A 72,089-nucleotide genomic window follows, 5' to 3' on the forward strand; every position below is an offset into this window, starting at 1 on the left:
CATGAAAGTGAATTACAAGTCTTATATTGTTTCTTTAGTAAAGATACTTAATATTAATCACATAAGAGGACGGATGTAAAATGCAAGCCCCTGTTGAAATGCAAAGCATAAGTGTTTCATTTCCTGTCTTAGTAGAGCAGTGGATTGAATAGTGCTTTTTCAAAATTCATCTTCACCCAGAACCTCAGAATATGACTGTATTTGGAAATAGGGCCTTTACAGGTGCACTTAAGGTAAGGATTGAGATAAAGTTGTCGTGGTTTAGGGTTGGCCATAAATCTAATGAGTATCCCTTATAAGAGACAGAAGAGTACACAAAGAAACTGTATAGGGAAAGGAAGGCAATGTGAAGACAGAAGTAGAGATTGGGATTATGCTGCCACAAGCAGAGACACACCTGGGACCACCAGAAGACAGAAGAGGCAAGTAGTGATATTGCCCTAGAGTTTTCTGAGGGAGTATGACCCTGCTGACACCTTGAATTCAGACTTCTAGCTTCTAGTCTCTAGTAATGTGAGGGAATAAACTTCTGTTTTTGTTTGTTTGTTTGTTTGGATAGATTCGCTGGAGTGCAGTGGTGCCATCTCAGCTCACTTCAACCTCCACTTTCTGGGTTCAAGCGATTCTTGCCTCAACCTCCTGATTCTCAATCTCCACGCCTAGCTATTTTTTTATTATTATTTTTTATTTTTGGTAGAGAGACACGGTTTCACCATATTGGCCAGGCTGGACTCAAACTCTTGGCCTCAAGTGATCCTCCCATTTCTGCCTCCCAAATATTTCTGTTGTTTTAAGCCACCAGATTAGTGAAAATTTGTCTGTGAGGTCTGTGAAACTAACACAAGTTGAAATTTACAGTGGGGTCTCCACTCCCTCTAAACTAAGGTTGGTTGTTAGTTTGGAGAAGTTTCAGAAGACCAGTTTTGGAAAAAAAAAAAATGTTGATTCTAATATAAAGTCATTAAGATGAGATTAATTTAGGCTATAACCAAAAATCTGAGCCGTAAATTATACATTTATAAAGATATAAAAAGTTATATAAATACTATGCAAAATATAAACCGTATGATAAATGCAGACATCCCTTAGCTTATGAGAAATAAGAATAGAGTTTATGAAGACAACAGTGAATTTACTAGATTGTTTCCATAAAGTTAGAGAGTGTCTTGATTAGAAGGAAGCTTTAAGGTTACGTAGTTTTTACCTAGTTTTCTATTTCAGTATCTCATCAGATAGTTGAATCTCCTCTTTAAAATTATTTCTAAAGTTCCTTCAGCTTCTTCTTGAAGTTTAGGGGCAGAAAAAAATCATTCCATTTTAAGACAACCTTGTCAGTATCTTCTTCATTATAATAAGCCCAAATCCCTGTTCTGCATAGGAGACCTTCAAATACTTACATCTTATTCAGGCAAAAATGCACACTTCTTCATCAAATTTCTTATATGATATGATTCATTTTCTAGTCTTCTTGTCATCCAAATCAAAATCCTATGGAAACAGTATGACTCATTTATGGATTTCTTAAAATAAGAATATCAAAATTAAAAACTATTCTTCTGGTGATTCTAATCAAGATAATAGAATCATATTGTCTTCACTATGTGTATCTTTATATTAATTCACTTTAGATTGCATTAGCATTGTTGACAGTCAACTTACTCCTTTAGTGCAAAAACCACCATTAGTGTTTATTGCTTTATATTTCTGCTTCTAAGTTATGTTTTCATTAAGTATTATTTTCTGCACTTGAGGACAAAATTTTACATTTTTCTTATTTTTTATCTTGTTAAATTATAAGGGCTCTCTGTATTCTAACTTTTCAGCTTACCAATTTTGTAATGCAACATGTCTGTTGCTCTCTCTCCCAATTTAATTCATGAAAAGGTAGAAGTGCATCTTTTATTTTAACATATGGTTATATTTATAATGTTATTAACTTTTACTGAAATTTTAATTAAGCTGGAAGCTGAATTAATGTAAATATATTAATGAGGGTGAAAATTCAAACCATCTTTTAGTGCAAAGCAGTCCTGAAAATAAAATGATTGAAAGCTAGTGCTCCTGCACAACCTCCAAATATTACTTTGCCCCCAGAGTCTGGATTTCATCTTTTTGTTTTCCCCTTTTGGCTTATTAGTCCCTAATGCTTAGAAGTTTCAAAATAAATTGCTAAGTTAATAAATGAATTTGACTTATCTTAATGGTTCTCTTCTGATTTTTGTTTTTAGGCCTAATACCTTTTTTCCCTTGTGATTATAATTCCATTTATCCTAGAAAGTCAACTCCTCATTCAAATAATTAGCATACAGCATTATTTCTGGATGTACAGAGAGTGGCTCATCCACATAATTTATATGGGACTTTATCAACAATAATTTTGGTCATGTAATATGTAAAAGAAAAATTGAACAGATCGCTGCATATTAATTAAATAATAAAGTTATTAAGTAACCTCTCTCAAAAATGTAAAATTTACCTCTATTGATGAAGATTTAACTAATGATGTTTGCCAAGCTATACAGGATGAAGTATTTCTTAGGAAGACTACCCGGCTGGTCAGAGGATAGATATTTTCTTAAAATATTCGCTATAGAATAATGTCTTATTAGAACTGTAAGGAGGAAAACAGTTATTTTTTGTTGTTGTTTAGGTCTCCAGCTGGTTGAAACCAAGAAGACTCTCCCACAATTATCCACTACATAAGAAATTGATATATAAACTAGATTGCACTATTTATTAAACTTATAAAAAATAAACTGGATTAACAGGTCTTTTCCTCAACATTTTCTCTTCCACTGTCTATTTGTGAGTTTAAATTATAGTCACTGAGATATAAATGAGCCTTAAGTAAGAGTGAGAAGTCAGCTGAATAATTTATATAGCTAGAAAGTATAGTTATAAAATATGAATTATTACTAGTATAAAATTATTTTGGCCTTCTAAATTTGGCAATGGTGATCTAGACAATTTGGGCCAAAATTTCTGATAAGGAATTAGAAAAAATTTCCAACATAATAAGATAATTCTATAATAAAAACATAAAATCAAGAACTTAATAATGGTTTAATAACATGTAAGACACAGGTTGAGATACAAATGAGGAACTTGTACATAGGTTAGGAAAACAAATCAAGAGTGGTCAAAGAGGAACAAGAATTCAGACAAAGGAGAAAGAGATAAGATTAATGGAGGACATTCAATTGGAGTCAGAGAAATAGGACTCAGGCAATAGGACACAAGTCACATTTTAATACCTAATAGGTAAGACAGATTCAGAATTACGAAAATTCTTTAACTATACTTTTTCAACAGTCACTATGAATCTTAAACAGGACAAATAAAGAGACAAACGTACCAGGTATTGTCATAGTAACAACTATTAAAAAAACTGTATGCCTATATCAAAATATCACATGTACCTCATAAATTTACTATTACTCATAATATTTAAAAATAAAACAATTTTTAAAAGGTAAAATCTTGAAATTACATAGTGATTAAGGCAGATGATGTTCAAAGTAGAAACATTCAATAGATAACTGATTCCTAAGAGAGAAAATGAAAGTAATAAGAAAATGGAATGGAATTTTCAATAATAGAAATAAACAGAAATTGTAAAGATATCAATACAATAATAAGGAAATATTATGCAAAACTCTATGTCAGTCAATTCAACAACATAGATAAAATTGTCAGACCCTGTAAAACACAAATATTACCAAAAATATTACAAAAATAAAATAAAAATTTGATTAGTTTTATCTGTATTGAAAAAAATTATAAAAATTTAAAATCTTTCCACAAACACAACACCAGCCTCATACAAATCCACTGATTTATTCTGTTATATTTATGGAAAAAATAACACTAACTCTCCACAGAATTGCTCAGGAAATACAGAAGGTGGGGCCATTCTCAACTCATTTTATGAGGACAGTAAGTCCCTAATACCAATATCAGTGTCTTTTTTCCCCTCCCACCTTCAAGGACTATCTTATATAAAAAAGTAAATCTATCAGTCAATATCCGTCATAAACATTGATGTCCAAAAGTATTAATAGCAATAGGATAGTCGTTAGAGCCCATCAATTATAAAGTGAATGATGTGTTATAAGATAAGGAGTTTATCTATGGAATGCAGTTTTCTTTTTATTTAAAATCGATCAATTAATCAATGTTAATTTACCATACTAATAGGAAAAGGAGAAATATCAAGCGATAATTTCAGGAGATTCATTTTGAAACTTTTACACCTATTTATGATAAATTAAACGGAAACTTTCAGCAAATTGCAATAAGAAGGGAACTTTCTCAACTGATAAAGACACCTATAAAAAAAACTAAAGATAACATCATGCTCCCATCACACTCCCAATATTTGGCCCAAGACAGGAATGGGTATTTTCACTGCTTCTGTATTGCATTATAATAGAGGTCTTACCCGTTTCAAAAAATTAAAAATACCTAAATAAATGAAATATACCAATTTGAAAAAAAAGTTAAAGCTATTATTATTTGAGCCCTTCTGATTCTGTTCATAGACAATTATAAGGAATCTACAAAAAAAGCTATTTGAAATAAGTATTTAGCAGGTTGTAAAACACACAGTCAGTTGCATTTCAAAGTTGTTAAAATACACTTGGAAATAAAAATGATTCAATTTACAATGGCATGAAAATATATAAAATATTCACAGATTTAACAACATCTGTGCCAGATCTCTACACTGAAAACATCAGAGCGTCATAGAAAGAAGGGTGAACACCTTAATATTTGCCTAGATATATCATGTTCATGCACTGAAAGGACTTAATTTTATAAGTTATTGATTTTCCTTGAATTAATTGGCAAATTTAGCCAAGTATCACTCAAATTTCCATCAGGTTGTCTGCAGAGTTCAATAAGCTCATTCTAAAATGTATACTGGAATGCACATTATCAAAATAATCAAAACAATAATTAAAAAGTTATAGGATTTACACTACCCAATTTTAAGACTTACAATAAAACAAATTAACACAGTGTGATACCAGGGCATGTGTGTGTGTTTTTAAAGATGCCAGAAAGTTCAATGAGAAATGATAACCTTTTCAACAAATTTTCTGAAACATATAGACACTTATATGGGATAAAAATGGCATCTCTCCCCATTAATTTCTCCAGAAACGTGGAGGCTTACTCAATTAAGAAAGGTGAGTCCTGCTTCTTAATGCCCAAAGGCAAAACACAAGCTCCCACGTACCTGCTGATATCAACTCTAATACTATCCCTACTGACTGTTATCCTGAGTCTCCTGTTGGTCTTGTAGTAATGTTTTACAATCTTAAAAGATGAGGAAACAAGTCTTATTCACAGTGTAACACTCATCTGTGGTAGTTAAAAATCCCCATGGTCTTAGGCTTTATTAAATATTTTTAACTACAGGTATTAATGAAGCATTCTACCTAGACCAGGGTACTACTTTGAGATAAATTTTCCCAAATTTCTCAGTCTTATTCAAGGACAGGTATACTCTGTGTTTACAGTTCCAAATTATTACTTGCATTACAATAATATCCTCTGACATTTTCCCCCGGAACATTACTACATATGTAAACTAATGAACCTGTGGATCTTGGTGTAGGAAACATCTCAACAAATTAGAAGTTCTAATAGTCCGGGACCCCAAAAATTGAGAGGCTGGAGTCAGATTATCCATGTTTTCTGGAAAATTTCATGTAAAATTATTAATTTTCATTGACCAGGTCCAACTAATAATAAGCATTTATTGATTTCTTACTATATGCCAGACCTGTTTTAAGCCTGCTTTATAGATTATCTTCTTTAATTTTTCAAGAAACTCCATGCAATGGTTCTTATTATTTCATTTTACCAAATCACATGAAAGTTTAAATAATTTGCCCAAGATCACACAGCACATATTCAACAATACACTAAATTTATCTTCTACCAAGAAGAAGGGAATCAATCCATCCTTAAACACAAATAGAAATTTTTACAATTTTCTTCTCAAGAGAGTGTTTACTTGCTATAGATTATTCAATTTCCCTTGTGTCCATACCCTTTTAACCGCTTTTTTAAGCTTCCCCTTTTAAGAAACAGAAAATATCTCCATCAGCCTTAAGTCCATTTGTCTTTGTGACATGCTTTGGCTAATATGACATTAGCAGATGTGATGCAAGCAGAGATTTGACAACGTAGCTGTACTCTTTGATATGCTCTCTTGCACTCCTGTCACTGCCGTGAAAAGGATGTGTTCACACTGGCCAGGTGGTTTCAGAAGAGGATGAAACCCAAATAGAGCCAAGATACCCTATGAAGTTTTCCTGGTCAAACCCAACCTACAGCAGAGCCCCAAACCTTGCCTGAGTGAGCCCAGCAGAAAACAGCCTGGCCTAGAGAAGTCACTCCAGCCCATCCAACTAACCACAGATCCATGAGCTATCATACCTGATGGATTTTTTCAGTTTACTCAGTCACATGGCAAAAAGTAACTGAAAAACTTGATTTGTGTGTAAATCATAAGGGCCATTTCATCTATTTAAAAAATAAGTTCGTATTCCTGAGTTTACCTACATTCTGATAATAAACTTAGCAACTTTCAATTGGTATTTATTTTCATTAAGATGCTATCTAATGTAGACATATAATTTACATTAAAAAGTAAGAATAATAAATATTTTGTACTCTTTTTATATGTGTCAAGGAGTTCACATGTGTTTTCTATCATCAACCTCTCACAATGCTCACAACTAGGTTTTAAAGTTTAAGGTAAGCTCTATCATCCTCAATTTACAAAAGCAAGAAAATTCAGGTGTTGAAGGATTGAGTTTCTTGCATACAGTAAATAACCAGTAAGTAATGAAGTTAAGATTTAAAACTAGGACAGTTAGACTCAACAATTACTTTGCTGTACAGAAAGGTGAGATTTTTATTCACAGGGTGTGGATTTGGAATTCTAGTTCATGGACTCAAATAACTGAAAAACATATTTTATCCCAGAGAGCTTCATTTTCACTGTCTGTAACATGGACATTATCACAGGCACCTGACGAGTTAGAGTGAGTATTTTCCATTTCTTGAGCTGGCTTTGAAAATTTGCTTTACAAATAGCATCCTTGTGTTTGCCCAGCACATCCTCTCCAGGGAGGCAGTGTGTCATGATGTCCTGATTAGGAGTATGATATATAACTTTCAGTTGGATTTCAAGCTTTGTAAAGAGGGAGAAAGATGTTTATCATCACCCTCATCTGGAATTCCTATCTCTGACACATCATCAGATAATTTGTCCTGGAAAATCACGTACACTTGACCCCTTAGACCGGGGATATTTATACTGAGATCACAGATCACAGATAGGGCTCCCAACCCCCCTCTTCTATCCCCATTTTGCAACTGCCCTGCATCACTATCATTTTATGCACCAAAATCTCCTCTCTCTCTCTTTTTTGTGTGTTTTGTTATTGCTGTTGTTTGGTGTCTCTGTGTGTGTTTTTTTTTTTTTTTTTTTGTGTGTGTGTGTGTGTGTGTGTGTGTGTGTGTGTGTGTGTGTGTGTGTGTGTTTAAAAAAACCAAGCCCTGGGCCGGGCACGGTGGCTCATGCCTGTAGTCCCAGCACCTTGGGAGGCCGAGATGGGCGGATCACGAGGTCAGGAGATCGAGACCATCCTGGCTAACACGGTGAAACCCCGTCTCTACTAAAAAAAATACAAAAAAACTAGCAGGGCGAGGTGGCGGGCGCCTGTAGTCCCAGCTACTCCGGAGGCTGAGGCAGCAGAATGTCATGAACCCGGGAGGCGGAGCTTGCAGTAAGCTGAGATCCGGCCACTGCACTCCAGCCTGGGCGAGGAGCGTGACTCCGTCTCAAAAAAAACCAAAACAAAACACCAAGCCCTGCTTGAGGGCCAGGAGACTGAGAGTCAAGGGCTTAGGAGAATTTCTATGTCTTCATAAAGAAAAAGGAAGACGATAACAACAACAAACACATACATACACACACAGACACACACAGACACACACACACACCCAAACCTCTAATGGCACTCCTGCTACTTTCCTCTGAGAACTGATCTTTTAGTGAAAGTTTACCATTAAGTAGGGGAGACAAGAGGTGCTGAAAAGGGAAATCTATGTGGAAAGAACTAGGAGAGCTTAGAAAGAGATAAAGAAATAATGATGAAGAAGTAGCAATGGCAAGGCCATGAGGAAATAAGATGTGGAGGAAAATGGTGTGATGGAAGGAAACTGCTAGAGTGTGTACTGTGGGTGGAGGTGACAGGACAGGGAGGTGGTTATGCCATCATTTATTTCTCAAAAGTAGAAAGGCGTCCTAATGACTATTAAAAAAAATTATATTTTCCTATTTAGATGGTTAACATGCACATTCTTATTTTCTACATGTCTCTCAGACATGTGTTAGCTACTTTAATTTAGCTGATGTTTATTTCTAAGTCATTCTTTCTTTTCTAGAGAATAACCAAAAGTAAAATCAGTTTCTTGTTGATTGTGGAGAGTGTTGTCTCAGAAGTAGAGCCTCAGTCTCCAGATATCTGCTTAGATCCAACCTCCTCACACAGTCCTACTTTGTGCTACTTTATTTTCTTTTAGATACTTAATGATGTCTGAACTTTATGTATTTATTGACAATTTTCTTCATTAGGATACTGTATAAGTTCTTTGAGACCAAGAGCTTTGCTAAGGTTAATGCTGTTCTGATTCAGAGAAGACATTCAGTAACTATTGACAAATCAACTGACTTACAAGACACCATGAGGAGTAACTACTTACACAAAGACACACGTTTTTCTTCTCTCTGTTCTCTTCCTAGTCCAATTTATCCATGTATAATTGAGAAAAAAACACAAGGTGCAATTGGGTGGAAATCTTATTTTCCCTTTGGAGTTTGAGGAAACATTTTGTTCAGGATATGTGGGAGAGGTATCAGTAAAACTAATTTTGACAGAGATGTAAACAGTATTTTGTGTAATTATTAGATTGCACTGAGACACACAAGATCACTGTGTATCCTTTACCAAAGTGAGGCTCTTCAATCATTGCAATAATGGAAATTGCTTGAAAATTGACAGAACAATCCCTATGTGGATCTCAGAACACATCCAATAGAGAATCAAACAATAAAATAGTATTATCCAAGTTTCTTGGACTGTGTCTCTTCTCCCTGACATCTCATCAATACCAAAGTTAATGTTGCTTTAGATAATAATATCAGTTCCTTTTTACTTATTTGTATTTTTATGTTGGCTTGAATAGCCTGAGGTTGAAACCGTGTATTATAATAAACACTCCAGATTTCAGCTGCCTTTCTGACTAAAGGCCCATGACACTTCTCCATAATCAGCTTAATTGGTAGCAATTCTTTGAACAAAAGGAGCAATATTGGTTAATTAAAAAATAGAAATATATTAATGGATTGGTGTCGTTAAATGTTCACTTTTATCTAACAAAACAAATTATTTTGTTAAAACTCAGGCCATTATTGCAACATCCATGAAACCAAACAGAACACAGAACGTTAGAAATCTAGGTTAAGAAAGAGGAACAAAAAAAATAAAATAATTTTGATAAAGTGCTCGTTGAGTTCAATTTGCTCTGAAATTGTATTTAACATATCTCTTGCACCAACAGGAAGGGCACATGATGTCAAAGTCTATGTTCTGACTAGTAACTCGCACCTATTTTATGAATTAGAATATATAAACATAATATTATGGATTATAAAGTTGGCAACCTAATATTATTAATTGTATAAAGTCTTTACTTAAAAGGTGTTCACATAACAGTCACTATTGTATGATAAATTCTGTGTTCTCAGAATATCTAGCTATTTACCAAGCCCATTTTGTCTTTGTCATGGAGAGTTGGACTTCATTTTCCAGCCTCCTTTGTGGTTAGTTGTGGCCAAATGACTGAATCCTCCTCAATGGGAAGTGAGCAGAAGTAATGTGTACTAAAACTAGTTATGCTCTTCCTACCTCTGACTCACTAATAACCATTTAAATGTAAAAACATATGTTAAAGATAAAAGATAAGGGCTGTTCTCGAAACACATTGGATGTGTTCTGAGATCCACATAAAGATTGGTCTTGGTGGCTAATACCTGTAATCCCAACACTTTTGGAGTCTGAGGTGGGATGTTTGCTTGAGCCCAGGAGTTCAAGGTTACGGTAAGCTATGATTGTGCCACAGCACTCCAGCCTAGGTGACAGAGCAAGACCCTACCTCTAACAATAACAATAACAATAACAATAACAATAACAAAAAGATAAAAGCCCCACAGATGAAAAACCCAATGTCTCTGAATTGTTACATTGCCTGACAACTAGAAATGCCTATACTTTTACTTTAGGTAAGTCAGAATTGGACTTCTATTGTCCTGAGTCATTATATGATATATATTTTATTTTCCACGAATGTTAAGTTTAACATTATTTGATAATTAGATTAAACTATATGTGATACTATTTCTATAATAATTTATTAGACAAATATGAAAAAGAAGATGGCTAAATAAACTGAACGAATGGAAATAAATTTGTTTAAATTGCTGATTTTAATAATTGACAGGAATATTCATTCACTTTCCACATGTAAGAGCTGCAAATCACATTGATTTCTATCTTCACAATATCACCATTGTGATAGAGAGAAAGTAAGGGAAGTACCTGGGAAGTCATAGATAAACATATCAAAATAACTACCATTATATGAAAGGCCATTATATAAAGGACTCCATTTAAAGTATTTCAGGACTGTTAACTTTGCATATGTTATGCACATATGCAATTCTTATTCTGTAAGTGAAAACAAAGATTATAGTAAATATCCTTTCTTGCTTATGCAACTCTTATTCTGTAAGTGAAAACAAAGATTATAGTAAATGTCCTTTACTGCTTCCTAAAGAAAGATATAAAAAATAAGAGTTGTGGCTCAGAGAAGAGAGCTGTGTAACATAGAACATAGTGTATAAGTTTTACATTTCCTCCAAAGACTACTAGTAAGATTCTATTTCAAAACCTTAGACAAGTCTCCATGCAATGACTCATCAAAGGGGGCAAAGATTGGTGAAAATTGGGATGATAATTTAAAAAATAAAAACAGAGTCTTACTGAGAAAGAGAAAAGATCATCTTATAGTAAGAATTCTTTAAAAGCATTTCAGTTGGTATATATTTTGCATGTTACTATTTATATCTCGCTCTGTTGCTCAGGCTGGAGTGCAACGGCATGAACACGGCTCACTGCAGACTTGACTTCATGAGCTCAAGATTCTCCCACCTCAGTCTCCTCAGTAGATGGAACCACAGGTGTGGGCTGCCACTGTTGGCTAATTTTTAAACTATTTTGTAAAGAAGGGGTCTTGCCATATTTCCCAGGCTGGTCTCGAAACCCTGGGCTAAAGCTGTCCTCCTGCCTTGATCTCCCAAAGTGCTAGGATTACATGTGTGAGCCTCTGCACATAGCAGAAATATCATTCTGGCTAGACTAATCCATTGACTGTATAATTGACTCACTGAATGTATTTAGTAAATGCTTATGGATGTAAATGTATATATTATTTTATAATTCTAACAGATATGCAAGAAGAAAAATATTTGATATATAGCAACTAGAACCTACATAAGTTATGAATTCTAGTATTTGGCATTCAATTTAGGCAAAATTAATAAATGTTATATATTTTTAAAGAGAAAAGCATATTGATTTAAAAACTGATAAAATCTCACAGGAAAACAAATCCATAAACCTTTGAATTGCCAGAAAAAGACAAAGAAAAGATAAAACCTGTAATCCTATATTCTACAATAATTTCTATAAACATTTGGTGAAATTCATAAGAATATAATCATCATATATACTATTTTCCTCTATGTATCAACTTCACTTATAAAATAATTTTCTATTGATATGCAAATATAAGTTTTTTATTTTGGTAAAATTGCCCAGTATTACATCCTCAGGACTTTTCCTCTTTAGTTTGTTTGATTCTGTACTTCAGAGGTCAGCACACTAAGGTCCATGGGCCAACCCCAGCCTCTGCCTATTTTGGAAATAGTTTTATTGGAACAAAGTCAATGTTACTCATTTATATATTGTCTGTGGTTGCTTTCTTGCTGCAAGGAGAAAACTCCAGTAGTTGTGACCAACGCATATTTTTGCAATAGAACTAAAATTATTTGCTATTTAGCCCTTAACAGAAAAATATTTCTTACCACTCAAGAGGTAAATAATGGACAGGAGACAGGACTAACATGCAGCTCCCACTTGGATGGGCAGAACAGTATGTGGAGACTCACATCATGAGCTTTTGCTCCAAGAACCACCACAGGAACATACCAAGAATACCAAAATAATTCACAGACTCTTCAAAAGAAATGGCTTGCTACTGCAAACTCTTGTCTGTGAGACAGTTGAAAAACTGAGTTCCCAAAGTGCGAGAGGGGGAAAAGTCTGCCTCTGAACACATATCCCTACTGGGGAACCTGAAAATTCAGATCGTAGCAGAGGAATTTAATCTTACCTAGAGCTGAAATGGATTTAGGGAGCCAAGCAAAATATAAAATTAGAAGAAGCAGCGAGAAGAGCCCTGTAGGCACTCCCAGTACCCAGCTTGAACCAAGGGAAACCATCTCTGAGTTTATCTCAAAGGGGTCCTAGGGGAAGTACCCAGCAGAACTGCGGAGAAGACATAGGGTAAAGGAAGCTTCTAGCTGAACTTGTAATATTTTGATTGAGCATGAATTTTCCTGAGCAGAATCCAGGGGGATGAATGGCAAGTGCAGATACGAGCACAGAAGCTGCAGTCAGGAGTGAGGTCTGAGCGCCTGCTTGCTTTCTCAGTGGAGAGGCTTGTAGCCTGGAGCAAGATCTCAGCCTTTTGTGCAGGCTGCCTGGATATAAACTCAAGGTAGTTGGCAGAATACAGCAGGAGTGAGACTGGATTGTTGGCTGCGTGGGAGCTGGGTGAGGTTTGTCACTGCTTGCTTTCTCCCACTTCCATGGTGACCTGTATGACACATCAGAGGCAGCCATAATCCCCCTTGGAACATAACCCCATTGACCTGAGGACCAAACCCATCCTCCACAGTGGGCACAGCAAGCCCTGCCTAAGGAGTGTCTGAGCTCAGACCTGCCTAACCCTGCCCCGACCTGATGGTTTTTCTTTACCGGCCCTGGTAGCCCTAGACAAAAGACATAAACTCTTGAGAGCTCTATGGCCATTCCTTTCGCCTGAGAAACCTGAATACTTATCCCAGGTAACATAAGGCAAGCTTACATCCATCTTCTACTATTGCAGCTGGTGATCTCTTGAAAGTACCACCTCTGGACTGGAGGCCAACCAACTCAAGCCATTACAGAAACTCATAACAAAACAAACCGTATCCAAAGAATGAGAAAACAACAGCTAATTCCACTGCCTGCAACATCTTGACTAGCCAGAGGTCCTGAGTCTGTCCGTGTGACAATTTCACTGCTAGCATAAGAAGCATTCAAGAAAACCATTACACTCAACAAAACTACTACAATCAAGGACTCTAACAAAGTCCACTTAACTCCCCGGATATCTCCACTGGAGCAGGTACTGGTATCCACATCTGGGAGACTTGAAGACAGATCACATAACAGGACTAGTTGCAGACATTCCCCAGCAACAGCCCAGAGCCTGGTAGCCATGCTGGGTGGTAAGACCCAGAAGGGTAATAACAATCACTGTAGTCTAGCTTTCAGGAATCCCCATCCATAGGGGAAGAAGAAGAGAACCACATCAAGGGATCACACCATGGGACAAAATAACAGCAGCTCTTGAGTTCCAGATATTTCCACTGAAACAGTCCACCCAATTAAGAAGAAACCAGATGAATAATTCTGGTTGTATGCCAAAAGAAGGTTCTATAAAACCACCAAAAGATCACACTAGCTCTCCAGCAATGGATCCAAACCAGGAAGAAATCTCTGAATTTCCAAATGAAGAGTTCAGAGGGTTAATTATTAAGCTACTCAAGATGATACCAGAGAAAGGTAAAAATGAACTTAAGGAAATTAAAAAGGAAAAACAATACAGGATATGGATACAAAAGTCTCCATAGAAATAATTATCATAAAGAAAAGACAATCACAACTTCTGGAAATGAAAGACATATTTAAAGAAATAAAAAATACACTGTAATGTTTCAACAATAGACTCGAACAAGTAGAAGAGAAAACATAAGAGCTAGAAACAGGCTTTCTAATTAACCCAATCTGACAAATACAAAGAAAACAAAGAATAAAAAGAAATGAACAAAACCACCAAGAAATTTGGGATTATGTAAAATGAACAAATATAAGAATAATTGGTGTTCCTAGAAAAAAGAGAAATCTGAAAGTTTGGAAAATATATTTGAGGAAATAATCAAGGAAATTGTCTCTGGATTGCTAGAGATCTAACATCCAAATAAAACAAGCTCAAAGAATACCTGGGAAATTAATTACAAAAAAAAAAACAAAATCACCTAGGTACATAGTCATCAGTTTATCTAAAGTCAAGACAAAGAAAATAATCTTAAGAGCTGGGAGGTGAAAGCATCAGGTAACTTATAAAGAAAAACCTATAAGATTAATAGCAGATTTTTCAGCTGACACCTTATAAGCCAGAAGGAATTGCAGTTCTATATTTATTCTCCTTAAACAAATTATCAGCCAATAATTTTGTATCCAGCAATGCTAAGCTTCATAAATGAAGGATAGATGAAATCTTTTTCAGACAAACAAATGTTGAATTTGCCACTACCAAGTCAGCACCATAAGAACTACTAAAAGGAATTCTAAATCTTGAAACAAAACTTGGAATACACCAAAATAGAACCTTTTTAAACCATAAGTCTCATAGGGCCTATAAAACTATAACACAATTAAGAAAACAAAAACAAAAACAAAAACAAATAAACAAACAAAAAACCCCCAAAATATTCAGGGAACAGCTAACATGATGAATGGAATAGTATCTGACATCTTAATACTAGCATTGAATGTAAATGACGTAAATGCTCCACTTAAAAAATACAGAATAGCAGAATGGATAAAAATCTACCAACCAAATATTTGTTGTCTTCAAGAGACTCACCTAACACATAAGGACTCATATAAACGTAATGTAAAGGGATAGAAAAATATTTTCTATGCAAATTGAAAAAAGTAAGCAAAAGTAACTATTCTTATATGAGACAAAACAGACTTTAAAGAAACAACAGTTAGAAGAGACAAAGAGAGACATTATATAATGATAACAAGATTTTCCCAAAAGGAAAATATCACAATCCTAAATATATATGCACCTAACACTGGGGATCCCAAATTTCTAAACAATTGCTACTGGACCTGAGAAATGAGATAGAAGTCAACACAGTAATAGAGGGGGACTTCAATACTCCACTGACAGCACTACACAGGTCATCAAGACAGAAAGTCAACAAAGAAACAATAGATCTACACAGCCAGATACGATGGCTCACTCCTGTAATCCCAGCACTTTGGGAGGCTGAGGCAGGTGGATCATGAAGTCAGGAGATCGAGACCATCCTGGCTAACATGGTGAAACCCCGTCTCTACTAAAAATACAAAAACAAAATTAGCTGGGCATGGTGGTGGGCACCTGTAGTCCCAGCTACTCAGGAGGTTGAGGCAGGAGAATGGTGTGAACTTGGGAGACAGAGCTTGTAGTGAGCCAAGATTGCACCACTGCACTCCAGACTGGGCAACAGAGTGAGACTCCATCTCAAAAAAAAAAAAAAAAAAAAAAAAAGAAGCAATGAATCTACACTATACACTGGAACCAATGGCCTTAACAGACATTTACAGAACATTCTACCCCCAAACTGCGGAATATACATTGTTTTTATCAGCACTTGGAACATTCTTCAAGATAGACCATATGATAGACTACAAAAGAAGTCTCAATACATTTTAAAACACTGAAATTATACCAAGTACTCTCTCAGACCACAGTGGAATAAAATTAGCAATTAACTCCAAAAGGAACCCACAAAATTATACAATTACATGGAAATTAAGTAATCTGCTCCTGATTGATCTTTGGGTCAACAATGAAGTAAAGATGGAAATTTAAACATTATTTGAACTAAAAGATAATAGTGACACAACCTAAAAAAACCTCTGGGATACAGCAAAAGCAGTGCTAAGAGGAAAGTTCATAGCATTAAATGTCTACATCAAAAAATCTGAAAGCAAACAAATAGAAAATCTAAGCTCAAACCTCAAGGAAACAGAGAAGCAAGAGGAAACCAAACAGATACCCAGCAGAAGAAAATTAACATATCTCAGAGCAGAATTAATGAAATTGAAACAAAAAAATATAAAAGGTAAGTGGTGCCAAAAGCTGGTTCTTTGAAGAGATAAACAAAATAGATAGACAAATAGCGAGATTAACCGAGTAAAGAAGAGAGAAGATCCAAATAAAATCAATTAAAAACAAAATGGAAGTTATTATCATCAATACCACATAAATACAAAGGATAATTTAAGGCTATTATAAGCACCTTATTTATACAAACTAGAAAACCTAGAAGAGATGGATAAATTCCTGATACTATACAACCCTCCAAGATTAAATCAGAAGAAATAAAAACTCTGAACAGACCAATAACAAGATTAAAACAGTAAAAAAGAAAAAAAAAAAAAAAGAAAAAGAAAAGAAAAAAAAATGTCAACAACAAAGTCCAGGACCAAAGGGATTCATAGCTGAATTATATCAGACATCCAAAGATGAACTGGTACCAATGCTACTGAAACTCTTCCAAAAGATAGAGTAAGGGGGAATCTCTCATAAATCATTCTATGAATCCAGTATCACCCTAATACAAAAACCAGGAAAGGACATTAAAAAAAGAAAACTACAAACTAATAGTACTGATGAACAGAGAAGCAAGAATCCTCAACAAAAAAAATAGCTAAGTAAATTCAGCAGCATACCAAAATGATTATCCACCATGATCAAGTGGGTTTCATAACAGGGATGCAGGGATTATTTAACATATGCAAGTCAATACATGTGATACACCACATGAACACAATTAATAACAAAAATTATGTTCATCTCAATAGTGTACAAAAAGCATCTGACAAAATCCAGCATCCCTTTATGATTAAAACTCTTAGCAAAATCGGCATACAAGGGACATATTTTAAGGCAATAAAAGTCATCTATGACAAACCCACACTCATTATATTAAGTGGAGAAAAGTTGATAGCACTCCCCCCAAGAACTGAAACAAGCCAAGGATGCCCACTTTCGTTACTTCTATTCAACATAGTACTGGTATTAGCTAGAGCAATCAGACAAGAGAAGGAAAAAACAGCATCTAAATCAGTAAAGGGAAATTCAAACTGTTGCTGTTTGCCAATCATATGATGGTATACCTAGAAAACCCTAAAGACTCATCTGAAAAGCTTCTAGATCTGTTAAATGAATTTGGTAAAGTATCAGAATACAAAATCACTGTACATAAATCAGTAGCAATGTCATATAGCAACAGTGACAAAGCTGAGAATCAAATCAATAACTCAACTACTTTTACAATAGCTGCAAGAAAAATAAAATACTTAGGAATATATATACTTAACCAAAGAGGTGAAAGATCTCTATAAGGAAAACTACAAAACACTGCTGAAATAAATTATTAATGACACAAACAAATGGAAACAGCTCATGCTCATGGATGACTAGAATCAGCATTGTGAAAATTACCCCACTGCCAAAAGGAATCTACAAATTTAACGGAATCCCCATCAAAATACCATCATCATTCTTCATAGAACTAGAAAATGTAATCCTAAAATACATACAGAACCAAAAAAGAGTCTGCATAGTCAAACAAAGGCTAAGAGAACAAATCTGGAGGCATCGCATCATCTAACTTCAAACTATATTACAAGGCTATAGTTACCAAAACATCATGGTACTGATATAAAAACAGGCACATAGACAAATGGAATACAATAGAAAACCTAGAAACAAATCCAGATAATTAAAGCCAACTGATCTTTGACAAAGCAAAGCAAACAAAAACATAGAGTAGGGAAAGAACAACAAATAGTGCTGGGATAATTGACAAGCCACATTGAGAAGAATGAAACTGGATCCCCTCTCTCATCTCATACAAAAATCAACTCAAGATGGATCAAAGACTTAAAGACCGGAAGCCATAAAAACTTTAGAAGATAACATTAGAAAAAACTGTTCTAGACATTGGCTTAGGCAAAGAGTTTATGACCAAGAACCCAAAAGCAAATGTAACAAACACAAAGAAAAATAGATGGGATTTAATTAAACTGAAAAGCTTTTGCACAGCAAAAGAAATAATCAGCAGAGTAAACAGGCAACCCACAGAGTGGGAAAATATATCTTCACAAACTATGCTTCTTACAAATGGCTAATATTTAGAATCTACAAGGAAATCAAACAAATCAGCAGGAAAAAAAATAATCCCTTCAAAAAGTGAGCTAAGGACACGAATAGACAATTCTCAAAAGAAGATACACAAATGGCCAACAAACACGTGAAAAAAAATGCTCAACATCCATAGTGATCAAGGAAATGGAAATCAAAACCACAATGCAATACCACCTTACTCCTGCAAAAATGGCCATAGTTTAAAAAAAAAAAAAATTGAAATACTACTCAGTCAAAAAACAGAATGAAATAATGGCATTCGCAGCACCCTGGATGGAGTTGGAGACCATTATTCTAAGTGAAGTAATTCAAGAATAGAAAACCAAACATAATATGTTCTCAGTTATAAGTGGGAGCTAATCTATGAGGATGCAAAGGCCTAAAAATAATAGAATAAACTCTGGGGACTTGAAGGAAAGGGTGGGAAGGGGGTGAGAGATAAAAGACTACACATTGGGTACAGTGTACACTGCTCAGGTGATGGGTGCATCAAAATCTCATAAATCACCACTAAAGAACTTAGGTATGAAACCAAACACCACCTGTTTTTCCAAAGCTATTGAAATAATAACAATAAAAAAAATTTAGGAATTTAAAAAAATGAAAATATTGCTTACCTTGCCTAAAAAGACCTAAAAATTACACTATCATTTTTATCTTTCTAATTCTTTTTAAACATATTTCATAAAAGTAAAATGCATAGCAGAAATGGAAATATATCCATAGTGAAGTAAAATACATAGTATAACTATAAAGATACTTTTAAAATAAATCCTTTTTTAAAAACCTTTACTTGACAACTAGATCAAATATATATATTACATTCAGAAACCCATTTGTTATTCAATAAATGTCTGGTACATTTTTCTGTAATAAGACTGATCCGAGTTGCAACATAGTAATCCATAATACGGTCATTTCATGATTTATTTAATTATCTGTTAGTGATCTCTCTTTCTTTCTTTCTTTCTTTCTTTCTTTCTTTCTTTCTTTCTTTCTTTCTTTCTTTCTCTCTTTCTTTCTTTCTTTCTTTTTCTTTCTTCTTTCTTTCTCTTTCTTTCTTCTTCCTTTCTTTTCCTTCTTTATTTTCTTTCTTCAGTTCTTTTTGTTCTTTCTTTTCTTTCTTATTTTCTAAGTTGCAACTAATGGTGCAATAAATATGTAACAGTTTGGTTCACATTAGAGGAGGGTTTTTGTGGGAGGGTAATTATTAAGGAATGGAACTACAGATAGAGTAGATATCCATCATTACATTTAACTACTCAATATGTCTATCCTAAACCTGTGTTTGGAAATCCTCCACCTCTTAAGATAGATCCTACCTTCCATTAAACAATCTGTAAAGTTTAGATAGAAGCTTTTTCTGCCATTCCTGAATGTGGGGCTTGGGAAATCAAGTGGTTGCTTAGACTTTGAATTAAACAAGGAAGAAGACAATGAAGAGAAAGAAAGAGAAAGAGGAAGAGGAGGAAGAAGAAAGGGAGAAGAAACAGGAGGAGAAAATGAAGAAAAAATGAAAAGAAGTAAGTGAAAACAGAGGAGGAGGAGAAAGAGAAGGAAAAAAGGTAAAAACAAAATACCTCCACATATACAGAAAAGAGGAACCACGTAGTACATTTTATGATAGAAGAAGGAGGGCAACTGAGGCAAACACATACAAATTCCCTAGTCCTATTTGTGGAAGTGCACAGACTTGGCATTGATGGTTTTGTTGGAGCAAGGCCCACTGTTACTCTCTTATGGTAGCAGCCAGTGAGAACTTCAAATAGTTGTGAGGGAAAATGTGAACATTTTTTTCCTGCTTGTTTGGCCTCCAAGACTGGTTTTCAGAAGCTGGCTGGGATTCCCAGAGGCACTTAGTATATTTTTACTGAATTGTACTATGCAGATATGGTTTTTGTTTCTTGAAATTAGGAACTATGGATCATAGAGATATTTTACCAGAAATGATTGTAGGCAACTGACTCTCAGGGTAATGGGTAGAATTTTGGATTGCTTCTCTGTCCTGAAAAGACTAATAGCAGTGAGTACAATTAAGGGCCTATAGCTCATGACATGCAATGTCCACATAATTAAACAATTGCCTGGATCCATTGTGATAACTGTAGGAGTCATTAAAGCCAAGTGTTTTCACACTATCAGCAAAGTGCTTGAGTTTTGCAGAACTGGTGTGCCTTCCCTATTCTTCCAACTACAACATACCCAATTCCAAAGATAAGTTTAACTGCAAAGAACAGAGTCTATATAATAATTTGTGATCCTCTGTTAGCATTTCTGTGAAAAAAATCCTATATTATACTATTTACTTACATTTGCTTCTTGAGATTGTGGGGCTAGTTTGGGTGTGTGTGGCTGAACATATTTTGCCAGTAGCTAGACTTATGGATTATCTCTATTCCTTTTGGGTATAAGTCATTTTCTATCTCACTTTTCCTGTCTCCCTAATGCAAACATACCTATTCTAAGTTCTCAACTGAAAGCAAACATCTCTGCTGATCAGATTTTCTCATAAGCGAGACAGAAAATAACAAATTTGCCAGTTTTGTTCTTATTGGCAGAATCCCAAATATTTGTCCCGATAGTGACCCTGGAAGTCTTCCATATTCCACGAACATTTGTAGCAAACCTACTTTATCTTAACCAAGGACTATGACTTCATTATCAAATACAATTAAATCTGTCTTTAATCTTTCTGTGATTTCTAGACATGTGTATGATATTTCAAAATTGTTAGTTAACACAACTGCTCTCTGAGAGTTGGAGCAGAACAGCAACACAAGGCCATGGGCAGCATCTGTATCTTGATCCAGTGAAGCTGGATTATGAGCTGTTTGGACAAAGCGATGTAGTTTTTTTTTTTTTTTCCTGTCTTGTAATATTTGCAGATACAGACCTCAGCTACTTTGGTTTCTTACAGATATATATTTTTGTCATTGTTATTTCCAGAGAAAATATTATTTTCATATGAATAATTTAGCATCATTTTTATGATGTACATTCTATACTTACAATCATGAAAGTGCTTATTTGACCTCCATGTGGTAGAATTAATACACTCTGTATGTTTTCAACTGTCCTGCTTCAATTTTAATTTCATCAACAAGTACTGAATCTTTAGTGAACACTTGTTTTAAATTATAATTTAAAAATTTATATTGTAATACATATAGAAATACGTATGTATACATATTGATATAATACATTACATACATATACATAATACATATACAATTATAATTATAACCAATCAACACAGTAAAACTTCAATTCACTCTAACTTTTGGCTTAACTGGCTATGTAAAATGTCAAAATGTAGTTTACCACAATGTATTCTAAACTAGACAAATTTATATATGGAGCATCCAGAAAAACATAAAATATATCAATAAAACATTAGAGGACCAAGATATTTAATCAGAGGCAATGAGGAATGATATTTCATTGAGGCACTGGTATTATTGCTTCTGGGCAAATAGGCTAGGTAACATGATGTATATACCTTCTGTAAAATAAAATTACACTTACATAACTTGCCAGACTTCTTGAGGAAAAAATACTGAATATAAGTTTTTTGTATTTTGAAAGTTTAGTTTTAAGTCAATCTTTTTCTTCTCTTTATAGTTTAACAAAACTTAAAATAATTGTACCTATAATTGAATCAGCTTAGAAATACAAGAACACCATCATTTAATTTTCCATGCAGTATAATCTTTGTTATGAAGATTATCTTGCAAATTTCTGTTATTAAATAATGTTAAATTACAGCATGTATGCTCTAGATAAGAAAATAAGCTATGTTCTATGCTTAACTAAAATAATACTCCCCAAAATAAATTTATTTCATCTATTTTTGAATAATGCATTCACATAATAACATATACTTCTAAAGAACAATTCTGATATAAATATGTATTTACCACTCTTCAAGTTTGAAATACAGAGTGTTAAATACTTTTAGAAGTTCCGCTTTTTCTGTCTAATGTGTCAGCATTTTCACTCCACCTACAATATATTTGTTCAATTTGTATCGTAGTATTTTTTCTCATCCTTTTATCTCCAATTGTTAAAAATATTACTGCATACTATATAAGCAAGGTAGCAAATATTATGTATCTAAAATCTAATTTTGTTGAAATAAAAAATTCAAGATAAGCATGTACCATACTAAACTGTAAAAAGTATGGCTTCTCTAACAGTAAATATTTTTAAATGTGCATCCATATTTTTTTAACTAATGTTAGAGGGATCATTGGTTTCTGACTGTCCCTTTTCAAGAAGACCTATCCCAAGGAAACTCCATGTTAAATATTTTTTCTCTGGTACATTTTTTAAAATTCTTTCTTCATTTTCTTACAGAGAAAAATTGAGAGACTTCCAGCTGTGACCAAAATATCCTAATGAACTTACTCTCCCACCTAAAAACAAAAAATATCTATAAATGCCAAATCTGGTTAAAAACACACACAAAAACTAACAGAAATATCTGATGTCACTGAAGGGCAATTAAAACAGGCAGGACTTGAGGGGCTACTATATATGAGAAACTAAGATACTATAGCCTTCCGTTCACCATGAACTTTTCAAAGAGGATATTTACTAACTCTTTGAATAGAGTCCAAACAGAAATCACATTTACATTGGCTGAAGTGGCAGAATTTATATCTTAGGAATGCCAAGCAGTTAGAACTTGAGGATCAGAATCCCAGGAAAGAGGGAAGCTCAGTGACTGGCTTCATATTCTGTGAAGAATTTTCCCTTGAGGCTGTAAATTTCTTTTTTTTTTTTTTTTTTTTTTTTTTTTGAGACGGAGTCTCACTCGGTCACCCAGGCTGGAGTGCAGTGGCCGGATCTCAGCTCACTGCAAGCTCCGCCTCCGGGGTTTACCCAATATGCTCCTGCCTCAGCCTCCCGAGTAGCTGGGACTGACTACAGGCGCCCAACACCACGCCCGGCTAGTTTTTTTGTATTTTTAGTAGAGACGGTGTTTCACCGTGTTAGCCTGATCTGGTGATCAGCCCGCCTTGGCCTCCCAAAGTGCTGGGATTACAGGTGTGAGCCACCGCTCTCGGCGAGGCTGTAAATTTCTCCAAGTTTTAATGAAAAATACCTGGTATCCAAACAAAATTTTGAAACTGTAAAAATTAGAACAAAAATAGCAGAATAAAACAAACAACAGGGAGCGATTTACAGTCAATTCAGATCTTGGAGTCATCAGGATTGGACTATGAAATAACTGGTATTAATGTGTTTAAATATATGTAGAATTCCTAAGAAACTGGAATAAATCCAAAGGAATTAAATAAAAATTTTAGAGTTAAAACTCTTCAGCTATAACAAAAAATTTAACATATAAGTTTAATAAAATATTAGTTATAGTAGAACAGAGAAGAATGAACTAGGAGTGATAAAAATATTCATGTTGAAACACAAAGAAAAAATCATGGGGAATATAGAAAAGATGGAGATAAATGGGACACGGTAAAAAGTTCTAACATGCATGTAATTGCTGTACAAAATGTATAACACAAAGGGAATGAGAAATAAGAACTATTTGAAAAAAATAATTCCTAAGAATTTCCCTAAACTGATGAACGCCATCAAAAGACACAATTAAGAATTTCTATAAGAATTTCCACAAATTTCAATGAGAATACATAAAAAGGCAGCCTGACCTAAGTATATCACAAGTAAACTGCTGAAAATGATGAGACAGAATAAATATTTTAAACACAACCTGAAAAAGAATAATATTATCAATGAAGAAAAGAGGTAATAATTATGGACTTCTGACCAATATCCAAAATAAATATTGTCAAATAAAAATTCCACTGTATCTCACTTAATGGTATTGGAGTGTCTCTGAAGCGTTTCAGTTACATTACATGGGTCAATATGACAGAAAAGGGGTGAGTTTAGAGAGAAAAAGTCAGACAGGAATTCAAAGTGGCAGCATGATTGACATTTTACTCTGAGTGGAATAGGTATACATTACAGGATTTTTTGCAGAGTAAGTAGTTCTGAATTAAACAGCATTATTCTGACTTTTGTGAGTTTCCTAACACAAAAAGATATAAAGACAGAAAAAAGAATGACATGTTGGGTAACCTTTGTTATACTCTAGGCTAGAAATGACGGCAAATAGGTTCAAGTTTTAACAGTAGAGTGGAAGAGAAGCAGTTTGTTTCTGGCTATAATTTGACAGCAGAGCTCTCAGTACTTGCTGAAGCAGCAGATACAGAGAGTGAGAAAAATAGAGGACTCAAATAAGATTTTAGATGACAGGCTGGTAAAGGGAAGCATCATAAAATAAAATTGAAATTGAAATTTGGCATGGATGTATAGGTCTTTTCTCATAGTTGTGAAAAAATATGAAATGTGCATATTCCAATTTTTAGAACATTTTACACTTGTTTTAGCTAAATTTAACTCAAAATATCTCTAAGTTAAAGAGTATCAGTTAAGCTCGGTTATTGTTAACTCCTCATAAAGCCTTTTTTGTTTACTTCATGATAAGTTAGAATGTGAATTTCTCTAAGAGTGTGATTTTTTAAACTGTGCAAGTTAGATCATTTTATGTTTCATGGTTTCAACAAAACTAAAGGGAAATCGACTCAAGCTGTCAGCACATAGCACATTTGATGATCAATAATTATATGAACTTTGGCATATAAATTAGAAAGACTGCAAATAATTCATATTTCTATAACAAAACTCATTTTATTTCTATTTATTTATATAAAATATTTCACAGCAATCAAATTAATAAAAGGAATAGAATTGATAATAATTTCTGATTTTACCAACTGATAGTCATCCACAGATATATAAAATAATTCAGAATAGTAAATCTCACACATTTCACTGATGTCTTTTTAATAGAATATTATGTTCATCTTTAATAGCTAATCAAAATTATTAGATACATATTTTTGAGAATTGTATATTGTTACAACTAATAAGAATATTTGTCAATTGTTTATAAACAGTCTATAGTTTAATTCTCAGAACCTACTTATTTAAAGAAATTAAAATTATTATGTGATAGTTTATACCACATAGCAAAAATGTGTTGTAAGGATCAAAAGTTAATGTTAAATATGTACTGCTTTATGTTTTACATATCTATTCTTCTGCATAAAATTCTTTGCAAGAAGTGGAATGGAAATTTGAGCTTCCTCATCATATAATTTTTTTTTTTTTTTTTTTTTTTTTTGAGACGGTGTTCTGTCGCCCAGGCTGGAGTGCAGTGGCCGGATCTCAGCTCACTGCAAGCTCTGCCTCCGGAATTTAGGCCATTCTCCTGCCTCAGCCTCCCGAGTAGCTGGGACTACAGGCGCCCGCCACCTCGCCCGGCTAGTTTTCTGTATTTTTTAGTAGAGACGGGGTTTCACCGTGTTAGTCAGAATGGTCTTCATCTCCTGACCTCGTGATCCGCCCGTCTCGGCCTCCCAAAGTGCTGAGATTACAGGCTTGAGCCACCGTGCCCAGCAATCATCATATAAATTTTTAAACATTAAAAAACGTTTAACATGTGTCTTTTAAATATTGTCAGGTTTAAAATCCATATGAAAATTACATTCCATTGGATTAATTTTAACAGTTGATAATTCCAGATTCAATTTAAAATATCATCATATAAAATGTATGTAAAGTTCCATAGTTTGTATCATTTAAACTTACTATAAAATACGGTATTTGTCACTTAAAGTTTTTACCCCAAAATTTTATTGTATAATGAATGAGGGTAATATTTTTTTCTACCTCACGTAGTATAAGGCATTTTATGATTTCAGAAATTAAATAAAGGAAAGGATGATCATTATATGTTAGAAACTGTTTAAACAGAGAAAAGGGAAATGTGCTTTAGAGGTTTTGTCTTAGCTAGGACCAGAGCATACATTTTATCTACTGAGGAATAATGTCAGATAACTAGACTTAGGTAGCTCAGACGGCATTGAAAAATTAGAAATACACATTTTTGAGTTATTTGTTTTTGTTTTGTGTGTTTCTGAAGTGGAAAATAATGATTTGCTCTTTTTAAAACTTGATTGAAATGGTGATTGATTTTTTTTTTCCAGAATATGAATCTCAGATAAAAATTTGATACAGTAGTCGGGCCTCTCTAAACAACAAGCATCTCTTCAGAGCAGAGATAAATGCGGTGGACTCTGATGTGATCTGTGATGGGCCAATTTGGACTGAACAGCTTAGCTCGAGGAGATACAGGCAAACTGCTGGGTTTATATTTCCAAATGCTACTAAGTAATCAAGGAAATGATCTGCAAAATGTTTTATGTACTATTTTCTGTACTGGCTGAAAACAATGCTATAAATAATACTTTAGCGGTGTATATAAAATCATGAATATTAAATGATGTTCCAAATCTATGAATCTCACATTGGATAGTAGCATGATTGTAAGAAAGTTTTTCTTTAGAAAACACGACTTTAACTTCTTTTGTTTATATTGGTTCAGACTATTATTTTAAAATTTCTGCTCACTATACATGACCCTTGTTGATGTATAGTTATTTGTAATATAGTTGTTGTTTTTTAATGCTGTCTTGGCCTAGTTTTGAGGCTCTGGGTAGAGACTGGTCTATTTCCATTTTTGAGGAGTTGATTAAATCTACATTCCAACCCCTTCCCTCATTGGGCTTTCTCAGTTTTTGTCACCGTACACTCACCCTCATAGCCCTAAAGTCAAGTACTAGACAACTAGAGACAGCTCCTATGTCCCTGGTGCCTATGAAATTATTCAAATGAGCTAGTGCACAGGGAGCCCAAGAAACTTTCCTAACTCCATCCTGCAAGTGTTGTACATAAGCTGCCCTCTGCAGCTTCAGCTTGCTGTCACCCTTTCCACAGAGTTCAACATCTTGTGTGATCCTGCCTGATGGACTTCTCTCCTCTGGAGGTATAAGTAACAAATAATTTTGCCTTTAATCCACCCAGATCTCAACCTGTGTCCACTATTCAGATAATTGTAAAAATCCTATACAATATTATTTAACAAACATTTATAGGTATATACTAGTGACAAAAGAGCAAAGACCACTGACTTGTTGAGGCATACATTTTATCTATCTTCCTATTTCTATCTATATTGCACATAATTTACATATTTGTAAAATTATAGCATTTCCTTTCTTATGTGTTTCTTTCTGCTATATAGTTTTCTTGTGAAAAATGTCTTTAATCAAGAGTGAAACTTTATTGACAATATGACTGGTCAAACTGGCTTAAAAAAATAAAAACTAGAATCATATATATATAGAGAGAGAGAGAGACAGAGTCTCGCTCTGTTAACCAGGCTGGAGTGCAGTGGCGTGATCTCCACTCACTGCAACCTCTGCCTCCCAGGTTTAAGTGATTCTGGTGCCTGTCTTAGCCTCCCAAGTAGCTGGAACTATAGGCATGCACAATCGTGCCTGGCTGATTTTTGTATTTTTAGTACAGATGGGGTTTCACCATGTCAGTCAGGCTGGTCTTGAACTCACAACCTCAAGTGATCTGCCTGCCTCAGCTTCCCAAAGTGCTGGGATTACAGGCATGAGCCACTGTGTTTCTTGCTTTTGATCTTAGTAGGGAAGCATTTAAATCTTTCTTCTTTTACCATTGTGTGTGATGTTAGCACTGGTTTTTTTTGTTGTTGTTGTTTGTTTGTTTGTTTTGGTATCCTTTATCAGGTTCAGAAAGTTTCCTTTCATTACTAGATTACTGTTTGTTTTTCTAGTGATCAAGTACTGAATTTTTTTTCTAAATCTATTGAGATTATGTGTTTTATTTTCCTTTATTCTATTACAGTGGTATATTTCATTAATGGATTTTCAGGTGTTAAATTGATTTTGCATTCCTCTGATAAATTTCCACTAATCATAGTTATATATTTCTCTAATTTGCTAATATTTTGTTAAAGTGCTCTAAATGTGGGTTGTTTTTTTTTTTTTTTTACTTTTTATGCTATATTTTTACTGTAACATTTTTGCTTAGTTATGTTTAAATATGCAAAATCTTATCATTGTGTTACAATTACCTACAGTATTCAGGTCAGTCACATGCTATATGGTTTGTAGCTTAGGAGAAACAGGCTATACCATATAGCCTAGGTGTGTATAAGCTATACCATCTAGATTTGTGTAGGTATACTCTGTGATTGATGTTTGCACAAGATAAAATCACCAGAGAACAAATTTCTCAAAACATATCCCTGCCATTAAGTGATACATGACTGTAAATTAATATTCATTATATCTTCTTCATGTATTGACCCTTCTTTCGTAGGAAATTGCCGCCTTTCACTGTAATATCACCGTGAATTGAACTGTATTTTATTTGATATTGCTATGGCCACAGCCAGTTTCTTATGAGTTTGTTTGCATGATATATTGTTTTCCCTTCTTTTTTCAATCTGAACGTTTTTGTATTTTAAGAACATCTCTCTGCATGTCTTTGTATTTTAATTTACATATACTAATTGTTGCATTTGAATCAATTCTAACAATTCTTTTAAAAATTGGAGTATTTTGTTATTCACATATAATACTGGAACATAATTATTCATGTGGTTGGATTAAGGTCTGCATTTTGCTATTTGTTTTTAATTAAATTACTTTAGGTAAAAAGGATGAAACTTACCACAATATATTTTAATCTTTCCCCACACTGTCCTTATTACTATTGTTATCAATATGCATTGCATATCTATCAACTTTTCTTAAGCCCATTGGTACAGTGTTATATTTTGTTATAGTCTTTAAAGAAGGTGAGAAAATAGTATCTATTTATAAATAATATTTTATATTTTATATTCTTTATACCTTTTGTAGACATGAGCTGCCATCTGGTATCATTTACCTTCAGCTTGAAATTTCTTTACTATTTTTTTTTTCTAGTGCATATCTGCTCTTCTCAAGGACTTGGTTTTACATATCTGAAAATATCCTTGTCATCTCTACATTTTTGGAGGATTGTATTGCTTGATGCAAAATTCTTGACTGATTTTTTTTCTTCAGCACTTTAAATATCTTCTTATACTCTTTTCTAGCTTCCATAATTTTAAATATGAAGTTCAACATTGATCTCATCAATCAAATTAGCACTCTTTGCCTGAGATTCTCCTAGAGAGGATTAGTCATTTTCTAGGTGTGGGCAACACTTTAGTTCTTACTCTCATTTTGCAGTATGAGATCGGAATACTCTAAATAAGTGGATTATTTTCCAATACTCCAAAGATCCTTTCAAATTTTGTATTACCTCAATAGGGAGTGGAGACGTAGAAGGGGATAGGTTCACATGCTTAGGCTACTATTATTTAGAAATATTGATATCTGTTTTTTACTACACCTTTTGACTCATAATTTAGGCTCTTATGAATTCTTGCTTCAATTGTTCAATGTTCTGTTAACTAATTCCCTGCCTTTAATTTCACGACCTATAATTTCCTATCTAACCTTCTAGCAATGAGATCTTCCTGAATTGCAAATCTGCAGTGCTATAGCTCTACTTAATTTTTCACTGACTGCCATTTGTTAAGATCGCATTATGTAAAGCCTAAACTGCAATGACTAGAATTAAGTTCTACCCATGCTCACATCCTGCATGCCCCACTACTGACATACCAGCCCTTCTCCCACCTCTTATCAGCCATTCTGAAATGTGGAAGGCTTTCTCAGGATAACTACACAGGTTTCCCTCTTGTCCCATTGAATAAAGTGTTATACTCCACTCAGTTCTACCCATTCATTTATTCATTCACATTTTAACATCTACTCCTAGAGTTTCTATTCAACAAGAATCCTTAGAGGGACTGGAAATAAGGAGCTGAATGAGTAAAAGAATGGGTCCTTATGAGGACTAGTGGTTCAGAAGCCTTATTTCTGCTGGTAGACACTCAAAAGAATGCATGTATGTATATGTAAGTATATATGTGTTTCATTTTTGTTGTTATTAAAGAATATCTGAGGCTGAGTAATTAATAAAGAAAAAGGTTTATTTGACTCATGATTCTGATGGCTAAAACTCCAAGATTGGACATCTGCATCTGGTAAGGGCCTCAGGGTGATTCTACTCATGGAGGAAAGTAAAAGGGAGCCACTTTGTGAAGAGATTATACGCAGGAGAGGAAGCAAAAAAGAGAGAGGGGAGGTTGCAGGCTCTCTTTAACAACCAGCTCTGCAGAAAATTAGTAGAGTGAGACCTCACTAACCCTCAAGAAAGGTCATTACTCTATTCATGAGAGATTTACCTTCATGAACCAAACAGTTCCTATTAGAGCTAACCTCCAACATTGGGTATCAAACGTCAACTAGTATAGCAAGGAGATTTTGCATAAAAGTGAAAATAGGATTATCATATTATCCCGCAATCCCACTGCAGGTATTTATCCAAAGGAAAGTCAATCAGTGTATCAAAGGGATACCTGCACTCTCATGCAGCACTATTCACAATAGCATAATGTGGAATCAACCTAAGTGTCCATCGATAGATAAATAGATTAGAAAAAGTGCGTGTTCTCTCTCTCTTTCTCTCTCCACACACACACGCACATACACACAGACACACACACCATGGAATGCTAAGGAGCCTTAAAAATGAAATTATGTCATTTGGAGCAACATGAGTGGGATTGGAAGTCATTATGTTAAGTGAAATAAGCCAGGAATAGAAAGACAAATATCATACGTTCTCATTCATATATGGGAGGTAAAAGTTGATCTCGTGGAGATAGAAGGTAGAATGATAGATACTGGTGACTGGGAAGTATGTGTGGTTTGGGGAAGGGATAAAGACAGGTTGATAAATGATACAAATATACAGTTATGTAGACATAACTTGATACAGTTATGTAGAAATTATCATGACTTGATAATTTCTTAGTCTATGTAGGTAGCAAATTATTACTTGTACCCCAAAAACATGCACAGATAATTGTATCACTAAAAAATTTTAAGATGAAGTTTGAAAGTGACAAACATCTAAACCATAACAACATGTGTGTACTTATGTCTATATGTATATGTGTGTACTGTATATACATACACATATAACATGTCAGGTAGTGAGAAGAAATGTGAATTATATAAAGTACAAGATATAGAGACTTAAGGAAATGTTTATTTTAAATTTGTGAAATAAGTTATGAAAAGGTGCAGGGGGAAAATACTCTAGGTCATGAAAAAAATAATAAAAATTAGGGAAAATTTCCTGACACAGCAATAAGCATTGAGAATCAAAGGAATGGAAGATAATCTATCTCTCACCTTGGGGAATGTATTCTGCACTCTCACTATTCACTTTGTGACAGTATCCCACAATATAGCAGCCTTTTATGGTTAATAAGTCTGCTGCACCAACAATAATAAAATATCTGTATCCTCTATTTTGTTTATCAACATTCAAAGTGACTTACATGAAGTCTGCCTACATGAGGGATTGACTGGAGATTGGAGGCTATCTATACACAATACTAATCCTATTTTCGTGTTAACTATTATTATATGAATTCAAATATACAGCAGAGAGAATCTTTACCAGTATGTGGCAGATCTAAGGTGAAGTTTCTGGACATAATATGATTTTCTTGTAATAACCTTGCTCATATGTTTTGCAGTAAACCCTGCTATTATTTGAACCTGATTTGAGGACCTAGAAATTTAAAATATATTTTTTTCTCTAAACTAAATCCTTTGGTGTATAGTAAAATCATTTCTATTGCTTAGCTATACAACCAACAAATAACAATTACAACCTAACTTCCTATTTTCAATAAAATCTTTGTTACATTTCAGGAAATATGAGGAGTAACATAGAGTTCAGGGGAATAATTATGATTACCATCTCTTGGCAAATACTATACCATACTTATCCTTACAGGCTGATTTATACTGTTTTGTTAAGCAACACTATATAGAGTTATTATATTACTTTTACTTATCTGATAGTATCTATGCATGGTTTTATAAAATATCTGAAATAATGCCAAAGAGCAAACTATTTCTCAAAGTAATCTATAAGTATAAAATAAATAGTAAACAATGCCTTAGTATTTCATACATGGTTTTATGTATATATTTTTGTTTGCATTGTTATTTTGCAGAGTGCTTCCAGAAGCTTTGAAGTCTGGTTATTATTGGTATACCATTTGGCTTTGATAAAAATAATTCTAGAAAGCAAAAGATTTTGTGATCATATATCATTTTAGTCTAAAAGAAATGTTCTGTCTTTTAAGAGAAAAATAATTAAAATGAAAATCTCTAATTACCCAGAGAAAACTGTTAGGTTATTACACTTTTTCTTCAATCTGTTTAAGTTTTCTGGGCACACTGCATTTAGGAGAAAATAATTTTCCCCTAAATTATTTTGTTTTATTTCTCATTTGTTTGATCCTAGCAGAATACTTATACATATATTTCATATTGCTTGTCTAAAGATCTCATATGCATGTAAGATTAAGTTAGGGCCTAGAATACAGACTGGGCTAATTTTTGTTGCAATGAAACACATATTTTCTAAAATTCATGTTTCTATTAATTAGAATATCACATATATACAGCATATGACTGTTTACCAAGCATTTTTAAAATCTGTGACTCAATTATCTTCAGAACAACTCAAGAAAATAAGCTTAGAGTAATAAAAATAAAACCTAGATCTTTTGTTTCCAGTTCTTTTGTTCTGTACTCATGGACTCTATAAAGAAAATTAAAACTCATTTGCATATTGTTAATGATTGAAGCTGGTATGGGTATTACAAATGCATTAATATGTGGATATAAATGCATTAATATGTAGATATATATGTATATATGTATTTCTCAGTCACTGTATACAGATATATATTATGTGTATGTGTAGATATACTTCTCAATTATAAAAAAGTATAACATCATGTTTTCTTTAAGTGTACTACCCTTCTTACCGTGAATTGGAATGACTGAATGTGTGTATGAAATGAGCCCATTACTTGATTAAAAATATTAAACTTAATAGAAAATAGAATTTCATATATTATCATTGAAAGCCCTTTCAATAATAAAAGTAGATTTTATATTCAGATAAAATAAAATAATTAAGCCTGCAGACACCAGCTTAAAATAGGATTTAAATAGTCTCTATTTCAACTAAAGAATTGTTGAAAGCCAGCAAAACTGCTGAAGATATGTAGCAATTGTAGATATGGAAGATAGGATTAGGGAGATTTAAATAGTAAAACTGATGATGACATTAAGGGTAATGTTGAACTTATTTTAAAACTCTCCAAATAGTGGCATTAATTATATAATCATAAAGTAATTCCATAAATAACCATGAAGCTAAGCCTCTGAAATTCTACGTGACATGTCCTTATAGCAAAACAAAACAAAACAATTTTAAAAATTAAAACTTCAGGTAACAAAGAGTTTGCAAATGTAATTTTGACCAGTTTAAAAATAATCACATCCAGAGGGAAAAGGTACCGTGTAATAGAAGATTGTTTAGAGAGCCATATCCCAGAAGGACTAAGGGGGAAAATAAAATAAATGGAAAAGGAAGCAATCAAGTCTTTAATAGCTGGTAAAACTATTAAACCAGGATGCCCTTGTGACTCATTAGAGTAAACACGAGGAAATGAAAACATGTATATAGATAGTCCAGTCAACAGTTTTAATCCATGGAAATTAAAGCTACAGAGAATATTGTAAAATAAATTTACAGAAATCCCTGACAAAACATTTTGGATTACAGTGTCTTCAATTTTCTTAGACCTTATTTGCCATGTTATCTGTCTTCTACCATCTAACACTAATATGTTAAAAAAGTAAGAAATAAAAAGACATGAAACCAACATTTATAGGCCAAATAATCTCCAAATATACATTATACTGGGAGCCTCCTATTTTTACCAGTACTTTTGGACATTTTATGTATTCCTTCAATAACTACTATCCCTAAAGTCATACTCATTATTCCATGTCACTATGTATCACTGTATCTTTTCTGGTTGTGCTAAAGACAAATAATATTCAGTGAAATAGACTTAATTTTAAATAAGTGGTTGGTATTTCATTTTTTTGTCATTCTGACACTCTATATTTATACATTCTTTTGATTTTTTCTTCAGAATATAGAATTTAGCTATCATGTCTTCTACTTTTTTTCTTCTACCTGAACTCAAAACACTATATATTTAAGTTTTATTTTGTACAAGCTACAATTACAATATTTTAAAGGTACATTAAAGGTGCTTAAATTATGTTTGAGTCCTTAACGATATGCCAACTGAATTAGGAAATACTAATAATGTATTTTATATGATTTAAAATATTATTATAGCTCTAAAATTCTTAGCATTGTTTATGCTCCATAAACAATTAAAACTGAAGAAATCAATATGAAAATAGCAATTGTGCTGACTATATAAATTCCCTGGCATAACTCCAGTGTTAGAGTTTGTGTGTTTAAGGATGTATGCCTTTATGGGATGCATACATTTAGAAAAATGTAAAAAATATGAACCACCAGGGATGCCAGTGCACTGTAGAACCTTTAAAATTAGCCTCAAGCCTGAACAAGTTCACTTCATGAAAATTAATTAGACTAGGCCAACATTTTCTCATCAGCCATGCCCAATGCCCTCTCCTGTTGCTTCTTGTGCCTGTGTTTTTGATCCTTCATCTTACTTATTTCTTGGTGATTTTATTTGGATTCCTTATAACTGCCCTTGGCATCTTTCCTCTATTCTACTCCTTGTTACTATTCTTAATGTATCACACTTCTGCCTCTAATTCTATTAACTGATCTCATTTGGAAGTTTTTCATTTGATTATTTTACTACACTCTGCATCACCGTGTGAAAAAAACAATATCTGAAACAAATGAAATGAGGAGTAGCTTTGAGGTGTGTAAATGAACTTTCTTCCACTGAAATAAGTTATATAATTGTGAATATATTTTCTCACACCTCAATAGATGGAGCAAGGTTACAAGTGTTTATATCAGGAACACAGCCAGCTCTCTGCAGCAGCAGCAGAAGCTTCTTCTCTGACTTCATTACTGGAGTACACGAACTTTAGACGATTGAAAATGGTAGCACAGACGGGTTTTTTTCCCTCATAGGTTAGAAGTAATTTTAATGAGGCCTAAAATTTGTCACTTTCATAGATGAATGTATTTAACATTTTTCTTATTGATTCACTTATAGCTATCTCTAAATCAGACAGTTCCTCTTGTCCTCCTGGTAGTTTTCTTGATAATGCTTTATACTTACACAATTCTCTATAGTTTGGAAAAAAAAATCCTTATTCTGCATTCCTGTTTATTTTCTTAACACCTGAAATAAATAATAAATATTTTATACAAAATTAAATCATCTGATACTAGGGCAACTTTCTGGAAATTTTATTTCTAGTAAATCAGGAAAAAAACTCAAATGTCCCCATTTTTGGTTTGGTGAACTCTAGTGTTTATATATTATATTTATATTTATATATTATATGTGTATATATAAGATATTTATATTTATATGTTGTATGTATATATGTATTTTGTGTGTGTGTGTGTGTGTATATATATACACACACATATATATATATTTTTTTTCAGATGGAGTTTTGCTCTTGTTGCCCAAGCTGGAGTGTAGTGGCACGATCTTGGCTCACTGCAACCTTCGCCTCCCGGGTTCAAGTGATTCTCCTGCTTCAGCCTCCTGTGTAGCTGGGAATAGAGGCGGTGTCACCATGCCCAGATAATTTTTTGTATTTTTAGTAGAAATGGGGTCTCACCATGTTAGCCAGGCTGGTCTCAAACTCCTGACCTCAGGTGATCCTCCCACCTCGGCTTCTCAAAGTGCTAGGATTACAGATGTGAGCCACCTTGCCCGACCGCTTTAAAATATTGTACTTCGTTTCTCATTAAAATGTTTCAGTTTGCTCTTCTATTGATTATTTTAACCTAAGTTTGAAGACTTGCTTGTTCCTTATTCTACTTCCTGGATTGAATTCTAGTAGGATTCTTATAAAGCATTTTACCCAACATTGACTTGATCAAAAGAGAAAAAAAATTAATATATTAGAGGTATAAATGTTTCCCCAATGCCAGAGTGTCCTAATACAGAATGTAACCTTTTAAATTACAGCATGGTACTGGTACAAAATAGGCACATAGACCAATGGAACAAAATAGACAGCCCAGAGATAAGGATACACATCTATGACCATCTGATCCTTGACAAAGCTGATAGAAACAAGCAATGGGGAAAGACTCCCTATACAAAAAATGGTGCTGGGATTGGCTGGCTAGCCATGTTCAGAGGATTGAAGCTGGTCCCCTTCCTTACACCATAGACAAAAATCAACTCAAGATAAATTAAAGGTAAAACCAAAAACCATAAAAATATGGAAGACAACCTAGGCAATGCCATCCTGGACATAGTAATGGGCAAAAATGTCATGACAATGATAGCAAAAGCAATCACAACAAAAGCAAAAATTGACAAGTTGGATCTAATTAAACTTAGGAGCTTCTACACAGAAAAAGACATTACCAACAGAATAAATAGATAACCTACAGAATGGGAGAAAATATTTGCAAACTATGCATCTGACAAAGTTCCAATATCCAGCATCTATAGAGAACTTAAACTAATTTACACGAGATAAAACAACCCCAGTAGAAAGTGTTCAAAAGATATAAACAGACACTTGTCAAAAGAAGACATACATGCGGCCAAAAATCATATGAAAAAAAGCACAATATCACTGATCATTAGAGAAATGCAAATCAAAACCACAATGCAATACCATCTCATATCAGTCAGAATGGCTATTATTAAAGAGTGAAAAAAATAACAGATGCTGATGAGGTTACAGAGAAAAGGAAATTCTTACACATTTTTGGTGGAAGTGTTAGTTTAATCATTGTGGAAAGCAGCATGGTGATCCCTCAAAGAATTTAAAAGCAGAACTACTATCCAACCCAGAAATCCCATTACTGGGTATCTACCCAAAGGATTGTAAGTCATTCTGCCATAAAGACACATGCACGTCAATGTTCATTGCAGCACTATTCATAATAACATAGACATGGAATCAATCTAAATGTCCATCAATGACAGATTGGGTAAAGAAATTGTGGTACATTTATACTGTGGAATACTATGCAGTCATAAAAACAAATGAGATCGTGTCTTTTGTGGAAACACGGATGGAGCTGGAAGCTATTTTCCTTAGCAAAATAACACAGGAACATAAAATCAAATATTGCCTGTTGTCATTGATACATGGGAGTTAAATGATAAGAACTTATTAATACAAATAAGGAAACAACAGACACTGAGGTCTGTGAGAGGGGTGGAGGGTGGGAGCAGGAATAGGAGCAGGAAAACTATTGAGTAATGGGCTTAATACCTGGGTGATGAAATAACACGTACAACAAACCCCTGTGACACATGTTTACCTATGTAACAAACCTTCACATGTGCCCACAAATCTCAAATAAAAGTTAAAAAGGGATTAAGTCACATAATACTTTTGTGACTTCTAGATTGAGATCTGAACTAATATTCATGTATATTTTCTTCTTTTCTGTTTTCTTTATTTCTAAAAGAGTTCTTGGCACATACTAGGCATTCAATACATACATATTTAAAAACAAGTGAATAAAATGTAAATAAATGTGCTTCCATTTCTCTTGCAATGGAACTAAAATTAAATTAGTATGTCAGAGTAACAAAATTGGCAAATTAGGCACAATAAAGAGAATATAAGGAGTACTTACAGTAGAGAAGGTGTAGATTTAAAGATTAATATTATTAGACAAACTTGGTGAAGATTAAACTGGTAGAAAAATATCCATCTGCCATCAGCAAGCTTTTATTCAAATGTTATTTTCTCTTACAGTTTCAAGTAGTTGTATGTGCCATTTCTAGACACAGACAGAGAGAGGACCCCTGGATGTCTTGTGTTTCTTTCTTGGGGATAAGCAATCCCTCTTTAGATGTCCTCAGGAGATCTCTTTCAAGTTTCTCTGGGCATGATTAGGCCACATGTTCACGCAGCCGGAAGGATCTCAAAGTACAGCCCTATACTCAGGGTCTCCTGAAAAACTCACTCCTCCCAGTAGCGAAATATGTGTCGAACTCCATGGTGCCACATTTATTCAGAGTGAGTTAATAATACATGATGAGAATGAGATTGACTGTACATTTTAACCTCAAAACCATACTATGTCAAGTGGAAATATCTTGAGGTTTCAGCAGTGCAAACATCTTCTATAACTTTTGAAAACAATAGAATCCTTCCATTATTCTAGGGCATATTTCACCAGAAATATTGGAAAAAAAAATAATTTTAAAATGAGCACACAAGCCATCTGACTTAGAAATCCTTAGATTTTTTTAATGCTATGACTTTTGTTGTTAATCAAATATAAGCAACCTGATGTTTTTAATAATGTATTGTGAATTCAGCTAGAAATCAAGCTGGTATTCTTCTTACGTCCACTCTTAAAGAGAACAGTGGAAGATTATCAGTAATTTGTTAAACCGCTGTTCAAACAAATATTTTTAATGGATATATATAAAAAAATTTGTATTTCAAAATCATAATATTATGGCAATTTGATCAAGATTTTATTCTCTGTGTTGGAGTGCAATGAGAACTCAAACTTTCTAAATATTATTTTAAAGAATATTTATGAAATGTGCCCCATTATGAAATGTGTTCCATATAAAACTAAGAGAAACTGTTCATTCTTACAGATCCTCATTTCCTTGCGAGGATAAATAAAGAAGGTGGAAATGATATTAAGTAATTTGAAATATATCTCATCAGAAAGTTTATTTCCTAGTGTCCTTCATGCTGTCCTAATTTACATAATATTCAGAAACTGTTTGTAACTATTACACCAAAACTGTAACATATAGAAAAGATAATTTTGCTATATACATGTTTTTGATTACAGACAAAATAAACATTTCATGAGAAAAATAGATATGAGATCATTCCAATCTTTTTGTACTGGAGAAAATTTCTTCAAAACACCAGATATGAGATTGAAAATGAACACATAAACAATAGTAACATTTATTTGGCTTACATAATGTTGAATCTGGGTAAATAATAATGAATTGGTCAAGAAGATTCATCTTATTTTATCAGTATAATTTTAATAAAGTTACATTAGCAATGGACTACATGAAAAAAGAATACATCATCAAACTATATACATTTTAAGCACTAAAATATGCAAAAAGTATATTTATGAAATCTCTGAAGACAAAGACTCTCACTTAACCTTTGAATCTTGATTACATACAACAGTACTTGACAGTCATACTAAATCCCCCAAAATATTTGTTCTATAAATAGGTATTGAACAAGTTATCTATCACAGGGCAACACTGCTCAGCAAATAATTACTTGGAGAGTAAATTAATTAAATAAGTTGAATAATATAATTAATGCAGATAACTTTTAAAATACATATGAAAGTTTTACCCTAACTATAAGTCACATACAGAAAGAGTATAAAAATTAAAGGTAATTATATACCTTTAATTTTTGTAATGTGAATACTTATAAAAACTTCTCCCTGCTAATGGTATAAATTATTGTCAACAATCAAGAATTCTCCATTTACTTTGCCCCCACCTCCAATTCTCTCCTTACTAAATTTGATCAATATTGTAATTTATGTTGACTGTGTTTTTGCATATTTTAGGGTTACCTTCTTAAATATGTATCCCTAAAGAGTGGATTCAGTTTTGCCTGTGTTTGAGCTTAGTATAAATGGTATTACGCAATATACGTCATTTTGTATTGTGTGTCTTTCAATGTGTGTTATGTTTGTAAAATTCATCCAGGTTGTATTTATCTATATAGTTCATCTATTTTCAAGCGTATATTTTATGTCACTGTATAAGTTAATATAACACAATTCATGTATTTTCCTGTTGTTGCTATTGTTTTATTTTCCTGTTTGCACTTCTTTTTAAGAATGCAGTTATGCATATTCTTATACATGTCTTCTGATATATATGTGCATAGATTTCAGTTAGATGTATGCTTAAGAATGAAATTGCTGGACGATAGATCATGTGTAGTTTAGCATTAGTAATATTAACTAAATAGTTCTGCAATGATTGTATCAATATTTATTCTCACTAGTGACTTACAAAAGTTCAATTGAATGTGATATTGTCAATCTTAAAGTTTTAGTCACTCCTGTAAGGACATGCTTCTGTTTCACCTTTTTTAAGTTTATCTGATTACTAATAAAGTCAAACACCTTTTCCCTTGCTTACTTGCCACCTAAATTTCCATTTTAGTAAATTAACTAACTGTTCGAGTTTCTTGCTCATTCCTCTACTCATGTTTTTAGCTTATCAACACGTGATAGTTTGTTTTATATTCTTAGGTATATGTTTTAGGTATATATTTTTTAGGTATATGTTTTGCTAATATATTCTTCCCATTTTTTTTTTTTTTTTTGGCTGTCCTATTTATTTTGCTTAAAATTATTTACTGGTCAACACTAAGTTCTTCATTGTAATATGGTCGTATTTATCTGTTGTTTATTCATGAATATTGATTTTTTTCCTATATAAGAAACAATCAGAAATCAGGATGATATTATGTTCTAAAATAGTCTAAATATTTGTATTTGTTTTTATACTATTTCTTCCCCATTTAGAAAGTGGCATTGTCAACTTGGTGCATGTCATGTGAGTGTAATAGAATAGTATATAACACAAAGAAGATATAGAACAAATATTTACAGAATGGTATTCATTTATATCTATCTGTCATCTATCTACCTATCTACCTACCTATCTATCTATCTAATCATTCCATCTATCTATCTATCTATCTATCTATCTACCTATCATCCACCAAAGAACCATTGAATTTATTTTAAAATATAATTTGGTAATACAAATTAGTGAAATTATTGTCATGATTTTAGAGAATATATATTTTTTGAAAGATTATACTTAGGTCTCTGTGCTGCCTACCTCTGAGCCAATCATTCTAATCTGAGTTTAAAGTAATCCAATAGACCAAGTCTTGATTAAATGTTCTTCTTGGTGACAGGGTTTTAACTCTAATGCAGCCAGCCATATGCCTGTTTTAGAGGAGTCCTTTGTCATAATTTGATGAAAAATAATATATTATTAATTCATTCAACCAAAATTTATTGTGCCAGGTTCTATTTAAGTTCATTTTAGGCTGTCTAGAGGAACTTGTACAAAATTATAATTGAATAACTTGCTTTAATACAAGGCAACGATTTTCTTAATAATTATAAATGTAAGTGGCCTAACTTTGTTGCAGTGGAGGCAACGATTTTCTTAATAATTATAAATGTAAGTGGCTTAACTTTGTTGCAGTAGATAGGCAGATATGAGCAGGGCAGGAAAAGCTCCCCACCCCAACTAACAACCAGGAATTTCAGGCGATGATCGGGTGATGGTCTGGAAGTTAACTGTTTCTCTAAAATAATAATTGGTTGCAGCCAACTCTGTAGAAAGGCAGTCTCCTTCTACATAGAAAAAAAAAATCTGAAACCGATGATCATCGGCTTCCTGATAAGATACAAGGAGTTGGGCGAGTGGGCTCACACATGTCCACTAAGAGGCAAAATGGTGGAGTTTAACCGATGTATGTCCGTACAGTGATATTCCACCTGCAAAGGGAAGGATGCCTCAGGTGAGCATGCGTACAACTCCAGTAAACACACTGCGCATGCTCCCCTCCAAAGCGCTCACAGGCCATTGCGCATATGGACAAACCACTCCCAAGGGAACAATCAAGGAAGAAGGGATGCAAGACCCCAGAAGTATATCAACGTATAAAACCCCAACTCAAAAAGTCAAACCCCAACTCGCGCTTCAAGTCGCTGCTTGAGCCTCTTCCAAGTGGACTTTCCTTCCTTTTATTCCTGCTCTAAAGCTTTTCAACACATTTTCACTTCTGTTCTAAAACTTGCCTCAGTTTTTTCTTCTGCTTTATGCCTTTCAGTCAAATATTTCTTCTGAGGAGGATATAATTGAGGTTGCTGCAGACATGTACAAATTTACTGCCAATAACTCGGATACCTGCCACTGATAGCAACTTGACTAATTTTAACCCCAGAGAAATTACCGTACTAACAATGCCCAAATTTTCCAATTTACTGCATACTATTTTGGCTCTGGGCTTCATATTGTGCTATAGGTAATATGTTGCACAAAAAAGCATTACACAGAGTAGTTAAGCATTGACTGTTCTGTTTGGAAAGAACATGTAAAGGGAGGACTAGAATCTAAATGATTCTACACTTATTAAAAAACAAAGCAAAATACAGGGACTCCTAAAATGTAAAACGAGGCTGGTCTTTAAATCTGAGTATCTGAATAGGCATGCCAAACTTTTCATATCATTAGTTAGTATTTATGCATACATGTGCATATATATATACATATATTGATATTAAAATGAGACACAAGTATTTTTTTGAGTACTACCAAATGATGCATTTATTTTATTTTATTTATTTATTTTTTATTATTATTATACTTTAAGTTCTAGGGTAATGTGCATAACATGCAGGTTTGTTACATATGTATACTTGTGCCATGTTGGTGTGCTGCACCCATCAACTCGTCAGCACCCATCAACTCGTGGGATTGCACTGGGAGTGATACCTGAAGTATTTTTATAATTATCAAATTGCTTTATTTCAGTGAAGCCTAAGAACAAATTTTGTTATGTCCTCAGGAAAAATAAAAGATAACAAAATTACCCTTCATGGGTACCTGAAATTATGGCCTTACTAAAATTATGTCTGTACATGCAAAACAACATATTCATGAGCGGTTGATTAAAACCTGAAATTATGGAGATGGCTGGATTGACATATATAGCATTATTGGCAAAAGCCTTCACACACTCTGGGCCCTCTAAAATGAGGCTTTATATTCCGTTTGAAATGTTGACAAGGGATATTCAATATGGGATATGCCAATGCATATTCATTTATCTGTCATGCATTTTTCTTATGCTAATTTCTCCACAGGGCTTAGCAGTCATGACTTTTGTGATTATTATTGCACTGTTCCCTCCATTTATATAAAATTATAATTTCTCTTTATTAAAGCAGGCAATCTGGCTAATTCATATTTAATGCTTATATACCAATAGTATAATATTTAGCAGATTGATATAACACCATAATTCATGATACAGTATTCCATATATAATACTCATAATCAGAAGAGAGGACTTTCAATTTTTACTTCTCTTGATAGCACCTCAGTTACATACTAGGAAATTGAGGATAAGAGTTTATTGAGATTCAAATATCTGTGATATGTAATTTAAAAAATTATTTCAAGTATACTAATATAGAAATTAAACTATGAGTGTTTCATGTGAACATGTTACCTTAAAAAATATTAAATATTCACATCATCATTTGTTTTTTATGTAATATTTTTATACCTAATAGATATTAGAAAATGAACTGTCAGAAAAAAATTCATATGAACTAAAACTTTTAAAATGCCAATATTAAATGGTAAAGTAAATATTAAGGTAAAATGCAATGTAAAAAAAATCAACATTTATAAATATGGAAATCAACAATGGATAAGACACCCCAGGAAAAATTAATAGAAAAAGTGCTAAAATAAAACTTTAAAAAGGATAATATTTGGATGGGTATCAGTAAGAAATAGTCTTAAGACATTAAAAAACAAATCAGGTGAAAGAATGAGTGACAAATTAGTATTTTTTAAATATTTATTGAGACAATTACTAGAAAATCTTACAAAAATTACTAGAACATACTTGAGTTATAAGAAATGACTTTGGATTAATCTACAATTATTTTTAAACGTGTCTTCAAATACACAAATTTGGATTTAATGCAATTGCCAAGATAAAAGACAATAAAGTAAAAATATAAAATTTTTCATGCAAGTATGAAATTATTTTTAAAACTCAGACTACTGTGTAGCAATAGAGACACATAAAAAATACATGAAGATCATGGAATTAAACTGAGTTCAGGTTCAGTTAGATCCAGGAATCAAATGCCATCAAAAGCATACTAACCAGATGTCATAAAAAGAATGATAAATATTACATCAAATAACAGTTTAGTTCATATCCCTCTGAATAGGGTACATTATGTAATTACTAGCTCTGTGAACTTGGGCAAATTATCTTACTTCTGTGATTTGCAGAAGACCTGGTAAACAGTTCAATAAACATTATTTTTCATTATCTTCCACTTTCTTGATGGTAATGTTAAAGTGTAGAACAAAAATAAAATTATAAGTCACCGACCAGTTGAATGGATCCCCCGCTCTCAGCCAAAGGCATTCAAGTAAACCTGAAAAACTACCTGAGGTCATGATGGGAAAGGAGTGTGGACATGCCTCATTAAATGCTTTTTTTTTTTTTTTTTCTTCAATACGGGCACAACTGACCAACATTAACATTAAAATAAAGATCTATGACTGACCAAGCCCACTCTTCGTGCAGTAAGATACATCATGTGACAGACAGTAGGTCCTGAAAGAAATCAAAGTATTTTACACCAAAATACATTTCCTTGAGATATTTTTAAATGTCACTGCAAAGTTGTCTACATTCACTGAAAATTCTACTTCCCTTTTCAGGCCTTTCTCCTGAGCTAGGAGAGAATAATTAAGAGTAATAATTAAGAATAATTAAGAGTCTGGCACCTTTTTACATCTAACAAACATTTACAATCTATTCTCTTTGAAGCCTGCTACTTGAAGTCTTTGTGTAATAAGAACCTTGATATCCATAACCTCTTACCTTAACCCAGACATCCCTTTATACTGATTCCAAGCCTTGATATAATAATTTAACTCTTTCAACCATTTGCCAAACAGAAAATATTTGAATCTACCTATGACCTAGAAGCTCCTGCTTCAAGTTATTTCACGTTTCTGGACCAAACCAATGTATACCTTACATATATCAATTGATGTCTGCATGCAGCATCTGTTCCAATAAATGTACAAGATCATGCTGTAACCCACCCACTTTAGCACATATTCTCAGGCCCTCCTGAGGCTGTGCCACAGGCATGTCCTTAACCTTGGTAATATAAACTTCTAAATTGATTGAAACTTGTCTCAGATACTTTTTGGTTTACAAAAGTTAAAAAGAAGACATAACAGAAGCTGTACATGCATAAATTAGGAGATACAATATTATTTTTAATTACGAAGAAGTAAGATTTGCATATGTCAATTGCATCTATATTTTGAGCTTTTTCCCATAAGTCAAGAGCAACAATTAATCATATTTCTAAAAACATTTGTACAAAATCACTAGATGAATTCTAATTGATAATAATATACTATCTAAAAATGTTGTTTACAATGTCTTTATATTTGTTGCATCTTTTATTTACAAAAGTAGAAATGTTTACATTACAAAACAAATGTTTAATGAAACTGCATGATAGGCACTTTATGCAAAATGTTAGGTAACGTTTATTTCCACTTACCCAATGTCACAAACATATTATGATCCAACAATGCAATTAAATATATTGAAACAACAGAAGCATGTCAAAAATTAATTAAATTATGTGAGTTTGAAACTCATATGACTACAAATATTTCATAAATTTTAAGTCGAATGATAAAAGCAAATTTCATCTCAGTCATTAGAGAAAAAGATATATATTTTGTGCAAAATTAAAATATTGTTTAACCAAATCAATTGAGAGTATTATTACTATAAAATAAATTAACAAACAACATTAATTTACATCTCAATGGTATGAGATTTGAAAAAAGTGCATAGAGTCATTTTGCTAGCAAAGCAAAGAAACAACATTAAGATAAACACTGAAAAGTATTAGAGTCATCAACAACCATGTTAGAAAAATGTGTTGATAACCTTGTGCATCTACTAATGGGCAAAATAACCATCTAGCATTATAATGACAGGATCGAATTCATACATAACAATATTAACCTTAAATGTAAATGGGCTAAATGACTGAATTAAAAAACGCAGACTGGCAAATTGGATAAAGAGTCAAGACCCATCATTGTGCTGTATTCAGGAGACCTATCTCACGTGCAGGGACACACATAGGCTCAAAATAAAGGGATGGAGGAATATTTACCAAGCAAATGAAAGGTAAAAAAAAGTAGGGGTTGCAAACCTAGTCTCTGATAAAACAGACTTTAAACCAACAAAGATCAAAACAGACAAAGAAAGTCATTATATAATGGTAAAGGAATCAATTAAATAAGAAGAGCTAACTATCCTAAATATACATGCACCCAGTACAGGAGCACCAGATTCATGAAGCAAGTACTTAGAGAGCTACAAAGAGAATTAGACTCCCACACAATAATAGTGGGAGACATTAACGATTCACTGTCCATATTAGATCAACAAGATAGAAAATTAACAAGGATATTCAGGACTTGAACTCAGCTCTGGACCTTGCAGACCTCATAGACACCTTCAGAACTCTCCATTCCAAATCAACAGAATATGCATTCTTAACAACACCACATAGCACTTATTCTAAATTGATCATATAATTGGAAGTAAAACACTCCTCAGCAAATCCAAAAAAATTGAAATCATAGCAAACACTTTATCAGAGCGCAGTGCAATCAAATTAGAACTCAGGATTAAGAAACTCACTCAAAAGTGCACAACTACATGGAAACTGAACAACCTGCTCTTGAATGACTACTCTGTAAATAACAAAATTAAGGCAGAAATAAAGAAGTTATTTGAAACCAATAAGAACAAAGACACAACGTACTGGAATCTCTGGGACATACCTAAAGCAGTGTTTGGAGGGAAATTTATAGCACTAAATGCACACATCAGAAACTAGAAAGATCTCAAATCAACACCCTAACATCACAATTAAAAGAACTAGAGAAGCAAGTGCAAACAAATTCAAAAGCTAGTAGAAGGCAAGAAATAACTAAGATCACAGTAGAACTGAAGCAGATAGAGACACGAAAAACCCTTCAAAAAATCAAAGAAACCAGGAGCTGGTTTTTGAAGAGATTAACAAAATAGATAGACAGCTACCCAGACGGATGAAGAAGAAAAGAGAAAAGAATCAAATAGGCACAATAAAAAATGATAAAGGGGATATCACCACTGATCCCACAGAAATACATACTACCATCAGAGAATACTGTAACACTTCTATACAAACAAACTAGAAAATCTAGAAGAAATGGATAAATTCCTGGACACATACACCCTCCCAAGACTAAACCAGGAAGAAGTTGAATCCCTGAACAGACCAATAACAAGTTCAGAAATTGAGGCAATAATTAATAGCCTGCCAACCAAAAAAGCCCAGGACCAGATGGATTCACAGCTGAATTCTACCAGAGGTAAAAAGAGGAGCTAGTACCATTACTCCTAAAACTCTTCCAAATAATAGAAAAAGAGGGACTCCTCCCTAACTCATTTTATGAGGCCAGTATCATCCTGATAACAAAACCTGGCAGAACACACACACACACAAAGAAAATTTCAGGCCAATGTCCCTGATGAACATTGATGTGAAAATCCTCAATAAACTACTGGCAAATCGAATCCAGCAACACATTAAAAAGCTTATCCATCATAATGAAGTTGGCTTCATTCTTGGCATGCAAGGCTGGTTCAACATGACACAAATCAGTAAATGTAATCCATCACATAAACAGAACCATTGACAAAAACCACATGATTATCCCAATAGATGCAGAAAAGGCCTTTGATGAAATTCAACACCCCTTCACGCTAAAAACACTCAATAAAGTAGATATCAATGGGCCATATCTCAAAATAATAAGAGCTATTTTTGACAAACCCACAGCCAATATCATACTGAATAATCAAAAGCTGGAAGCATTCCCTTTGAAATCTGGCACAAGACAAGGATGTCCTCTCTCACCACACCTATTCAACATAGTATTGGAAGTTCCACCCAGGGCAATCATGGAAGAGAAAGAAATAAAGTGTATTCAAATAGGAAGAGAGGAAGTCAAATTATCTCTGTTTGCAGATGACATGATTGTATATTTAGAAAACCCCATGGTCTCAGCCCAAAAATTCCTTAACCTGATAAGCAACTTCAGCAAAGTCTCAGGATACAAAATCAGTGTGCAAAAATCACAAGATTCCTATTCACCAATAATGGAAAAACTGAGAGCCAAATCATGAGCAAATTCCCATTCACAATTGTTGTGAAGAGAATAAAGCACCTAGGAATACAACTTAAAAGAGATGTGAAGGACCTCTTCAAAGATATCTACAAACCATTGCTCAAGAAAATGAGAGAGGACACAAACAAATGGAAAAAATATTTCTTGCTTATGGATAGGAAGAATCAATACTATGAAAATGGACATACTGCCTAAAGTAATTTATAGATTCAATGCTATTCCCATCAAGCTACCATTGAGTTTCTTCATAGAATTAGAAAAAAAGACTTTAAATTTCATATGGAACCAAAAAGAGCCCTTATAGCCAAGACAATCTTAAGCAAAGAGAACAAAGTTGGAGGCATCATGCTACTTGACTTCAAACTATATTACAAGGTTACAGTAAGCAAAACAGCATGGTACTGGTACCAAAATAAATATATAGACCAATGGAACAGAACAGAGACCTCAGAAATAACACCACACATCTACAACAATTTGATCTTTGACAAACCTGGCAAAAACAAGCAATGGTGAAAGAATTCTCTATTTAATAAATGATGTTGGGAAAACTGGCTAGTCATATCAAGAAAATGGACACTGGATCCCTCCCTTATACCTTATACAAAAATTAACTCCAGATGAATTAAAGGTTTAAATGTGAGACCTAAAACTATAAAAACCCTAGAAGAAAACCATAGGCATGGGCAAAGACTTCATGACTAAAACACCAAAAGCAACTGCAACAAAAGCCAAAATTAACAAACGGGATCTAATTAAACTAAAGAGCTTCTATACAGCAAAATAAACTATCATCAGAGTGAACAGGCAACCTTCAGAATGGGAGAAAATGTTTGCAATCTATCCATCTGACAAAGGGCTAATATCCAGAATCTACAAAGAACTTATACAAATTTACAAGAAAAGAAACAACCCCATTAAAAGTGGGCAAAGAATATGAACAGACACTTCTCAAAAGAAGACATTTATGTGGCCAACAAACTTATGGAAAAAAAAACTCATCATCACAGGTCATTAGAGAAATTCTAATCAAAACCACAATAAGATACCATCACACGTCAGTTATAATGGTGATCAATAAAAAGTCAGGAGACAACAGATGCTGGTAAGAATGAGGAGAAATAGGAACGGTTTAACACTGTTGGTGGGAGTGTAAATTAGTTCAACCATTGTGGAAGACAGTATGGCGATTCCTCAAGGATCTAGAACCAGAAATATCATCTGACCCAGAAATCCCATTACTGGGTACATACCCAAAGGATTATAAATCATTCTACTATAAAGACACATGCACATGCATGTTTATTATTCACAACAGCAAATACTTGGAACCAACTCAAATGTCCATCAATGTTAGACTGGATAAAGCAAATGTGGCATATATGCACCATGAAATAAGATGCAGCCATAAAAAAAGTGAGTTCATGTCTTTTGCAGGGTCATGGATGTAGCTGGAAACCATCATTCCCAGCAAACTAACACAGGGACAGGAAATCAAACACTGCATGTTTTCACTCATAAGTGGGAGTTGAACAATGAGAACATATGGGCACAGTGAGGGAACATCACACACAGGGGCTTGTCGGAGGGTGGGGGCAAGGTGAGGGCTAGCATTAGGAAAAATACCTAATGTAGATGATGGGTTGATGGATGCAGCAAACCACCAAGGCACATGTATATCTATGTAACAAACCTGCATGTTATGCACGTGTATCTCAGAAATTAAAGTATTTAAAAAAAGAAAAACAAAAGAAATACATAAAGGATTTTTTTTTACAAAGTGAATATCACCAGGAACCACCTTCATAGTTTGACATTTGACATTTGACACTACCCCTACACAAGGCAGGATTTAAACATCCCTGCCATCTATACTCTACCCACCAGTAGCACTGCTATGTCTACAGCAATCAGAAATGTCCTCAACAATTTCCAAATATCGTTAAGTAGCAGTATTAGCTATACTTGAAATATAGAAGTATTAGCTATACTTGAAAATCATTGAGACAGAAGATGATAGTTTCCCATGAAGCATGAGCTACTCATTATCAATTTGCTGTTGTCAAAATGAAATTTCTTTGTATCTCATTTTCGTCTTTACACTCACACCTTAGTTTGAATTGCCAATGAGAATGAAATATTTGACCTAAAAGAGAAAAATAAAATACTGCTAGTGCAAAGAGAGAGAGTAAACCAAATGTGACTTTTTGGTGCAATTTAAAATAGATATTCTTTCTGGAAGTTTTACATATGGTTAGTGTTATGTCACTAAAAATTCCTGTAATCATTATTTAAAAATCCTTCCTAGCTAATCTTCTAGACAATGATTAAACTAAAAATAGAAAATTTATAATTCACTTGAATAACTTTTATTTGTTACCTAATAAATCTAGGAGGGAAAACTATATGTAGCAAATTTACGAGATATTGAAATTGTTTTACCTACAGTGTGTCATACCCCTGAACTTCATCTACCTTACTTTAATGATTCTGTACTCCTTGGAAATGTATTGATGAAATGGGAGAAAAATTATTCAAAATAAAGGGCCAAAAGAATAAATTAAATTTATTATCAGAGGAAATAGAAAATGTCTGTAAATTACAGCATCTATAGACAGCTATGTTTGCAACATCCCTTTAACCACGCTATGATATTTGCTAACCATGCTTGTGCTATTTATTCTTATTATAGACCCAGATGGCCCAGGTTGATCTTTAATTTGTTAGGCTCAAAATAAAATATTGTCCTCTCCAGAGTTTAACAAAGGTTGTCCAACTTTAGAGTTTAAGACATTCCAAATAAATCTGTTTCACGCTGCAATTTAACCAAAGGCTGGCTATAAAGATTACTACTTTCTCCTGGGTCTTCCCAGCTGCTCAGATTTAAATACCTTATTGCTTGACCATCCTTCTTTACTTGCTGGAAAATGTTCCAGTTTGAGTTATTAGGGAATTATACGTGTGTGTGTGTGTGTGTGTGTGTGTGTGTGTGTGTGTGTAAGAACTTCATAACTGCAATGGCATACATTAATGACAAAGCCCCACAAAGCTTGCAATATATACATATTGGGATGAAAAATTATGCTTCCTTTTTCTCTCTCCCCTCTATGGTATTGATTCATTTCAAGCACTGCTTCTCTTTGATTGGATTTCTATGGTCAGTAAGTATAATTCTATTTTGAAATTGTATTTAACTATTGTGTCCTGTAGGTGTAGTATATTTAGGTTAAAGTATCACATTTGTATAAGTTCTTTGGTGCCAGACATTTAAAAATCTCATTCAAATGTTAAAATCATATCAGATAACTTATGAACAATTTTTAAAATACATGAAATGGATAAGAAAAGTAGGCTTCCTGATAGTAGAAAACTCTACTGTTGGGGTAGTACTGTTTTAGGAATACTGCCACATTGTGTTTACTTGTAATTGTGTGATGTAATTTACTTGTAATTGTGTGATTTATTCAATATATTTTTGTTAAAAATCTGCCATGTTCCTAAAGTTGTAAGAGGTGTGCATCATAACTAACAAGCAATGCTGAAATATTCAAAAAAAATACTTAATTATAAGAATTTATACATGAAAAATAGACTAGCGAGAAAACGAAATGCTGGCTGAATTAAAAATTATTGTGTGGATGAATAAAATAGAACAGATAACTAGGAAGTTTAGGAAGGGCACACAAGGAAGAGAAGTAAAATCATATGATTAATACACAAGTACTTTTGCCTTTTCACATAGGCAAATGAATGTTCAATTTTTTTTGACAATATGGTATTTTACTAATTGTATTTGTTGTCAACTGTGGAAAAGCCCAGTGAAGAAAAATTTTCTTACTTTAGTATCTTTTTTAGAGATACTATCTCTAATATCTATCTTTAATACCATCTTTAATACTTATCAATGGACAAATCTATGCAAATAACTCTATGAATTAGATAAAAATAATCAATTGCTGGTAAAATATGTGACAGATCTAATGTGGACATAGAGGTAAATTGACAATAAAAGGTAAATGTCTTCCCCCCTTTCCCCCCACTACAACTTTTACTTTCTACACCATTGCTTTTACTGTTTAGATCCCACATAATAAACATTCTGTTGCAGTTCCTAATTTTCTGTGTAACACTATTATTTCCCTCATTTATAGTTATAATTTCTTTAACAGAATTTATTTATACTTGTTTTCACTGAGGTAGAATTTTTAAAGCATGCTACTTATGACTATTATTATTATTAGAATTTTTCTAGTTATTATTATTCCACAACAGGTAGAAATACTTGACACGTCTCTCATCACAGAGACTAAATAGTTCTCTCACTCACCAAACTCACCGCTTTTATCTGTACCATGCAGTTCTAAATAAGATAATTAAGAGCACAAACAAATTGTAGGAGAAAAAAGCCCCACAAAGCTTGCAAGAAATTTTAAACATTGTAATCAATGTGTTTATTGTGAATTCACTTGTTTTTATAGGTTTGTTTATAATGGTATTATAAAAGTGCAAAAATACCTGCCATGCCCACCAGTCATACAATGAAAATCCTTCCACATATATACACTGTGTTAGATCATGCTAACCCTTAGTATATGGAGTGGCTTATCCACAAAATATGATGTATGTGTGATCAATTACATGCTAAACTATACAGAAACCAAAAGAAATTTATCAAAAGTAGCATGGGAAACAATAAGGAAAAACTCATAAGAAACATAGTAAAAAAAGGCATAATTATTGTGAGATTGCATGAAGTAAAGAGAAATTGAGGTACTAAGTAAGGAAGCAGGGATGACAAACAGCTTTAGCATCAGTATTTTATCAGAATGTAGTCTTTAGCCTCTTCAATTTCAGCCTTGGATGTTGGAAAAACAAATAGTTAAATGTCTTCCTCAATATCACTTTTAGCAATCTCAAATATTTGTGTAATCAAGTCATTTATCTTAATAAATAACCACCATAAGACAGTAATGTAAACAAATTATATTAGGATTTATTTTAAATAAATAAATAAATATTTATTTAATTGTAAGTACTAGTAAGCATTCAAGATATAACTTGTAGTTACATAATGGAATAGTCACGTTTTAATGGCTTCAAAAGAAGACCATTTTACTGTATGTTTCAGATAAAGACACTAATAAAGCAGAACTAAATTATGGTTGCTTGCAGATAAAGTAGTTCCTTTGCTGGAACCTGTTGGATAACTAAACTGTCCTTTGACAGTACAAGGATGTTTTACACGATAGCAGGGGGAAAAAATTACAATCATTCTTGTCCAGGGAAGATATTAGAATAGATACATATCAGTGAAAGATATGCAAATGGAAATTCAGAAAATATTTCCTTGGCTTGAAATCGAGACCATCCTGGCTAACACAGTGAAACCCTGCCTCTACTAAAAATACAAAAAATTAGCCAGGTGTGGTGGCAGGCGCCTGTAGTCCCAGCAACTCTGGAGGCTGAGGCAGGAGAATGGCGTGAACCCGGGAGGCTGAGTTTACAGTGATCCGAGATCGCGCCACTGCACTCCAGCTTGGGTTACAGAGTGAGATTCCATCTCATAAAAAAAAAATAAATAAATAAAAATAAAACAGTTACACTGCCCATTGTCATATTTCTAGATCATTTTTAAGCAGAATTATTTGCCAAGTAATTTTGTGAAGAAGCAAGTAAATTGTTTGTTTTTGTACCTGGCTGATTTCCCTTAACATAATGTCCTCCAGATTCATCCATGTTGTCAATGTGGAATCTATGAAAAATCTGATTTCATAGAAATAGAGAGTAGAGTGATGGTTAACAGGGGCTGGGAGGGCGGGGAGTTGGGAATATGTTGGTCAAAGGTTACAGAATTTCAGATAGACAGGAGGAATAAATCCAAGAGATTATTGTACAAAATGGTGACTATAGTAAATGACAATGTACTGTAGTTTGAAAATAGCTAAGAGAGTACATTTTAAGTATTCTTACTATCAAAAATGATGAGTGTGAGGTAATGAATGCATATGTTAGCTCTATCAAGCCATTCCACAATGTACACATACTTCAAAACATCATGTTGTACTCAATAAATATATACATATCAGAATATCCTATTTTTAAAACTCTCTTCTTTGTTCATTGTTTTTGTTTTGTTCTTAGTCATGTATTAGCCTCTGCTCTCCTTTTTCCACCAGACATGCCCTTGTACAATGTTTACCTTATCTAATTAATGATCGCTGAGAAGTTCCAAGGACTGACTCTTGAGACAATCTAGGCAACTTTGGAATTCTCCTGGAGATTAACTGAAGATTACAATTAATTTTTACACACAGGCTGTACCTGATTGTGTCAACCCCGACACCAGATGGGAAAATAACTCAAGATAGTTGTCAGAACAGGATATGTAGACTGGCACCTCCTCGCCACTCCTGCATTCCCCTCATGTCAAATTTCCTTGCTTAGACCACGCACTCAGTCCAAAATCTGAAATGGTTTCTTTAAGGCATGATCTTGGTCATTTCCCCAACTGCTAGCTTTTGGAATAAAGTCATTTTCCTTTCCCTGCATCTTTTTTGTTGTTGTTGTTGGCTTTACAAGCTGTAAGCAGCCAATCTTGCACTCAGTTACATAGAGTTTTTGTTAATTAAAAAAATTAAAAATTAATTTTAAATAAAATTTAAAAAGGAACAAGTATTTATTTTTTTTAAGTAGAAATGGCATTATGATAGGGATAAAAATATTAAGTCTACTTGTTTTTGATGACCTTAAGAATTTGGAGGCGTACTGGTCAGCTACTTTGAGAGTTTGGGTACATAAGCTTAACTCTTAAGTACCATCTAAACTCCTAAGCTCATTGATTTTAATGCAGAATAGGGTACATATCATCTGTTGAGAGTCTATATAAACTATATAACCTCTGTTGACCACAACAACAGGTCCAAGAATAGATGCAGAGATGTATATTAAGTTGTCATTTGAGAGAAAGGAAAGATTAATAATATACTATCAGCATTTTCCTGAGCATGATGCTGTATTGGAAAAGTATAATACGGATCAATAAATAGGTAAGTAGTTGATTGAATAGATAGATAAATTATTAATAGAGTGGTAGATCATAGATAGATGATAGATAGATAGATAGATAGATAGATAGATAGATAGATAGATAGATAAATAGAGATGTCTTATGCTATTCTCTATAGTGAACATTTATAAAAAGCTACAGTTCAGAGCAGTGGTTCTGGGGAAAATTTCTACTTATTAATCTATTTTGTAGACTTCACAGCATTTACTGAGTGCAAAGAGATTTCCAGTTTTGCAAATAATGGAGCTGAGAGCAGAAGATATGTTTTTAACCCAACTCACACAGCTAAGGAAGGGACATTTTTTGAAGATTTCCTAGGAAAGTGACCTAAGCATTAGGAAACTCATAAACATCTAATTATATAATGTGACCATCTGGAATCTATATTTTATCTCATTAAGAATCAAGTATCCAAAATATGACACTTATTTTCTCCCTATTACTGAGAATAAAATTAAATGAATAATTTTATATGGTTTGTGATACAATATAATTAAGTATCAATCAAATTTTTCAATGCTGTAATCTTGAAAATTCTGAAATAATTCATGGAATTTAAGGTTTGAAATTAGAGAGGTAAGTAGAAAGTTTTAACATATATTTCTGAAAATGCAAAAAGTGTATATTGATTAATAAAGAATAAAACTCTTAGAGCTTCTAATGTCTACAGCTTGATTAATGCATACTAGGGCTTGATCTGTAAAGTACATATCAAAATTTGTAGATATCTAAAATAAGACTCTGTTATCCAGTGGAATCATCACTATGTATAGCTAGATCAGTAGCATAAGCCGTACATTAAACTTGAAAAGGTAATTCTATCAGAAATATAAATTAAGCCAAAAAACTCAATAAAAATCATTAATTATTGATATCAAAATCTATATCTTGAACATTTGTTTTATCAAAATATATTACTGAATTCCTGAGATGTGACACCTAATTGGTAAAAATTATTACATTAAGGGTTTTTGTTTTGTTTTGTTTTGTTTTGTTTTTGAGAGGAGACAAGGTCTCATTCTCTTATCCAGGCTAGAGTGCAGTGATGCAGTCACTACTCACTGCAGCCTTAACCTCCTGGGCTCAAGTGATCCTCCCACCTCAGCCCCGCAAGTACCTGGGACTACAGGATTACAGGCACACCCTACCATGCCTGGCTAATTTGTGTATTTTTTCATAGAGACGGGGTTATGCCATGTTGCCCAGGCTGGTCTCAAACTCCTGAGCTCAAGTCACCCACCTGCCTTGGTCTCCCAAAGTGCTGGGATTACAGGTGTGAGCCACTGCACCTGGCCTTAAGTATATTTTAATATTGGAAATAGTAAAAGGGTGAAAAATTAAACTTAATTTCTTCTCAAAAAATAGAATACAATTATGTGAACACAATTTTAAAGTGTAAGATATATTTTTGTATCTTCCTGAATATCCCAAATAACTATACATATACACACACATTTTATAAAGAGAATAGTGGCTGCTTATAAGATGTTGCAGCCGGGCGCAGTGGCTCACGCCTGTAATCCCAGCACTTTGGGAGGCCGAGGCGGGTGGATCACGAGGTCAGGAGATGGAGACCATCCTGGCTAACACGGTGAAACCCCGTCCCTACTAAAAATACAAAAAATTAGCCGTGCGTGGTGGTGCGTGCCTGTAGTCCCAGCTACTCGGAGGCTGAGGCAGGAGAATGGCGTGAACTCAGGAGGCAGAGCTTGCAGTGAGCCAAGATGGTGCCACTGCACTCCAGCTTGGGCGACAAAGCGAGATCCCGTCTCAAAACAAACAAAAAAACAAACAAAAAAAAGATGTTGTAGTACTTATTAAGTTGCAAAATATGACTGCATCTGAATCCTATTAATTAAGTGGACTTCTCTATAAAACTATCATATCCTGTTTGCCTGTGTGTGTGGCAGATAGAGTTCAAAGATGGTCCCTAAGATTCCTTCTCCTGAGGTACATATTCTCTCAGCTACTCAAACACTGATCAACGTGCTGCTGCTAATGGATTTTGAAGATGTGTAAATCCCTACTCTGTTAAGTTAAATAGATCATCCTGAGTAAGTTTAGCAGAACAAGGTGAGGTGATTTGAAAATATGTCTGGAGGCTACAGATGAAAAAACTTAGTTTTTTTTCTTCTTCTTTGCATAAATTTATGGCATTTGGTGCTGCAGCAGGTGTTCTGGTACTATTTATGAAGAAAGAAACTGCTGTGTCATAGGCCACAGGGCCAGTTATGGTGAACAGTGTCTAGGAGTTATGAATTGTCCCAGGCTGACAGCAAGCAAGAATGTAGGGACCTCAATTTTGCACCTGAAAACATTGAGTGCTTCCAATAATCATTGACCTTGAACAAGGATCCCAAACTTCAGATGAGATCACTGTTCTAGCAAACATCTTCATTTCAGCCTGGTGAGACCCCGAGCAAAGGACTACCAGGCCTGTGAACTCATCCCAGTACTCCTGGGAGTATGTAAGATATAAATTTGAGGTACAAGATATAAGATATAAATACTGGGAAAATGTAAGATATAAATTTGTGTTGTGTTAAGCCATTAAATTTTCAGTAAGTTGTTGCAGAGCAATAGAATACAAAAGTAGTATATATGTACTGAACAAAATAAATCCATTTGTGAATATCTTTCTTAATATCCCTTATTAAATGCAAATATGTACTTCAAGAAGAATTAAATTAATTCATGAAGAACTGGTACAAGTTTAGTTTATAATTCATAAAATCACTATAATTAGTCAATTTTCTCTAACTATAGATTTTGAAAAAATGTATAGAAATTTAATATGATCACTGTAGACATTATTATCAGAATATTTGCTTTAAAAGGTTTTGACATATTTATCACTTACACAAAAGATATATTGAATAAATGATAAAGTATACAATGGTTTTCCCTATTTATAGTAACTAGCAAAAATACATGCAATTTTCAGTTAATAATTCAGTTTGATAATTCTATGCATATAACTTCATTAAGATGTCAATATATAATATTAAAATGTAAATGATTAGCTGGACGTGGCACCAGTCTATAGCCCTACCTACTCAGGAGGCTGAAGTGCGAGGATTGCTTGAGCCCAGGAATTTGAGGCTACAGTGAGTTATGATTGCACCACTGTGCTCTCACCTGGGTAACAGTAAGACCCTGTTTCTAAAAACAATAAATAAATAAATAAAAATAACCAAACCAAAATTTATGTAATTCATCAATATGAGTTATAACAATTTTAAAATACATTATGCACAATGAATGATAATATATATTTAGATAATGCATTATTATATTTTAAATACTCTACAATATATTCTAAATATGCTAAATATATACAGTCATACCTTGCAGATATTGCTGGTTTGCTTTCAGATCACTATAGAAAGTGAAGTTTTTGGTTTCCCAGTTCATATTAAAGTTTTGTTTATTCTATATTGTAGGTAATTACGTCTTGGACATATAATTGTGTCTAGAAAAACCGAAGTACGTTTCTTAAATTAAAAACATTTTATACTAAAAAATGCTAACGATTGTTTGAGTCTTCAGCAAGTCCTAATCCTTTTGCTGGTGGTGGGTCTTGTCTTTATGTTAATGGGTGCTGACTGATCAGGGTGGTGATTGCTGAAAGTTTGGCGGTTGTGACAATTTCCTAAAATACAATAACAGTAGAGTTTGCCACATTGATTGATACTTCCTTTTTACTTTGCTCAGATCCATCAGAGGAAGCACTATCTATGGCAGCTATGGCCATAAAATATACATTTTCTAAAATGTATTTCTTAAATAATAATACTTGAAAGTTGAAATTACTCTTTGACCTATGAGTCCAGAACAGATGTTGTGTTAGTAGGCATGAAGACAACATTAATCTCCTTTTGCATCTCCATCAGATGCTTGGTTGATCTGGTATATTATTAATGAGCAGTAATATTTTGAAGGGAATCTTTGTTCTGAATGGTAGGTCTCAATAGTGAGCTTAAAATATTCAGTACATAATGCAGTAAGCAGATGTGCTGCCATCCATGCTTGTTCTTTCATTCATAGAGCACAGGCAGAGTAGATTTAGCATAATTCTTTAGGCATGTAGGAGTTTTCTAAATGAGCATTGGCTTCAACTTTTTTAAAATTATACTTTAAGTTCCAGGGTGCATGTGCACAACATGCAGGTTTGTTATATATGTATACATGTGTCATATTGGTATGCTGCACCCATTAACTCGACATTTATATTAGGTGTATCTCCTAATGCTATCCCTCCCCCATCCCCCCACCACATGACAGGCCCTAGTGTGTGATTTTTCCCACCCTCTGTCGAAGTGTTCTCATTGTTCAGTTCCCACCTATGAGTAAGAACATGTAGTATTTGGTTTTCTGTCCTTGCAATAGTTTGCTGAGAACGATGGTTTCTGGCTTCATCCATGTCCCTACACAGGACATGAACCCATCCTTTTTTATGGCTGCAAAGTATTCCATGGTGTATAACTGTCCCATTTTCTTAATCCAGTCTATCATTGATGGACACTTGGATTGGTTCCAAGTCTTTGCTATTGTGAATAGTGCCTCATTAAACATACATGTGCATGTGTCTTTATAGCAGCATGATTTATAATCCTTTGGGTACATACCCAGTAATGGGATGGCTGGATCAAATGGTATTTCTAGTTCTAGATCCTTGAAGAATCACCACACTGTCTTCCACAATGGTTGAACTATTTTACACTCCCACCAACAGTGGAAAAGAGTTCCTATTTCTCCACATCCTCTCTAGCACCTGTTGTTTCCTGACTTTTTAATGATCACCATTCTAACTGATGTGAGATGGTGTCTCATTGTGGTTTTGATTTGCATTTCTCTGATGGTCAGTGATGAGCAGTTTTTTTAATGTGTATGTTGATTGTACAAATGTCTTCTTTTGAGAAGTGTCTGCTCATAACCTTCACCCACTTTTTGATGGGGTTGTTTTCTCTTGTAAATTTTTTTAAGTTCTTTGTAGATTCTGGATATTAGCCGTTTGTCAGATAGGTAGATTGTAAAATTTTCTCCCATTCTATAGGTTGCCTGTTCACTGTGATGGTAGTTTTTTTGGCTGTGCAGAACCTCTTTAGTTTAATTAGATCCCATTTGGCCATTTTGGCTTTTGTTGCCATTGCTTTTGGTGTTTTAGTCATGAAGTCTTTGCCCATGCCTATGTCCTGAATGGTATGGCCTAGGTTTTCTTCTAGGGTTTTCATGGTTTTAGGTCTAACTTTTAAGTCTTTAATCCATCTTGAATTAATTTTTGTATAAGGTGTAAGGAAGGATCCAGTTCCAGCTTTCTACATATGACTAACCAGTTTTCCCAGAACCATTTATTAAATAGGGAATCCTCTCCCCATTTCTTGTTTTTGTCAGGTTTGTCAAAGATCAGATGGTTGTAGATGTGTGGTATTATTTATGAGGACTCTGTTCTGTTCCACTGGTCTATATCTCTCTTTTGGCACCAGAACCATGCTGTTTTGGTTACTGTAGCCTTGTAGTATGAAAAGAATTTTCAACCCAAAATTCATATCCAGCCAAACTAAGTTTCATAAGTGAAGGAGAAATAAAACCCTTTACAGACAAAAAAATGCTGGGAGATTTTGTCACCACCAGGCCTGCCTTACAAGAGCTCCTGAAGGAGGCACTAAACATGGAAAGGAACAACTGGTACCAGCCACTGAAAAACATGACAAATTGTAAGGACCATCAATGCTAGGAAGAAACTGCATCAACTAACAAGCAAAATAACCAGCTAACATCATAATGACAGGATCAAATTCACACATAACAATATTAACCTTAAATGTAAATGGGCTAAATGCTCCAATTAAAAGATACAGACTGACAAATTGTATAAAGAGTCAAGACCCATCAGTGTGCTGTATTCAGGAGACCCATCTCACATGCAGAGACACACATAGGCTCAAAATAAAGGGATGGAGGAAGATCTACCAAGCAAATGGAAAAAAATAAATAAATAAAAGCAGCGGTTGCAATCCTAGTTACTGACAAAACAGACTTTAAACCAACAAAGATCAAAAGAGACAAAGAAGGTCATTATATAATGGTAAAAGAATCAATTCAACAGGAAGAGTTAACTATCCTAAATATATATACACCCAACACAGGAGCACCCAGATTCATAAAGCAAGTCCTTAGAAACCTACAAAGAGACTTAGATTCGCACACAATAATAATGAGAGACTTCAACACCACACTGTCAACATTAGACAGATCAACAAGAAAGAAAGTTAAAAAGGATATCCAAGAATTGAACTCAGCTCTGCTCCAAGCAGACCTAATAGACATCTACAAAACTCTCCACCCCAAATCAACAGAACATACATCATTCTCAGCACCACATCACACTTATTCCAAAATTGACCACATAGTTGGAAGTAAAGCACTCCTCAGCAAATGTTAAACAACAGAAATTATAACAAACTGTCTCTCAGATCACAGTGCAATCAAACTAGAACTCAGGATTAAGAAACACAATCAAAACCACTCAACTACATGGAAACTGAAAAACCTGCTCCTCAATGACTACTAACTACATAACGAAATGAAGGCAGAAATAAACATGCTCTTTGATACCAATGAGAAAAAAGACACACCATACCAGAATCTCTGGGACACATTTAAAGCAGTGTGTAGAGGGAAATTTATAGCACTAAATGCCCACAAGAGAAAGCAGGAAAGATCTAAAATTGACACCCTAACATCACAATTAAAAGAACTAGAGAAACAAGAGCAAACACATTCTCAAACTAACAGAAGGCAAGAAATAACTAAGATCAGAACAGAACTGAAGGAGATAGAGACACAAAAAAACCCTTCAAAACATCAATGAATCCAGGAACTGTTTTTTTTGAAAAGATCAACAAAATTGATAGGCCACTAGCAAGACTAATAAAGAAGAAAAGAGAGAAGAATCAAACAGAGGCAATAAAAAATGATAAAGGGGATATCACCACTGATCCCACAGAAATACAAACTACCATCATAGAATACTATAAACACCTCTACACAAATAAACTAGAAAATCTAGAGGAAATTGATAAATTCTTGGACACATACACCCTTCCAAGACTAAACCAGGAAGAACTTGAATCCCTGAATAGACCAATAACAGGCTGTGAAATTCAGGCAATAATATAATAGCCTACCAACCAAAAAAAAGTCCAGGACCAGACGGATTCACAGTCAAATTCTACCAGAGGTACAAAGAGGAACTGGTACTATTCCTTCTGAAACTATTCCAACCAATAGAAAAAGAGAGAATCCTCCCTAAATCATTTTATGAGGCCAGCATCATCCTGATACCAAAGCCTGGCAGAGACACAACAAAAAAAGAGAAATTTAAACCAATATCTCTGATGAACATTGATGAAAAAATTCTCAATAAAATAGTGGCAAACTGAATCCAGCAACACATCAAAAAGCTTATCCTCCATGAGCAAGTGGGCTTCATCCCTGGGATGCAAGGCTGCTTCAACATACACAAATCAATAAATGTAATCCATCATATAAACAGAACCAAAGACAAAAATCACATTATGATCTCAATAGATGCAGAAAAGGCCTTTGACAAAATTCAACAGCCCTTCATGCTAAAAACTCTCAATCAACTAGGTATTGATGGGACGTATCTCAAAATAATAAGAGCTATTTATGACAAACCCACAGCCAATATCATACTGAATGGGTAAAAAACTGGAAGGATTCCCTTTGAAAACTGGCACAAGACAGGGATGCCCTCTCCCACCACTCCTATTCAACACAGTGTTGGAAGTTCTGGCCAGAGCAATTAGGCAGGAGAAAGAAATTAATGGTATTCAGTTAGGAAAAGAGGAAGTCAAATTGTCCCTGTTTGTAGATGACATGATTGTATATTGAGAAAACCCCATTGTCTCAGCCCAAAATCTCCTTAAGTTGATAAGCAACTTCAGCAAAGTCTCAGGATACAAAATCAATGTGCAAAAACCACAAGCATTGTTACACACCAATAACAGACAGAGAGTCAAATCATGAGTGAACTCCATTCACAATTGCTTCAAAGAGAATAAAATACCTAGGAATTCAACTTAAAAGGGATATGAAGGACCTCTTCAAGGAGAATTACAAACCACTGCTCAACGAAATAAAAGAGGACACAAACAAATGGAAGAACATTCCATGCTCACGGATAGGAAAAATCAATATTGTGAAAATGGTCATATTGCCCAAGGTAATTTATAAATTTAATGCCATCCCCATCAAGCTATCAATGACTTTCTTCACAGAATTGGAAAAAAACTACTTTAAAGTTCATATGGAACCAAAAAAGGGCCGGCATTGCCAAGACAATCCTAAGCTAAAAGAACAAAGCTGGAGGCATCATACTACCTGACTTCAAACTATGCTACATGGCTTCAACTTAAAGTCACCAGCTGCATAACCCTTAACAAGAGAATCAGCCTGTCCTTCAAAGCTTTGAAGCACTGACTTTTCCTCTCTAGCTATGAAAATCCTAAATAGCATCATTTTTGCATTGAAAATTTCTTGTTTTGTGTATCCACTTTTATGAATTATCTTTAGTTACATCTTCTGGACAAGTTGCTGCAGCTTCTACATTAGCACCTACTGCCGCATCTCGAACTTTGATGATATAGAGATGGCTTATGTCCTTAAGCATTGTGGACCACCTCTCCTAACTTCCAAGTTTTTTCTGAAGCTTCCTCACCTCTGTCAGTCCTCATAAAATTAAAGAGAGTTAGGGCCTTTCTCTGGATTAGGCTTTGTCTTAAGGAAATGTTGTGGCTGGTTTGATCTATTCAGACCACTAAAACTTTGCATATCAGCAAAAAAGGCTATTGAGCTTCCTTAATATTCATGTATTAATCAGAGTAGCACTTTTAGTTTTTTTCCAGAGCTTTTCCTTTGCGTTTATAACTTGGCTATTTGGCACAAGTGCCTACGTTTCAGCCTATATTGGCTTTCTAACCACTAAACTTAATTATTTCTAGCTTTTGATTTAAAGTGAGAGACATGGAACTGTTTCTTTCACTTGAATACTTAGAGGTCATTGTAGGGTAACCAACCTCATTCAATATTGTTGTATATCCAGGAAAGGGGAAGCTCAAGCAAAGAGAGAAAGATGGAGAAACAGATGGGTGGTAAAGCAATCACAGCACACATAATATTTATTGATTAAATTTGTCATTTTATATGAGTGCAGTTCACGGTGCTTCCAAAAATCAATTAGTAACATCAAAGATCACTGATCACCAATCACCATATCAGAGATGACAGTAATGGAAAAGCTTGAAATACTGCTAGAATTATCAAAATGTGACACAAACGTGTGAAGTGAGAAAAATGGTGCCAATTGACTTGCTAATACAGGGTTTACACATTCAGTTTGTAAAAGAATGCAGTACCTTGGAAGTACAATAAAATCAATCATAATAAAATGAAGTGTGCCTATATGTATTATGTTATTTATATGTATCACTATATAAATACATTTTTATTTTCTTCCAGTTATTTTGAGGCTTGTCTTTATAAATTATACATCAATATATATTAATATAACATGCAAATTTATTTCCTTAGTTATATTTTAATAGTTGTCTTTGAATTTTTTTCATAGATCAGTTTGTCTGAAAATTATTGTGTCACATTTTAATATACAATGGTAAAGGTACAATTGTCAAAAATTTTATGTTGTGACATTCAGAATCAGTAGTATTGATAGCAATTAAAGAGCAATTAATTATTACACATAAATTTAAATATTCTAGAGGAAATAAAATTATTGCTAGTTACTAATATGGTTTGGCTTTGTCCCCACCCCAATCTCATCTTGAATTTTAGCTCCCATGGGGAGCAGGTCTTTCCTGTGCTGTTCTTATGATGGTGAATAAGTCTCACAAGACCTAATGGTTTTATAAACCTCTCCTGCACAAGTTCTCTTGCCTGACGCCATATAAGATGTGACTTTGCTCTTCCTTTGCCTTCTGCCATCACTGTGAGGACTCCCCAGCCATGTGGAACTGTGAGTCAAATAAATCTCTTTCCTTTATAAATTACTCAGTCTCAGGTATGTCTTTATTATTAGCCTGAGAACAGCCTAATACAGTAAATTAGTACTGGTAGAGTAGGGTGGCACAACAAGGATACCCGAAAATGTGGAAGTGACTTTGAAACCCCATTGTATCTAGTAAGTAATGAAATTGCATTTTATTTTACAGGCTTATAGACTCAAGAAACTTGCCTTGTCTCAGATGAGACTTTGGACTGTGGACTTTTGACTTAATGCAGAAATGATTTAAGACTTTGAGGGACTGTTGGGAAGGCGTGATTGGTTTTGAAATGTGAGAATATAAGATTTGGTAAGGGCTAGGAACAGAATGATATGGTTTGACTGTGTCTCCACCCAAATCTCATCTTGAATTGCAGCTCCCATAACTCCCAGGTGTCATGGGAGGGACCTGGTGGGAGGTAATTGAATCATAGGAGTGGGTCTTTTCCATGCTGTTCTCATGATAGTGAATAAGACTCATGAGGCTTGATGGTTTTATAAAGGGAAGTTCCCCTGCCCATGTTCTCTTGCCTGTCACCATGTAAAATATGACTTTTCTTTTCCTTTGCCTTCTGCCATGATTGTGAGACCCCCTAGCCAGGTGGAACTTGAGTCAATTAAACCTCTTTCCTTTATAAATTATCCAGTCTTGGATATGTCTTTATTAACAACATGTGAACAGACTAATACATTTACCTTTTCCATTGTAAGAATTTACCTACATTTTATGTTTTTTTTTTTTTTTTTTATAATAGTTCCTATTCCTTGTACTGAAATGTGCAGGACTGTGAAGCTATGAAAGCTAAAGAATATTCAGTCCTTTCCAGCATGTGGATATGATTCCTTCTCGTCCAAAAACTAAAAAACTAGGTAGACAAAGCATCTGCCCTCATACCTCATTCACACGCACGCATACCAAACACAATGTACCATTGTGGAGCTGGGGGTGGATGATCTGATTAAGAGCTCAATAAGATAAAAGAAATACACAGAATTGAATGGTGCATGGTGATGTTTTGCTACTTCCCAGTAAACATTGAGATGTCCGTCTCAAACTTCACAGAGGGGGACCTTTTTTGATTTGAATTGATTCTGTTTACTACAAGGCAATGACTTGTCTACTGCTTTTTGGTGGCAACACAGTATGCTTCTGGGATGATGTTATTTCCGTTTTCATTGTAGCCACTTTTGAAGTGTTGTTGTGGTATGGCATAAGTCACCTTTATGACTCAGAGTGCCTCATACATTTTATAGTACTCTTTCCACTGCTATAAACCTAGATCTTTTTTTTTTTTTTTTTTTTTCTGCAATCTAATCTTTATTAATTCAGGATTCTCATTTTCTTCACAAAAACAAATCAAATCCTTAATATATTAGAAAGCATTTGGTCTAATTTCTCACATATAGTTTCATAGGCCACTAACTACTAATACTGAAAGTTCCTTACTCGACATGTCTCATAAATCCTTCATTTTTTTGTTTCCTGCATCCATATACTATCTTTGTCTCTCAAATAGATGGCAGGACATAGAAGCTGTATTAGTCCACTTTCATACTGCTGTAAAGAAATAGCCAAGGCTGAGTAATTTATAAAGAAAAAGAGGTTTAATGGACTCACAGTTCCACATGGCTAGGGAGGACCCACAATCATAGTGGAAGGTGAAGGGGAGCAAAGGTATGTCTTACATGGCAGCAGGCAAGACAGAGTGTGTACAGGGGAACTACCCTTTATAAAACCATCAGATCTCATGAGACTCATTCACTATCACGAGATCAGCATGGGAAAGACCCGCCCTCATGATTCAATTACTTCCCACCAGGGGATTATAGGAGCTACAATTCAAGATGAGATCTGAGTGGGGACACAGCCAAACCATATCAGAAGCAAAGTGAAACAATAGGCCTGGATGTAAATAACATCTGAACTCTAAGCCTTGTGATGGGGCTAAGTTTTTGTTGTTTTGTTTGTTTTTGTAAATACCTTTGATACATTTATTTGCATGTATGGTATATTTCACAATGTAGTTTCTTAAAACATGACTTTGGATCATTTGTAAAAATTTTTTTTTTTTTCATTTTCTTTTTGTAATTTTTTAACTTATTTTAAATTCTGTGGTACATGTACAGGTTTGTCACACAGGTAAATGAGTGTCATAGGAGTTTGCTGAGCAAGTTATTTCATCACTCAGGTATTAAACCTAGCACCCATTATTTATTTTTCCTGATCTTCTCCTTCCTTCCACCCTCTACTGTCTGATAGGTCCCAGTGTGTGTTGTTCCCCTGTACGTGTTCGTGTGTTCCCATTATTTACTCCCACTTATAAGTGGGAGCATGTGGTGTTTGATTTTCTGTTCCTGTGTTAGCTTGCTAAGAATAGTGCCCTCCAGCTCCATCCATATACCTCCAAAGGACATAATCTTGTTCTTTATTATGACTGCATAGTATTCCATGGTGTATATGTACCACATTTTCTTTAATCTATCATTGATGAGCATTTAGGTTGATTCTATGTCTTTGCTATTGTGAATGTGGCTGGAATGAAAAAAAACACATGCACATGTCTTAATAATAGAATGATTTATATTCCTTTGGGTATATACCCAGTAATGGAATGGCTGAGTCAAAGGATGTTTTTGTCTTTAGGTCTTTGAGGAATTGCCACATTACCTTCTACAATGGTTGAACTAATTTATACTCCCACCAACAGTGTGTAAGTGTTTCTTTTTCTCCACAACCTCACCAGCATCTGTTATTTTTTTGATTTTTTAATAATAGCCATTCCGACTGGTGTGAGATGGCATCTCATTGTGGTTTTAATTTGCATGGCCAACTAGAAGCAGCTACAATGTGTGGCTCTTACAGAGAGGAATGAAAGGGACGAGTAAATACAGCACCTTCAATTGAAACATCCTGGTACCTGCATTGGGACTAATCAAGGAAACAACTCAACCCACGGAGAACAACAAAAAGCAAGACAGGTCTACGGCCCACCTAGGAGTGACATGGGGCTGTTTCAATTTATCTGAGAAGTATTGAAGGCTTTGTTATGGAAAGCTGTTTACAGTCTAATTTCTTACCCTTTGGTGTCTAAAACCGATTCCAACTCAGCGAAACACAATTTCTATAATTCTTGTATTCCCTTAAATGTATACCTAAAATTGGACTTTTTTCCCCCCCAGAGCTCATCTCTTTCTTTTAATATACATTTACTGAATCTTGTCAAACAATTCCCTGAAACTACAGGATCAGTAGGAACCTGGCCCACTCCCACCATGTGTGATAATATTGCCAAATGTTTACTGGCGAATAACAAGGATATACATCTTTCCAACATACCTTGTCTATTTTCTCACCACCAGTCTATAGGTCCACTGGCCCATAATTTAAATTATTTTACTTCAACCACCCATATCAGGGTACACATTTCTACATCATTTAGATGGTTGAATTTCTACCAACAGAAAAGCTCCAGGATGTCTACAGGCTAAGGCATGGTAAGACTATGTTTCTTTCTTTTGCAACAATACTGATCTGGTAAAGAAGTTGCTGGGGTAGCCTGCTTATGTTCAGTTGTTATTGGATAAAGGCTTACCATGGCTCTTCCATCCTCTTCAAAACATGGCTTCCAAGTTGTCATTAGTATCATCTGCACTCCAGTCAGCCAGAAGGAGAAATAATAGAATGGAGCATATGTGGGAGTTTTTATGAGCCCGCCAGGACCAGAAATAGTTCAGATTATTTCAGTGTTCAAACCCCACTGACTGAAACAGTCCCATGGCTATAATTAAGTACTCCAAATGCTGGGAAATGCTAGGTATACCCAGGAAGAAGAAGAAAAATTACTTTGTGTTGAGCAATTTCTAACATTAAGAATGTTAAGTGAACATTTTGTTGTCAGAGGCAGAGCTTGCACAGATTCCAAGAAAGTGTTAGAAAGCTAGGCCACTTTCATACAAATCTAACATCTGCAGAAACCCAGAAGTAATGCAGTACACTTTTAGATAATTTTGAAAACAATGAAAGGTTAAAAAAAAATGACATAAAGGTGAAATGCAGGCAAACGATATGCTTATAATTTCAATGTTCATTCACAGTCTTTTAAATGCTGACAAATACAGACTCCGTGATGATGAACTTGACACAGGTGGCTTCATTGGACTGAGTAAACTGTAAAGGATCTTGGTGAATTTCAATCGTGGTTGACACAAATCTCCCTTTGTTTGTTAAAGTGAGAGAGGCAATGTCTAATTCTGGGCACTAGTACATATCCACTCTAAAACACAAGCATTTTCTGTCATCAAAATACATTGTAGAAATTGATTAAAGGCTCAGCTTCCATTCAGGTTGCTAAACCAAATATCAGTTCAAATTTCAAGTTTTATTAAAACTACTCACTGTTTTGATTCTACTTGCAACATTTTCTTAAGAAATGTGGTCACTGACTTTTGTGTAAAAGTATAATAAAAGAGACTTCTATTTGTTATTTTATAGTCTTTCTCTGTGAAATACGTTAATTCCAAGACAATGAACTAAACCTAAATATCTGTAAATGTTAAAATATAATTTCTTCTGGAGATAGGGTTTATGTATATTTTTGTAAAGCATGTAAGAACCCTAAATAACTGAATAACTCTGAATCTACATTTTTGCCAGTATTTGAGTTCTTAACTAAAATTTATTTTCAAGAGCATATTTACTTTAGTATAAGTGCATCATTTTCTAAATATATACAGTAGATGGATAGAATTTAATATAGACAGACTTTGTATATATTTATGATTTCCATGAAAATTTGGTCATTGTTTTCCTAGAATATATTCTGTAGCCAGGGATAGCATGAAATTCAACACAGGCAAGTTTTCTTGATCTCATGCCCACTTTGTTCTGTGTTGTTCTATCTCCTAATGTTACCATATTGTAGTTTCCCAGCGTTCAGCAATCATGATGTCTTTGACCTTTAATAACCCCTCTGAAAAGTCTCATATTCTTTCGATCGTTTTTCTCCATTCTTTCTTACATGTGCATTGTCTCTTATGTGTTGAGGTACATTTTCTTGTCTGCTCCGCAGTTTACTTTTTTCTGCTGTCTCGTTATTTCCTCTGAGGGCTCTCATTGAATTCCCTTTATACCCATGCTTTCTTCCTGCAATGCTCTCTAACCCCCAAGCACTACTTCTGCTTCTTCGTTGAACTCCCGTTGTGCCCTCACTTTCCAGAGATGCACTGGTTCGCTTCAGGCTATTTTTAGGATCTTCACTGAAAGATGTATCCCAATACTTGGTTTGGTGCTGGAATCTGTCTCCTAATGCTTGGCCTACCTCCATGCCTTAGAGGAGAAAGACAAGCTCCCCAGAAAACAAATGGAACATAGAACCCAAGTTACAAACAAAGCCTATTATTCAATGTAATGTATGACTTTCTAAATTAAAAATAATATTGTTCCCAGTTCACTTAAATAGTACTATAATCATATTCTCTGCAGTTATTAAGATCAAATCAGAAGAAAACTTTGGCTTTCTTTTAACTTACACTTTGTATCTATTTTTGGGGTTACATTTTGACAACCTCCTTGCAACACTTCCTGGAATAATCTACGTGGCCCTTCCACCTGGAAAGTCTACCCTTCCTTCTAGATCTACACTAAAAAAAGTCATTTTTTTCTCTGATTATTTCCTCAGATTAGTAACTAGCATTATATATAAAATATATATATATATATATATATATATATATATATATTTTTTTTTTTTTTGAAATGGAGTCTGGCTCTGTCGCCCAGGCTGGAGTGCAGTGGCGCAATCTCCGCTCACTGCAAGCTCCGCCTCCCAGGTTCACGCCGTTCTCCCTCCTGAGCCTCCTGACTAGCGGGGACTACAGGCGCCCACCACCACGCCTGGCTAAGTGTTTTGTATTTTTAGTCGAGACGAGATTTCACCGTGTTAGCCAGGATGGTCTCGATCTCCTGACCTCGTGATCTGCCCACCTCGGCCTCCCAAAGTGCTGGGATTACAGGCGTGAGCCACTGCGTCCTGCCTCATCCTTGATATATTTTGACCTGCATAATTCTAATAAAAGCCTATGTTATTCTCTGTGTTATATAGTACATAAATGTCATTGTTTTCCCTTAAGATATATCAATGAGGGCAAGAAACAAAACATACTCCACCTAGTATATGAAACACTACATCTGAGTATGTAATAAAGTAACATGTTTGTTGACTGTTAAAGACTACTTATTTAAAAAGTCCTCCAAAAGAGAAAGACAC

This window comes from Macaca fascicularis, chromosome 1, assembly GCF_037993035.2.
Source record: "Macaca fascicularis isolate 582-1 chromosome 1, T2T-MFA8v1.1".
Classification (NCBI taxonomy): Eukaryota; Metazoa; Chordata; class Mammalia; order Primates; family Cercopithecidae; genus Macaca; species Macaca fascicularis.